This window comes from Schistocerca gregaria, chromosome 8 (assembly GCF_023897955.1).
Source record: "Schistocerca gregaria isolate iqSchGreg1 chromosome 8, iqSchGreg1.2, whole genome shotgun sequence".
NCBI lineage: Eukaryota > Metazoa > Arthropoda > Insecta > Orthoptera > Acrididae > Schistocerca > Schistocerca gregaria.
The window spans coordinates 431233695-431305783 of NC_064927.1; the positions used below are offsets into that span (position 1 = coordinate 431233695).

At 42.3% G+C, this 72089-nt stretch overlaps 1 protein-coding gene across 1 annotated transcript; it reads left to right on the plus strand.

Annotated features, from left to right (window-relative positions):
* Nucleotides 1-37075: 37075 nt before the first annotated feature.
* On the plus strand, nucleotides 37076-54586 carry LOC126285227 (cytochrome P450 6B4-like). Its single transcript, XM_049984526.1, has 4 exons — nucleotides 37076-37156; nucleotides 40909-41056; nucleotides 41310-41528; nucleotides 54528-54586. The coding sequence occupies exons 1-4, from the start codon at nucleotides 37076-37078 to the stop codon at nucleotides 54584-54586; spliced, it is 507 nt and encodes a 168-aa protein (XP_049840483.1).
* Nucleotides 54587-72089: the final 17503 nt, after the last annotated feature.

Consider the following 72089-nt stretch of genomic DNA (forward strand, 5'->3'; position numbering starts at 1 on the left):
CTGCAGTACTAGCATCAAGCACATCATTACGTAGCATCAACAGGTTAGTGTTCATCGCGAACGTTGTTTTGCAGTCAGTGCAATGTTTACAAATGCGGAGTTGGCAGATGCCCATTTGATGTATGGATTAGCACGGGGCAATCGGCGTGGCGCGGTCCGTTTGTATCGAGACAGATTTCCAGAACGAAGATGTCCCGACAGGAAGACGTTCGAAGCAATTGATCGAGGTCTTAGGGAGCATGGAACATTCCAGCCTATGACTCGCAATTGGAGAAGACCTAGAACGACGAGGACACCTGCAATGGACGACGTTAATTCTTCGTGCAGTTGACGATAACCCTAATGTCAGCGTCAGAGAAGTTGCTGCTGTACAAGGTAACGTTGACCACGTCACTGTATGGAGACTGCTACGGGAGAACCAGTTGTTTCCGTACCATGTACAGCGCGTGCAGACACTATCAGCAGCTGATTGGCCTCCACGGGTACACTTCTACGAATGATTCATCCAACAATGTGCCAATGCTCATTTCAGTGAACATGTTCTCTTTATTGATGAGGCTTCATTCCAACGTGATCAAATTGTAAATTTTCACAATCAACATGCGTGGGCTGACGAGAATCCGCACGCAATTGTGCAATCACGTCATCAACGCAGATTTTCTGTGAACGTTTGGGCAGGCATTGTTGGTGATGTCTTGATTCGGCCCTATGTTCTTCCACCTACGCTCAGTGGAGCACGTTATCATGATTTCATCCGGGATAATCTATCTGTGCTGCTAGAACGTGTGCCTTTACAAGTACGACACAACATGTGATTCATGCATGATGGAGCTCCTGCACATTTCAGTCGAAGTGTTCGTACGCTTCTCAGCAACAGATTCGGTGACCGATGGATTGGTAGAGGCGGACCAATTCCATGGCCTCCACGCTCTCCTGCCCTCAACCCTCTTGACTTTCATTTATGGCGGCATTTGAAAGCTCTTGTCTACGCAACTCTGGTACCAAATGTAAAGACTCTTCGTGCTCGTATTGTGGACGGCTGTGAAAAAATGGTTCAAATGGCTCTGAGCACTATGGGACTTAACTGCAGTGGCCATCAGTCCCCTGGAACTTAGAACTACTTAAACCTAACTAACCTAAGGACATCACACACATCCATGCCCGAGGCAGGATTCGAACCTGCGACCGTAGCGGTCACACGGTTCCAGACTGAAGCGCCTAAACCGCACGGCCACACCGGCCGGCGGATGGCTGTGATACAATACGCCTTTCTCCAGGGCATCAGGGATTCCATGCGAGGGAGGTTGGATGCATGTATCCTCGCTAACGAAGAACATTTTGAACATTTCCTGTAACAAAGTGTTTGAAGTCACCCTGGTACGTTCTGTTGCTGTGTGTTTCCATTCCATGATTAATGTGATTTGAAGAGAAGTAATAAAATGAGCTCTAACATGGAGAGTACGCGTTTCTGGACACATGTCCACATAACATATTTTCTTTCTTTGTGTATGAGGAATTTTTCCTGAAAGTTTGGCCGTACCTTTTGTAACACCCTGTATATTTTGTTATTCTAATCATTTTTTTCCCATTTGTTGTGTTTTGATTCGGTGCTGGATTGTGTTCGCGCGAAGTGTGTTTTCTCTTGCATTAAAAGCACTTGTTGTCTGCGAAGACAGTCCTCAAAATGTAGGGTGGTTATATAGAAGTTAGAAAAGGTTTACCAGCAGGTTGGGACTGTTGTTTCGGTATGTGAATTTACACAAGGGTTGGTATCGGATAACAGTGGCTTTTAGCTGAGAGCTCTTTCCCTCTCTCGCTTGCGTGTCAGGTGAGAGGCGGTCACTCAAGTCGCTGGACTCTCTTGTTCAACTTCCTGGTAAGTTAGGTTGTGCCTGTTGTATATACTCTGAGAAGTGTGTACAGGTATTGGAATGGTGCTGGTATACTTCGGTTTATAGTGGGGTTTCGGTCAAAGAATGCTAGAAGAAACTTCACCTTATTTTTTAGAGTACAATTTCGTATGTACTCGAGTGTTTCAGATTTTTTCATGAGCAGTACATTGTCACTAGGTCGTTTGGCTACCAGGGGGATTGGTAACACGAAGGAACAATACTTAGTTAGGAATTTCATGAAATTATTTCAGCCTCAGTGCTATAGATAAATGAAAGGGTTCTACTTGCGCTTGGTGAGGCTTTGGAATTAATAATTTCCCGATTTTTTAAATGGACATTTAATTGTTTCACCCACATTTTCGTCTAATCAATGTATTTTGCTTTACTAGTCCTTCGTCAGTATTCGCACTTTTGTTGCTTGTCTGGAATTCACGCAATATTCCATTAAGATGTGGTTGTTGTATCTAAGTAATTGTGTTTCATAGTCCGCATATTTTGGCAGATTTCTACCATTTGTGTGATGTCTGGACTATATAGAAGAGTGCCTATTTGTATACATTATTAAACTGTGCCACATTGTCTTTATAAAATGGATAACAATTCGTGTAGTTAAATATTACCTTCCGTATTTCCGCCATTTTTAGGTGATTGTTCGTGCATGCCAACGTGCTAGATTACACTATGGCTAGCTAAAGCTTTCGGTAATTGATTGCTCTCCGTCATTGATGCACTATGAGAACCTTTATGTGAAGTAATATTTTATTTTATTTAACTTTCTTTTTCAATTTCACCAATATTCTTGACATTTAAACCCGTTCATTATGATGACTTGCTTCCCTGGACATTAGTTTGAATCTTTTATTTAGCTGGCAGTAGTGGCGCTCGCTGTATTGCAGCAGTTCGAGTAACGAAGATTTTTGTGAGGTACATGATTTGTGAAAGGTACAGGTTAATGTTAGTCAGTGCCATTCTTTTGTAGGTATTATTGAAAGTCAGATTGCGTTGCGCTAAAAAATATTGTGTGTCAGTTTAAGCACAGTCATGTACAATTTTTCTAAGGGGACGTTTCATGTGACGACCCTGCCAGGATACCTCACTGGAATCTTCTGATTTTTTCTTGTAGTTTGTGTAATTAGTGTAGATTTTGTTTTTTGCTAGCACATAATTGTAGAGAGAATCTGCTTTGTAGTTGCAGTCTTTCATTGTTGTGCAGTAAAACAGGTGTGGCACGCATGTAAATTTGCACCAAGTATTTCACAGCTGCGCTTGCAATTAACTAGATATTATTTTCAGTGCTATGTTAATGTGTTTTCTTATTTTTGCTCTTCAAATAATGTCCTTATGTGTTGTCGTGTGAAATATTGTGACAATAATGGCGTGTGAAAAACTTAATACTAGGCTCCAAAGTAAACTGAGAAATGACAGTGAAGATAAAAGCAGTGTGTTAGCGCCATCATGTCATGAATTAGCTAATATTCAACATAGTAATTTGGTAATTGTGCATAGGGAAATGGAGCGGGCGGCAAACAATGGTGTAGACAGTGAAACAATTAGTGAACAGGGAAACATTATCGATCGATCGGTCGGCAACAGCCCGCCTCAGGAATCAGGAGTGACAGGACACAATCTTGCAAATACTGCAGATTCAGATTTTGGGTCCTCATCGTTTTCTCAAATAAGTCAAGACACATTTCCTGCTTGTCAAAATATGAATGTTGCCGGTGCAACGCCACTGCAGAAAAGCACTGAGGAACATGTTTCACACACCAGTGCATTGTTATTAGAGTTAATGCAACAAATGGGACAAAGGCTACAAAAATTAAACACAACGCTTGAACAAAATCAGAAACAAATGCGACAAAATCTTCAAAAGTTAGACACAATGGAACAAAATTTTCAAAAGTTAGACACAGTGGAACAACACCAGAGACAAAAACAGCAACAGTTAGACACAATGGAAGAAAATCTTCAAAAGTCACACACAATGGAACAACACCAGGGACAAACACAGCAACAGTTAGACACAATGCAACAAAATCTTCGGAAGTTAGACACCACACTTGAACAAACACGAGAAGATTTAAGTACTGAGTTACGTAACATTGAATCAAAATGTCATTAAGTCTGTAATGACGTAAAAACACAAATTTGTGAGCATTTCCATCCTATTTTTTCGCGTCATGAAAATGCATTACAGAATCACGAAGCAGCCATAAAAGAACTGCAAACTATTGTTCATAAAAATCACGACACATTGCAAGCTAAAATTGACTCAGTTGCATCTACCGATTCGGTTACGCAACTTGAAAAACTCAGGAAAACTTAAAGGACACAGTAGATACAATTTCAACACAAATGGACACTCTGAAACTTGGTTCAGAAAAACGCACAGAGGGACATATAAATACGGAACAACCACAAAATAATAACACAGGACACTTCGGAAATTATGAAAGAAATTGGCAAGGCGCATTGGATTTTGAGATGGAACCGCCGGAACGAAGTAACAATGAGCGATGTGCGACTCGCCGACACGATGATTTTGACTATAAGCTGTTCATTACTACACGTAAATTCAAAACATTTAACAATTCCGACAACGACATTCATCCACAAGCATGGCTTCATCAATTCTCTCATTGTTTTCCTCCCAACTGGTCATTGGAGCACAGGATAGAATTTATATGTGGCTACTTGGAGAATGAACCAGCTGTAAGAATGCGATCAGTCATTCACGATTGTCACAGTGAAGGAGAATTTTATCATGCCTTCCTGTCAGCGTATTGGTCTCAAGATACACAAGACCGAGTAAAACATAGCATCATAATGATGAAACGTTTCGAACAATCTGAATTTTCCAGTCTTATGAAATATTTTGAAGACATGTTGCATAAGAATCAGTATCTGTCAAACCCATACAGCCCCTCAGAACTCATCCGCATTTGCTTAATCAATTTGCCTGAATATTTACGACATAGTATTCAAGCAGGACGTTGCAAAGACGATATTTAAGCTTTTCAGGGACTCTTACAATAATTAGAAATTGACACTGACAATCGCGGAACGCGAAAACAGGAACACAACAATTACAGGTCACATCCGTCGCAATTCCGCGATGAAAGAAGTAATAACTGGACACGACAAGGCTATTCTTACAACGTAAATCATGACCAAAACAGACACCATCCGTATGACAACCGTTGGCAGAATAACAGTTGCAGAGAAAGATCGCTTTTCCATAGTAATGAACAACCATAGAAACAGACAATATGGGAACCAAAATAATTATTATCAAGGGAGACAGAATAACTTCAGACGCAACGGTCCAGCTCTTAGTTACGATTCAGGGAGAAATTCTCCACCACGTGACCGACAGGAAAGAAACTATGGAATCTACCGACATGACGACAGTCGATATGATCGTAACGACAGACCTGAATTGCATCAGAAATGGCGGGATTCAAACAGAGCAAAGCCCTCACGACAAGGTGAATTTGTAGAAGTTAGGTCCCCTAATCCTGATAACGACGAGCGGCAACAAAGAAACAGACAGTGACTCGCACCGGCAGGCAAGGCAGCCACGTGCGCCGGATGGGCTTGAGAAAAATAACATAAGCTAACCTTGAGAAAAAATCCAGTGTTCCTTATCGACGCAACCACTCGATAATTGCGTTGAAACTGAAACTCTGCGTACTAGGAAGAGTAAAAGATTGCACCACATTTCACATGTAAAACCGTTTATTGAGAGATAATCTGCTTTTTAACTTAGTCTACGCTATAAAATTTTTCACTTTACATTACTAGTACGCTTTGTCAGACTTAGAATCTGTTGACATGCAACAATGTTTGAAGTTAAATATCCAGTGAAGAACCAAGAGAAATTATTTAAACAAAAATTACGAAGGCATTGTTATAGTGAACAGACAACACAGTGTTGTTATTTGTATATTCGTGCTTGTTAGTTGCACGATTACGTAACGACTATAAGGCTCACATACTTAGAACATTTACCAGTACTGCTAATGAAATTTTAATGCAACATTTTGGTTTACTGGAAAATACATTCTGGATTTAAAGTACTTTCTGTGAGATACCAGATGACACAGTGGTTAGTTTATGTGACAGCTACACGATTTTATCACGACGCTACTAATGAGTGACAATTTACAATGTTGCTTTTGCGGTGTATCTGTTTTATATCTGCACAGTTTTTCTGAATTCTTCCGGAAAGTAAAACATGTTTTAGTAGTAACTTTTGTGGTATAGCTATAAGGAGACAGCCTTTTCCGTAGCACAACAATACGTTACAGCACAGTAATTTCTTCATCACGGCAATAAGCGTAATAGCTACGATATATATATGCTAAAAAATTTCACTTTCGTTTATGATGAGGTAAGTACATTGACTTCACCAGAACTTTGCTTACAGAGGACGATAACTACGACACTTCCACAGAATTATCTTACAGCAAGATGCACATTTAGCGCTACAGGACACGCATTTGACTGATTGATTTTGTACTTAAACCATTTATTTTCAAGATTTTTCAATTACAAAGAAAGTTTTCCGTGATACACTTCATTTCATTGCTGTAATCTGTAACACCTGAGGGTATAATTACATTAATCCTCAGGGGGGGCACACGCTTACTTTGTGTACCATGTGTTTGGCAAGCTCAAGGAGCCCTAGCTAATATGATATTTGTTTATATAATTTTAGACTTGGGTACCATATTTCTCTAACACATAAATGACACAGGTGCCTGATCGTTTAACTAAGAGACAAACATTTTTTTACTACATCAAGGTGTCTGATCATTTAACTAAGAGACAACCATTTTTTTTACTACATCAGTGACACATGTTTAGGCCATTACACAGTTGGAGAATTTCATACTTATGAAACTGTATTTTGTACGTACTTTGTGAACTCTACATATTTTTTCAGAACCATTGTGATACTATGAGAACTTTGAATAATGTATTTGGTACGGGATCATGATTTTTAAAGTACGTTTGAGGTAGATGACACTTTTGACATGAGCAGAGAATTTTTTTTAGTTTTTGAAATTATTGGAGGAAACTTGGACGATTTTCAGAATTGAGTGAGATGTTATCATATTATTACGACTACAATGTGTTTTATAATGTTGAGATATGTTTATGATCAATAAGATGATGCTACCTTATATAAGAAATTTGATTATGCTACGTATTTTTTATGACGAAATGTTGAAGAAGTGTCGACGAATATGTATATCTATAATAAGGTAAGGAATAATGAGTAGTGGTTAGGGACTCTGATTTGTGGGAAAGGATGTTGGAAACCGAGAATCGTAATTTAAGAGTTATGAAATGTGTGTATATGCGTGAATGTATCACTATGCTGGCGAAAAGTTTTTGGACACTTACATTTGCAGTATTTTGTTACTACAGATTTGAAACGCAAATTCTCGACCTGTGAAATTTTTATATGAGACTGTCACTATAGTGCAAACTGGTTTCGTAAATATTTCGGTAAGAAAGTAGTGACCACCTTCACGTAATGCATCGTGGGCACCCAGCTGCGCGACAGGCACCTGGAAAAAGCCATTAGTGTGTGCCTTTCAGAGGCACAGGTGGAGAAGAAAAAAAAAGAGGCCATCATCCTCGCTACTGACATTCCTTTGTAGAAAGCATCGCAAATACGACATGCTCAAACTTGAAGACATATGATTATACTGTGGAGCTCTTAATTTATGATATTTACTAAAATGCCTAATGAAATGATGAGAAACATTTTACATCTATTGTCTTTCTAGTTGAGAGAATTTTTTTGCCTTTGGAGACGCCATTTGCCTTGTGAATGACGTTTCATATGTTGCTTTATATATACATTTGCTCATTTTGTTTAATATCTTGTTTCTAGCTGCACTGCTGCATTGGTTAAAATAAAATTTGATAGATGTACTAATAGAAATATTTTCTGTCTACAGATCCAGTAAATAATATTTTTGTGATATACTTCCAAAAAAATGAGGGAGCACAAAAAGACATTTCCCTTCACAGGAACTGCATACATAATTTTCTTTTCAAGTACTTGGTAATTTATTTCATAGAATAAGTTTTTGTAGTATACCACTTTAATTACATAGACGTTAAGATGTGAATAGACATTTCCTTTATCTGCATTATTGTCTTTAGTGTATTATTTTTTCTGCTTGAGCTTTGTCATGTTTAGGTATAAGTTATTGCATTTGCTGCTGCTGTTTGCCAGGCATAGTGCTACTAAATTTCACTTTGTATTACTCTGTTAAGCTAGTTTTACTACTGATTTATTTTTCTTGTTGCTGCACATTGGCTCATATTGGTTGTAATGTTGTATATGTTTGGTAATTTACATTTACTGTAGCTTGCTTTGCCAATTTCAATTTTTTGGTCATTGCTGTTAATTGTTTTGTACTGCTGCAGTGCCTTGTCCCTTAGTATCTATCTGAGCCCAGTAGATTTAAGTTAGCTTAAGAGGGGGTAGACTATATAAGAAACTAACTATGATGAATTGGAAGAAATGCATTGAGAAGCTATAAGAAAATGGTTCGGCCAAAAAATAATTTTGAAAGAGAACGCAAACAGAATATAGAAAGCATGTTTGGATAGTATTTTTTTGGTGGAAACAAATGTTGAAATAAGATGAAAGATCTATGGAATTAAGTTTTGGGTTGGATTGCAGTAACAAATGTTACACTGAAAACAAACCCTGGCCTGTATTTTTGTGTTATTACACAACGTGAATTTGTATTTTTCCTGTCTGTATGTGTCTAGCTAATAAGATTTATGTTCTAGAATTTTTCTGGTTATGTTATTTACCTTGTAAATATGCTTAGACATTATTTATTCTGTTTTGTTTTAATGCTCATGTGTAAAATTGATGTTTCAAAAGTTATTCTGATCTTTTATATATTCACTTATGTCATAATTCCTGTAACACTGATGTATCTGTTTATTTATATTCTTTTGTAAAGCCTGTACTACTACAAATTTATCTGTACTGTTATGTTCCTTAATAATGTAATTTGTACCTTTGTTATTGTATTCTCATGTTATAAAATTGTAATTGACACCAGTTCATCAAATTTCTGATGGTCATAGTGTATGCAAAATATGCGAGAAGTTGGGACTGTTAGTGTTTTTGGACTTGTGTTAATAATTCAGAAAGGGACTGATTAACAGCATTGCTGGTTCTAAGGACAATTCCAAAAACTTTGTGAGTGCACAAGTGGTGGTTTAGGGACTTGCTATATAGTACAAGACTCTTCGATAATGATTGTGCACCTGCACAGTCACAAGAGATGGCTGCTGGCCGTCTCTACAAGGACTGAAGTGGGTCTGCACCTTTGATGATCCACCGATACCATTATTTCTACAAGGACTGCAGTGGGTCAGCACCTCTGGTGCCCCACCAATACCGTAATCTCTACCAGGACTACAGTGGGTCTACTCTGTGATGGCCTATCTACCAATATTCTTCAAAACTTCGACTGACTCTGCTGTGGGTTTACTCTGTTGTGGCCCATTACCTGTGTGCATGTCAAGAGGCAGCACTGTGTTTCCATTGGAAGGACAACACTACTTCTTCAAGATGGCATGGAAATCCACTACTTGCGTGTGCATTCTCTTTTACTACTCAGACTTTGAGAAAAAAAAGCACTGTAGTTTTGCTATGATGAATGATCAGGACTGTCGTTATGGGACTGTGAGAAAATTTTAGCTTTTGACCGACATTGTATCAATAAGTGTGTGGATTTGATATCTTTGTTATTGTAATTAAGAAAAATTTTATCAAATCATTATTGGCCACTGCCCAAAACAATTTGAAAATTTTTTGTGGGGAGCATGGGGGCTATGTAAGTAGGCTGTTTATCTGTAACACCTCAGGGTATAATTACATTAATCCTCAGAGGGGTACACGCTGACTTTGTGTACCATGTGCCATGTGTGTGGCAAGCACAAGGAGCCCTAGCTAATATGGTATTTGCTTATACAACTTTATACATAGGTATCATATTTCTCTAACACAGAATTACACAGCTATGTGATCATTTAACTGAGAGAGACTAATATTTATGTCACTACATCAGTGACAGATGTATACGCAATTACACAGTTGGATAATTTCATACTTATGAAATTGTATTTTGTCTGTCCTTTGTGAACTGTTCATATTATTTTGGAACCATTGTGATGCTACAGGGTGTTTAAAAAATGACCGGTATATTTGAAACGGCAACACAAACTAAACGAGCAGCGATAGAAATACACCGTTTGTTGCAATATGCTTGGGACAACAGTACATTTTCAGGCAGACAAACTTTCAAAATTACAGTAGTTACAATTTTCAACAACAGATGGCGCTGCGGTCTGGGAAACTCTATAGTACGATATTTTCCACATATCCACCATGTGTAGCAATAATATGGCGTAGTCTCTGAATGAAATTACCTGAAACCTTTGACAACGTGTCTGGCGCAATGGCTTCACATGCAGATGAGATGTACTGCTTCAGCTGTTCAATTGTTTCTGGATTCTGGCGGTACACCTGGTCTTTCAAGTGTCCCCACAGAAAGAAGTCACAGGGGTTCATGTCTGGCGAATAAGGAGGCCAATCCACGCCGCCTCCTGTATGTTTCGGATAGCCCAAAACAATCACACGATCATCGAAATATTCATTCAGGAAGTTAAAGACGTCGGCCGTGCGATGTGGCCAGGCACCATCTTGCATAAACCACGAGGTGTTCGCAGTGTCGTCTAAGGCAGTTTGTACCGCCACAAATTCATGAAGAATGTCCAGATAGCGTTATGCAGTAATCGTTTCGGATCTGAAAAATGGGCCAGTGATTCCTTTGAAAGAAATGGCGGCCCAGACCAGTACTTTTTGAGGATGCAGGGACGATGGGACTGCAACATGGAGCTTTTCGGTTCCCCATATGCGCCAGTTCTGTTTATTGATGAAGCCGTCCAGGTAAAAATAAGTTTCGTCAGTAAACCGCCTAGGACACAGTATTGTTGCAACAAGACGAAGTTTTCAACGAAGGTTTAATGTAACCAAAGGACCGAAAAGCGATACAATAAAGGATCTGTTTGAAAAATTTCAACGGACTGGGAACGTGACAGATGAACGTGCTGCAAAGGTGGGGTGACCGCGTACGGCAACCACAGAGGGCAATGCGCAGCTAGTGCACCAGGTGATCCAACAGCGGCCTCGGGTTTCCGTTCGCCGTGTTCCAGCTGCGGTCCAAATGACGCCAACGTCCACGTATCGTCTCATACGCCAGAGTTTACACCTCTATCCATACAAAATTCAAACGTGGCAAACGAAGCTTATTTTTACCTGGACGGCTTCGTCAGTAAACCAAATGCTGCCCACATGCATATCGCCATCATCAATCCTGTGCACTATATCGTTAGCGAATGTCTCTCGTGCAGCAATGGTAGCGGCGCTGAGGGGTTGCTGCGTTTGAATTTTGTATGGATAGAGGTGAAAACTCTGGCGTATGAGACGATACGTGGACGTTGGCATCAATTGGATCGCAGCTGCAACACGGCGAACGGAAACCTGAGGCCGCTGTTGGATCACCTGGTGCACTAGCTGCGCGTTGCCCTCTGTGGTTGCCGTACGCAGTCGCCCTACCTTTCCAGCACGTTCATCCGTCACGTTCCCAGTCCGTTGAAATTTTTCAAACAGATCCTCTATTTTATCGCTTTTCGGTCCTTTGGTTACATTAAACCTCCGTAGAAAACTTCGTCTTGTTGCAACAACACTGTGTTCTAGGCGGTGGAATTCCAACACCAGAAAAATCCTCTGTTCTAAGGAATAAACCATGTTTTCCACAGCACACTTGCATGTTGTGAACAGCACACGCTTACAGCAGAAAGACTACTTACACAATGGCGCACCCACAGACTGCGTTGTCTTCCATATCTTTCACATCACTTACAGCGCCATCTGTTGTTGAAAATTGTAACTACTGTAATTTCGAAAGTGTGTCCGCCTGAAAATGTACTGTTGTGTCAAGCATATTGCAACAAACGGTGTATTTCTATCGCTGCTCGTTTAGTTTTTATTGCCGTTTCAAATATACCGGTCATTTTAGAAACACCCTGTATGAGAGCTTTGAATTATGTATTTGGTATGGCATCATGATTTTTAAATTACGCTTGAGGTAGATAACACTATTGAAATGAGCAGAGAATTTTTATTTGGTTTTTAAATTATTGCAGAAAGCTACGACGTTTTTGAGATTTTACTGAGGTGTTATGAAGTTATTTTTACGATGACGATGTGTATTATGCTGCTGAGGTATGTTTATGATCAATAAGTTGATGCTATATGAGGAATTTGATTATGCTACGTATTTGTTATGATGAGATATTGAAGAGGTGTCGACAAATATGCATATGTGTAATAAGGTATGCAATAATGAGTAATGGTTAGGGACTCTGGTTTGTGAAAAAGGTTGTTGGAAACCAAGAATCGTACTTTAAGAGTTATGAAATGTATATAAATGCGTGAATGTATTACAAAGCTGCCGAAAATTTTTTGGACACTGTTATATTAATAGGATTTGGTTTCTACACACCTGTAACGCAAATTCTTAACCTGTGAAACTTTTTATATGAGACTGTCCCTGTAATGCTAACTGGTGTCATAAATATTTCGGTAAAAAAGTTAAGTGACCACCTTCACGTAATGTGTCGTGGGCACACAGCCGCGCAACAGTCGCCTGGAAAAAAGCCATTAGTGTCGGCCGTTCAGAGGCACAGTTGGAGAAGAAAAAAAAGAGGCTATTATCGTCGCTATTGACATTCCTTTGTAGAAGGCATCGCAAATACGATACGCTCAAACTTTAAGACATATGATCATACTGGGGACATCTTCATTTATGATATTTACTAAAATGCCTAATGAAATGATGAGAAACATTTTACATCTACACTCCTGGAAATTGAAATAAGAACACCGTGAATTCATTGTCCCTGGAAGGGGAAACTTTATTGACATATTCCTGGGGTCAGATACATCACATGATCACACTGACAGAACCACAGGCAAATAGACACAGGCAACAGAACATGCACAATGTCGGCACTAGTACAGTGTATATCCACCTTTCGCAGCAATGCAGCCTGCTATTCTCCCATGGAGACGATCGTAGAGATGCTGGATGTAGTCTTGTGGAACAGCTTGCCATGCCATTTCCACCTGGCGCCTCAGTTGGACCAGCGTTCGTGCTGGACGTGCAGACCGCGTGAGACGACGCTTCATCCAGTCCCGAACATGCTCCATGGGGGACAGATCCGGAGATCTTGCTGGCCAGGGTAGTTGACTTACACCTTCTAGAGCACGTTGGGTGGCACGGGATACATGTGGATGTGCATTGTCCTGTTGGAACAGCAAGTTCCCTTGCCGGTCTAGGAGTGGTACAACGATGGGTTCGATGACGGTTTGGATGTACCGTGCACTATTCAGTGTCCCCTCGACGATCACCAGAGGTTTACGGCCAGTGTAGGAGATCGCTCCCCACACCATGATGCCGGGTGTTGGCCCTGTGTGCCTCGGTCGTATGCAGTCCTGATTGTGGCGCTCACCTGCACGGCGCCAAACACGCATACGAGCATCATTGGCACCAAGGCAGAAGCGACTCTCATCGCTGAAGACGACACGTCTCCATTCGTCCCTCCATTCACGCCTGTCGCGACACCACTGGAGACGGGCTGCACGATGTTGGGGCGTGAGCGGAAGATGGCCTAACGGTGTGCGGGACCGTAGCCCAGCTTCATGGAGACGGTTGCGAATGGTCCTCGCCGATACCCCAGGAGCAACAGTGCCCGTAATTTGCTGGGAAGTGGCGGAGCGGTCCCCTACGGCACTGCGTAGGATCCTACGGTCTTGGCGTGCATCCGTGTGTCGCTGCGGTCCGGTCCCAGGTCGACGGGCACGTGCACCTTCCGCCGACCACTGGCGACAACATCAATGTACTTTGGAGACCTCACGCCCCACGTGTTGAGCAGTTCGGCGGTACGTCCACCCGGCCTCCCGCATGCCCACTATACGCCCTCGCTCAAAGTCCGTCAACTGCACATACGGTTCACGTCCACGCTGTCGCGGCATGCTACCAGTGTTAAAGACTGCGATGGAGCTCCGTATGCCACGGCAAACTGGCTGACACTGACGGCGGCGGTGCACAAATGCTGCGCTGCTAGCGCCATTCGACGGCCAACACCGCGGTTCCTGGTGTGTCCGCTGTGCCATGCCGTGTGTGTGATCATTGCTTATACAGCCCTCTCGCAGTGTCCGGAGCAAGTATGGTGGGTCTGACACACCGGTGTCAATGTGTTCTTTTTTCCATTTACAGGAGTGTATTGTCTTTCTAGTTGAGAGAATTTTTTTGTCCTTGGAGACACCATTTGCCTAGTGAATGACGTTTCATATGTTGCTTTACATATATATTTGCTCATTTTGTTTAATATCAAGTTTCTAACTGCAGCAGCATTGGTTAAAATAAAACTTAATAGATGTACTAATATCACTATTTTCTGTCTACAGACCCAGTAAAGAATAATTTTATGATGTACTTTCGTAGAAAAGAGAGCACAAATAGACATTTCCCTTCACAGTAATTGCAAAAATAATTTTTTAACAGTAAGTCAAGGTGATGCATCACTCTAGTGTTAAGATGTGACATAGGTATTAGACATGGCCATCTTTACTGTAATATTTTTTTCTGCTTTACCTTTGTTATGTTTAGATATGTTATTGCATTTGATGCTGCTTGCTTTGCCAGTTTCCATTTTTTTTTGTCATTGCTGTTTGTGTTAATTGTTTTATGCTGCTGATGCTGCTTGCTTTGCCAGTTTCCTTTTTTTTGTCATTGCTGTTTGTGTTAATTGTTTTGTGCTGCTGCATTGCCTCGTCCCTCAGTTTAGCATCTGAGCTCAGTAGATTTAAGTTAGCTTAAGATGGGGTAGGCTATTTAAGAGAACGAGTTGTGATGAATTGGAAGAAATGCATTGAGAAGCTTTACAAAAAAAAGTGCAGAAAGCAGGTATAGATAGCACTCTTTGAAATAATTAAGAACGATTGGAGATCTCCAAACAGTAAGGAAAGTTTTGTTTGAACAATAGTGCAGTAAAACAAACCCTATCCTTTCCTTGTCTTATCCCACTATGTGTTTGTGTACCCTTGGGTATTTGCTTTCTTCCTGTCTTTATGTGTTTTCTGATGAGAGTTACATTGTGGAATTTTTCTAATACTATGTTATTTACTTTGTAAAGAAGTTTAGCCAGTATTTGTTCTGTTTTGTTTTAATGCTCATGTGTGAAGTTGATGTTTCAAAAGTTATTCTGATCTCTTATGTATGTACTTATGTCATAATTCTTGTAACACTGGTGTATATGTTTATTTCTATTCTTTTGTAAAGCCTGCATTACCACAAATGATATCTGTATTGTTATGTTCTTTAATAATGTATTTTGCACCTTTGTTATTGTATTCTTATGTTATAAAATTGTAATTGTCACCAGTTCATCAAATTAAGTAACTTATAAGTTACATTTCACTGCACACGTTTCTGTTGGTCATAGTATATGGACAGTATGTGAAAAGTAGGGACTGTTAGTGTTTGCACTTGTGTTGATAATCCAGCAAGTGACTGGATAACAGCATTGCTGGTTCTAAGGACGTTCCAAAAAGTTTTGTGAGTACACAAGTGGTGGTTTATGAACTTGCTATCTTTTCTGCAAGACTCTTCGATGGTGATTGTGCACCTGCACAGTCGCAACAGATGGCTGCTGGCCGTCTCTACAAGGATTACAGTGGGTCTGCATCTTTGATGGACCACCAATACCATTATTTCTACAAGGACTGCAGTGGGTCTGCACCTCTGATGGCCCACCAATACCGTAATCTTTACCAGGACTACAGTTGGTCTGCTCTGTGATGACCTACCTACCAATATCCTTCAACTTCGACTGCCTCTGCTGTGTGTTTGCTCTGTCGTGGCCCATTACCTGTCAGCACTGTCTTTCCGTTGGTAGGACAACACTACTTCTTCAAGACTGCATGGAAATCCACTACTTCCGTGTTCATTTTCTTTTACTGCTCAGACATTGAGAAAAACACTGCTATTTTACTGTGATGAACGATCAGGACAGTCTTTATGGACTGTGAGAAAATTTTAGCTTTTGACCAACATTGTATCAATAAGTGTGTGCATTTGATTTCTTTGTTATTGTAATCATATTTATGAAAAAATTTTTCAAATCTGTATTGGCCAGTGCCCAAAACAATGTGTAAAATTTTTTGTCGGGAGCATGGGGGCTATGTAATTAGGCTGTTTAGGTTTCTAGTGGTAACACCACCTCTGTATGAAAATCACTGGCTGTGCTTTGTGCAGTCTGTGGCTGGTTGGCATTGTTGTAATACTCGCCATTGTAGCGTTGGGCAGTTGGCTGTTGACCGCGCGTAGCGTTGCGCAGTTGGAGGTGAACCGCCAGTAGTGGTGGATGTGGGGAGAGAAATGGCGGAGTTTTAAAATTTGTAAGACTCGATGTCATGAACTGCTATATATATCATGACTATTAACGCTAAATACATTGTTTGCTCTCTATTAAAATCTTTCATTTGCTAGCTATGCCAATCAGTAGTTAGTGCCTTCCGTAGTTTGAATCTTTTATTTAGTTGCCAGTAGTGACACTCGCTGTATTGCAGTAGTTCGAGTAAACAAAAAAATTTTTGTGAAGTGATTTGTGAAAGGTGTAGGTTAATGTTAATCAGGGCCATTCTTTTGAAGGGATTATTGAAAGTCAGATTGCGTTGCGCTAAAAAATATGGTGTGTCAGTTTAAGCACAGTCATGTATAATTTTTCAAAGGGGACGTTTCAATCGTACTTAATCGTTTTCCTTGTCAATTGTCGGGAGATGCTGCGGGAATTAGATTAGGAAATGAGACACATAAAGTAGTAAAGGAGTTTTGCTGTTTGGGAAGAAAAACAACTGATTATGGTGGAAGTAGAGAAGATATAAAGTATAGACTGGCAATGGCAAGGAAAACGTTTCTGAAGAAGAGAAATTTGTTAACATTTAAGTGTCAGGAAGTTGTTTCTGAAAGTATTTGTATGGAGTGTAGCCATGTATGGAAGTGAAACATGGACGATAAATAGTATGGACTAGAAGAGAATAGGAGCTTTCGAAATGTGGTGCTACAGAAGAATGCTGAAGATTAGATGGGTGGATCACTTAACTAATGAGGAGGTATTGAATCGAATTGGGGAGAAGAGGAGTTTGTTGCACAGCTTGACTAGAAGAAGGGATCGGTTGATAGGACATGTTCTGAGGCATCAAGGAATCACCTATTTAGTACTGGAGGGCGGCGTGGAGGGTAAAAATCGTAGAGGGAGACCAAGAGATGAATATACTAAGCAGATTCAAAAGGATGTAGGCTGCAGTAGGTATTGGGAGATAGAGGCTTGCACAGGATAGAATAGCATGGAGGGCTGCATCAAACCAGTCTCAGGACAAACAAAACATTGTCAGTCCTTGAGTTTTCTTTCCCGCCCTCACATGAGAATTCAGTGGTTCCAGATCCCATTTGAAATAAACGGGAGGACATTCCCCCTAATTCTATGTCTATGGTTAATCTTATTATGAATGCACATTATTACCTTACTGGTATTGAGTTCACATGACAATTTCCATTTCAGTTGGAATTGAAAATAAATTTGATTCGTGATATCTTAAGCAAACCCTACGTCTCTACTTTTCAAGCCAATTCCCATACTGTCATTCAGACGCTATTAATGTAAAACGCATTTGGCCAAAACTGAAATAAAATAATGTTGCGTTTCCGTCATGTAAATAAAAATTGAATGTTGCAAATCCTTGACGTATGACTGAAGATAGTGAATTTGTCCTCCAGTAGGTCAAAGTATTGTGCATCTGAGTTCCTTACGAGGTTAAGACTGATATAAGATATAGATAATATCCTACGAAGGGCTCAATTTGCCATAGGATCATTTAGTCGGAGCGAGAGCGTTACCAAGGTGCCCAACAAACTAATGGCAGACGTTTCAAGAAAGACGTCTGCCTCACGGAGGCATTTACTGTCGAAATTTAGAAAGTGCACTTTCCTGGAAGAGTCGGGCTACATATTACTTCCCTCGACATATATCTCGCGAAATGTCCTGGATGGGAAAATGGAATGGATGAGTTTGTTTCAGATTGTATCCAGCGGGTGGACTTGTACGGGTATGGAGACAGCCGCATGAATCCATAGATCTGCGTATTAGCAGGGGATTTTTTTGTGTGGTACAGGCTCTGTAATAGTGTGGGGAGTGTGCTATTGGAGTAATATAGGACCCCGATACGTCTAACGTCCTGAATTGCTACAGACTGGCTCCAGGATCACTCTTCTATATCTGCATCTACATCCATACTCCGCAACCCACTTGACGGTTTGTGGCGGAGGGTACCCTGAGTACCTCTATCGGTTATCCCTTCTATTTCATTTTCGTATTGTTCGTGGAAAGAAAGATTGTCGATATTCCTCTGTGTGGGCTCTAATCTCTCTGATTTTATCCTCATGGTGTCTTCGCGAGTTATACGTAGGAGGGAGCAATATACTGATGGACTCCTCGGTGAAGGTATGTTCTCGAAACTTCAACAAAACCCCGTACCGAGCTACTGAGCGTCTTTCATGCAAAGTTGTCTACTGGAGTTTATCTATCATTTCCGTAACGCCTTCGCGATTAGTAAGTGATCCTGTAAGAAGGGCGCTGCTCTCCGTTGGATCTTCTCTATCTCTTCGATCAACTCTGTCTGGTACGGATCCCACACCGGTGAGCAGTATTCAAGCAGTGGGCCAACAAGTGTACTGTAACCTACTTCCTTTGTTTTCGGACTGCATTTCCTTAGGATTCCTCCAATGAATCTCAGTCTGGCATCTACTTTATCGAAGATAAATTTTATATGATCATTCCATTTTAAATCAGTCCTAATGCTTACTCCCAGATAATTTATGGAATTAACTGCATCCAGTTGCTGACCTGCTATGTTGTAGCTAAGTGATAAGGGATCTTTCTTTCTATGTATTCGCAGCACACTACACTTGTCTACATTGAGATTCAATTGCCATTCCCTGCACCATGTGTCAATTCGTTACAGATCCTCCTGCACTTCAGTACAATTTTCCATTGCTATAACCTCTCGATATACTACAGCTTCATCCGCAAAAAGCCTCAGTCAACTTCCGATGTTATCCACAAGGTCATTTATATATACTGTGAACAGCAACGATCCTACGACACTCCCCTGGGGCACAGCCAAAATCTCTCTTACTTCGGAAGACTTCTCTCCGTTGAGAATGACATGCTGCGTTCTGTTATGTAGTAACTCTTCAATCCAATCGCATAATTGGTCTGATAGTCCATATGCTCTTACTTTGTTCATTAAACGACTGTGGGGAACTGTATCAAACCCCTTGCGGAAGTCAAGATACACGACATCTACCTGGAAACCCGTGTCTGAGTCTCTTGGCTGAATAGCGAGAGCTGGGTTTCACACGATCGTCTTTTTCCAAACCCTTGCTGATTCCACAGAGTAGATTTCTAGTATCTAGAAAATTCATTATACTGAACACAATAAGTGTTCAAAAATTCTACAACTGATCGTCGTTCGAGATATAGGTCTATAGTTCTGCACATATGTTAGACGTCCCTTCTTGAAAACGGGAATGACCTTCGCCCTTATCCAATCTTTTGGAGCACTACGCTCTTCTAGAGACCTACACTACACCGCTGCAAGAGGGGGGGAAAGTTCCTTCTCGTATTCTGTGTAAAATCGGACTGGTATCCCATCAGGTCCAGCGGCCTTTCTTCTTCTGAGCGATTTTAATTGTTTTTCTATCGCTCTGTCATCTATTTCGATATCTACCATTTTGTCATCTCTGCGACAATCTAGAGAATGAACTGCAGTGCAGTCTTCCTTTGTGAAACAGCTTTGGAAGAAGACATTTAGTATTTCGGCCTTTAGTCTGTCATCCACTGTTTCAGTACCATTTGGGTCACAGAGTGTCTGGACATTTTGTTTTGATCCAACTACCGCTGTGACATAAGACCATCATTTCTTATGATTTCTGCCAAGTCAGTACACAGAACTTTACCCTCGCATAGCCCTCCTCACACTAAATTTCGATTCGTGTAATTTTTGTTTGTCAGCAAGGCTTTGGCTATATTTATGTTTGCTTTCCTTTCCCTTTGCTTCTGTAGCAGTTTTCTAACAAGGTTGTTGTGCCACGGTGGCTCTTTTCCAGCTTGGCACATACTCATCAAATGCAAAATGTACGATGGTTTTGAACTTTGTCCACTGATCCTCAACACTCTCTGTACTTGAGAAAAAACTTTGGTGTTGAGCCGTCAAGTACTCTGAAATCTGTTTTTTGTCACTTTCGATAAACAGAAAAATCTTCCTTCCTTTTTTTTTTAATATTCCTATTTACTGCTTCAGCTAGCCACCACGCTCCCCAGACATAAACATTATTGGGATGTCTTGCAACGTGCTGCTCAGGAGAGATCTTTACCAGGTCGTACTCTTATGGATTTATGGTCAGCCCTGCAGAATTCATGGTGGCAGTTCCGTCCAGCATTACCTCAGACATTAGTCGAATCTATGCCACGTCGTGCTGCGCCACTTCATCGTGCTCGCGGGCGCCCTACACGACATTTGGCAGGTGTAATAGTTTATTTGGCTCTTCAGTGTGTATTCGATAAAAAGTAGTATACAGCCTTCTGTCATTATATGCACCTGTAGAAAGTGCTTCCCACTACTGAAAAATTTCCGGTCTGCAGCGATAAAATGTGCTTTATAACATATTTCTTGTATTATTGCGTTTATATCCTTGTTTTATAATCTAACCGAACATCTAAAACCCTCTCGTCGATAACAGGTTACTGGATTGGAGCAGTTTTTGCATGAAGATGACGTAGTGAAAAGTCGAAACTGGTTGCCTCGAAATAAACGAATATAACGACGATTGGCATTGTCTTTATTGAACAAGGATTTCTGCTCGGATGAGTATAGGGTTATACCAACAGCAGCAGTAAATCGTATAACGGGATTAGGATTCGTTATGAATAGGGAGATAGGGCAGAGAGCATGTTACTATGAACATAAACTTATAATACGATGATAATAGGAGATGTTCTAAGAGAACAAAACAACACAGAATAAGAATATTCCATTATGTGCCTTGATTCTGCAAGGTACAACACCTGTCACGTCTTATGAAAGGGATTTTGTCCAAAATTCACTCGTGGTGTCAGCCCTAATTTTGTTGATAAGGAAATGCTCTTCAGTTCGAAAGTCAAATTGCAACTGAGTCCCTGGAAAGTTTCATCACTGTTGTCCCAGAGGAGGTGGACACGCGGTCATTACTACGTAACTGGCATGGTTATCAGCTACTGCTGAATCGTATACAAGACAAGTCCAGTGGACTGCAACAACACGGTGAATCTCTCGCACGAGATGCAAGTGGGGGTAGGTCTCCTCGTGTAAATTCTTCTGTTATCTACAAAGAACACGCTGATGGTATTTCATGTCTGGCAGAAAGTACATGAACAACACATATTCAACTCAGTTCTCTTTAGAAGTAAATGTATAGAAGTCTTCGTACCAGTACTTCTCATTCCTCTGTCGAGACAATGCTCTCTCTGTGTGTGTGTGTGTGTCTGTTACATGTTTGTGTCGTATGTTTGAAGTACAGAAATAAGTTTTTTCTTAATAACACATGTGGTGCTGCTTCGTCATTCTATAGCTGTGGTACGTAGTACGCGTCTATGTTACATTTTACCTCTCAATATAATTTGTGGGTCTGCCACAATACCTCAGCGCTTTTTTAACTTTTCCAAGTCTTATGCAATTTATAACCACACCTATGTTCTGAAAATGGCTATAATGTTATTTATGACCGGAGAGTGCCGCTTAAGTGCCTTATGACTTTGCCTGTTATTAGCGTAATTTTACCCTCCCGGATGCTACAGAAGCGATACTTAGGAGCAGATCAATGTTCACTCCTCCCTGGAAGCTATTGCTTGGGAGTCTATAAGTACGTTTTCTCGAAATGTGCTACGTCTTCAGTGGACTGTCTTACGAGAAACAGCTCCACATTTTAACTACAGAACTGTTTAACTTCTATATAAGCCTAAGAGAAAATGGCTGACATCGAAATAAGTGCCAAAGGAATAGAAAAGCAACTGGAATCACTCAACAGAGGAAAGTCCACTGGATCTGACGGGATAACAACTCTATTCTACACAGAGTACGCGAAAGAACTTGCCCCTTCTAACAGCTGTGTACCGCAAGTCTCTAGAGAAACGAAAGGTTCCAAATGATTGGAAAAGAGCACAGGTAGTCGCAGTCTTCAAGGAGTGTCGTCGAGCAGATGCGCAAAATTATAGACCTATATCTCTGACGTCGATCTGTTGTAGAATTTTAAAACATGTTTTTTTGTTCGCGTCTCATGTCGTTTCTGGAAACCCAGAATCTACTCTGCAGGAATCAACATGGATTCCGGAAACAGAGGTCGTGTGAGACTCAACTCGCTTTATTTGTTCATGAGACCCAGAAAATATTAGACACAGGTAGATGCCATTTTCCTTGACTTCCGGAAGGCGTTCGATACTGTTCCGGCCTGTTGCCTGATAAAAAAATTGAAGAGTTTTTAGCAAAAACGGAACACAGCATGTTGTTCTCAATGGAGAGACGTCTACAGACGTTACAGTAACCTCTGGCGTGCCACAGGGGAGTGTTATGGGACCATTGCTTTTCACAATATATATAAACGACCTAACAGATAGCGTCGGAAGTTCCATGCGGCTTTTCGCTTATGATGCTGTAGTATGCAGAGAAGTTGCAGCATTAGAAAATTGCAGAGAAATGCAGGAATATCTGCAGCTGATAGGCACTTGGTGCAGGGAGTGACAACTGACCCTTAACATAGACAAATGTAATGTATTGCGGATACATAGAAAGAAGGATCCTTTATTGTATGATTATATGATAGTGGAACAAACACTGGTAGCAGTTACTTCTGTAAAATATCTGGAAGTATGTTTGCGGAACGAGTTGAAGTGGAATAATCATATAAAATTAATTGTTGGTAAGGCGAATACCAGGTTGAGATTGATTGGGAGAGTGCTAAGAAAATGTAGTCCAACAACAAAGGGGGTGGCTTACAAAACACTCGTTCGACCTATACTTGAGTATTGCTCATCAGCGTGGGATCCGTACCAGATCGGGTTGACGGAGGAGATAGAGAATATCCAAAGAAGAGCGGCGCGTTTCGTCACAGGATTATTTGGTAAGCTTGATAGCGTTACGGAGATGTTTAGCAATCTCAAGCGGCTGACTCTGCAAGAGAGGCGCTCTGCATCGTGGTGTAGCTTGCTGTCCAGGGTTCGAGAGGGTGCGTTTCTGGATGAGGTATCGAATAAATTGCTTCCCCCTACTTATATCTCTCGAGGAGATCACCGTTGGGTGGCTTGCGAGCTTGCGGAGTATAAATGTAGATGTAGATGTAGAAGTATTACTTATTCTTTGCAAGATATTTTTTTCTTTTTTGTTACCAAGACTGGTCCCTAATAGCTTTAGGCATCTTCAGCGGTCTACAGAGATACTGAAAAAAAATTGTTTGCTTATCCATATATATCTAGTTTTACGACACACAGTTCTTCATAGCAGCATTTTAGGTTGACCTGAAATTAATGATATGTACGAATTAATTATTTACACAGAGCACTACGTATTTAAGAAAAATATGGTTAAGAAAATGATAAGAAGCATTTGCTCTATAGAGGAGTGAGAAGGTTTAAAATTATCAGGTGAAACATGTTTGATAAGTGACGAAAAGAAATCTCCATAGCAATGGCTCCAAATGCTAACAACGTAATTTCTCTTACATGCTACCGCGAGTCGATCATACTTACGACTCTTTCGCGCTGCCCTTCTCTTATTAGTTCTCCGACCAATGTTGTTTCAGTCTGATACGCCTCCAACATACTTTAACAATAATCCACTACAGCCCATACAAGTGTTTGGTAATCATTCTACTTCATAGACATATTTAGGATTTCCTACTGCTCTGAAGGTAAGACACTACGTCGGTGCGGGAGAAACAGCGTCGCGTTCGAGTTTCGTATTCGAAGCGTTCACCCGCAAGTGGGGCACCCTGTCCTTCACTATGACAACACCAGATCGCACGCGAGAGCTGCTACATCATCAATTCGAACCGTTGGATTTACTGGCATCCATCATCCCCTGCACAGTACCGAGTTGGTCCCATCCGACTTTCATTTGCTTACAAAACTTAATGAACACCTACGAGGGCTTCACTTCGATAGCGGTGCAAGCAGAGATTGAGACTGTGGCTCCTCCAACGTAGTCAAGCATTCTACAGTGATGGTGTCAACAAACTGGCCTCCCGTTGAGAGAAAAGTGTTTGCCGCCAGGGTGACTATGCTCAGAAATTAATATGTAGACAGGAAGAATAAAGACGCAGAATATTAATAATGTTTGCTTTATTCAAACTGCTTTAACAGCTTTGACATAAAAACAAATTCGGAGGCAGTACTTCTCAGCATGCCATCGTAGCTGTCAAATACCTAAACGACATGATCGATTGTCGTTGTAATCGAAAAAGTATGTAGTTAAAAGGCCATGACGTTTCTGCGTTTCATGGAGAGCACAATTTTCTCTTTATTGGGAGTTAGCTGTTAATAATTGTACCAGATTTCGTAAAATTCTGATTCGATTCTACTTCGTTTTTTTGGGGGGGGAGGGAGGGGAAGGGGTGACTTGACGACTCATACCTGTCATCTCCTACTTGACTGGAGATGCACGTAAAAATAATTGATAACACGAATATTGTGTATTTGTGGTAAGGTCTTACGGAACCAAACTCCTGAGGTCATCTATCCCTGAGCTTATACACTACGAAATCTCACTTTAACTAACTTACGCTAAGGCTAACACACACACCCATGCCCAAGGGAGGACTCGAACCTCCGACGGGGGGAGCCGCCCAAACCGTGACAAGACGATATGGACCACGCGCCTTCCTCTCGTGGCTAACACGAATACTAGGTGTCCTGCTAGAGTTGATTGTGGAGAACGCAGAGTTATATCTGTTTCAGTTGTACATTCTCTTCAGTATTCACGGCTTCCCCAATCCATGGCACCATGTGCTAAGTACACCACGAAGTCGCCGTGGTATCTGTGTTGTTTGTCCTGAGGAATTTAATTTTATTTCATTTATATTATTACGACTGACTTAGTTCGGGAATTCCGCTGCAGAGAGCAAGACTAGTCCTATGGGACTGCAGTTTCGTGAATCAGTTCTAATGGTTTTCCGGCAAATTGAAGAGACCTATAAATCTTCAGAGTTCCCGCAAGAGGTACGCTTCAGCTTCCATTTAGTCTCACATATTAATTCTGTATCTAAACCTATTAGGATTCGGTCGTTGCCAAGAAGCTGTCGAGTTTGAAGGTGTCTCCCCGCTCTTTCATTTTTCTTAGCAGTTATATGTGCATTTAGTTGTGAGAGGACTGCATGACATTCCTTTGTTCAGGAACAATTGGAAGGAAAAAATCTACATTCGTTTTCACATTTTTTTCTGTTTTTCTGTTTCATATAAGAGTAGGAAACTTATTGTTGTACCAGGGTATCAACTGCATTTGACGCATTTCCTAAGCCGACATGGTACAACAAAAGACTACTTCAAGTTACAACAAAATACTTGAGCTTTTGAGATGAACACTCTACACTACGCGTATGATTTTACTGCAACAAGTAGTGAAGCCCTTGCGCATTGCATCTTGTGCAGTAAGAAACGTTTTCCGTTACTTCTTGCTGAGGTTTCACGCTCTCTTTACTATCTGTATGAGATTGGGAGCTCTGTCTTAAACATCGTGCTAATATTTTATGTATTGTGATGGATCTCTGCCGTGTTTAACTGTTGCCCACAGTATATAATTTCAGAGCGGCGTTCAGCTTTTTTTTATGGACTTTGGACGCTACACTGCTTCTGTATGCTCGTAGGTGAGTTAAGAGAAAACTAGAGCAGTTCACACGTTAGAACAATGTGGGACGCTACAATAGCGTTACGTGCGGCGGCAATTGGAGTACCCGGAATGACAATGTGTAAGCCTATTCAGCAGCAAATAAAAGCTATAATTTACGTCTTTCTGAATTGTTTACTATATTCATCTCTTGGTCTCTCTACGATATTTACACCACAAACTTCCCTCCAATACTAAACTGGTGGTCGCTTGGTGTCTCCTTACCAAACGAACCCTTCTCGCAGTCAGGTTGTGCGATAAATTTATTGTCTCCCCAGTTACATTCAGTACCTCCTCAATAGTTACGTGATCTATTCATCCAATCTTCAGCATTCTTCCGTAGCAATGGATTTAAAATGCTTATATTCTCTTGTGGTCTAAACTATTTATCGTGCATTTTTACTTCCATACATGCCTACACTCCAGACAAATACCTTTAGAAAAGACCTCCTAACACTTCAATCTATATTCAATGTTAACAAATTTCTCTTCATCAGAAACGCTTTTCATGCCGTTGTCAGTCTACATTTTAGATTCACTCTACTTTGGGCATCATTATTTTGCTGCCCAAATCGCAAAACTCATCTACTATTTTATGTGTCTCTTTTCCTGATCTGATTTCTTCAGCATCAACTGATTTTCTTCGACTACATTCCATTATCCCTGTTTCGCTTTTGCTGATGTTTTTATTTCCTTTCGGTGAACTCTAATTCCTGTTCCAAATTTTTCTTTTGCTTCGTCTGGTGCTTGCTCACTCTACAGATTGAACAACATCGGGAAATGGCTATAAGCCCCTTTTCCTCACTTCTCAACTACTGCTTTCCTTTCATGCCGCTCGACTGTTATGGCTGGCGTCTGGTTTCTATACAAGTTGTAGATAGCCTTTCGCTCCGTGTATTTTACTCCTGCTACCTTCAGAATTTCGAAAAGAGTATTCCAGTCTAAGTCGACAAATGCTATAAACTTAGGTTTTCCTTTCCTTATCTTCTAAGATGTGTCATAGGGTCAGTATCGCCTCGCGTGTTGCTACATTTCTCCCGAGGTCAGCTTCTACCAGTTTTGCCATCCTTCTGTACAGAATTCGTGTCAGTATTTTCCAGCCATGTCTTATTAAACTGATAGTTCGGTAATTTTTACGAATGTCAGCACCTGCTTTCTTTGAAATTGTTATTACTACAGCCTCCTTCATGCACGCCAGATGTAAGGGTTTTGTCATGGATGGCTCTCCCAAGGCTACCAGTAGTTCTGATCCAAGTCGTCTACTCCCGGGGCCTTGTGTCGACTTAGACCTTTCAGTGCACTGTCAAATTCTGCTTGCACCATCATATGTCCCACCTCATCTTCATCAACGACCTCCTCCATCTCTATGACACTGCATTCCAGATTTGTCTCCCTTTTTCAGAGTCTCCATATACTCCTTCAGTCTTTCGGCTTTCCTTTCTTTGCTGAAGACTAGTTTCCCAGGTGAGTTCCTGATAGGCTGCTTCTCATTTCTCCAAACCTCTGTAATTTTTTGTAGGTGCTATCTACCTTTCCCCTAGTGAAACATGCTTCTAAATCCTTACATTTGTCCTCTAGCCATTCCCGCTTAGCCATTTTGCATTTCCTGTCAACTTTATGTTTTAGGTCTTTGTATTCCGTTTCGCCCGCTTCATTTGCTGCATTTTCATATTTTCTTCTTTTATCACTATCTCCCGTGTTATCCGAGGGTATCTGTTAGCCCTTATCTTTTTACCTGTTTGATCGTCTGCTGCCTTCAGTATTTCATTTCTTATAGCTACCCATTCATCTTCCACTGTCTTCCTTTCCACAGTTCTAGTCAACCGTTTTGTAATGCTCCATCTGAAATTTTCAGCAGTCTCTGGTTCTTTCAACTTATTAAGGTCCTATTTCCTTAATTTCCTACCTGTTTGCAATTTCTTCAATCTACAATTCATAAGCAATAAATTGTGTTCGGGTCCACATCATCCCAGGAAACATGTGGCAATTTGGAACGTGGTTCCGAAATCGCGGTCTTACCATTAAGTAACAAATCCGAAAACTTTCAGTGTCTCCGGATCTCTTACACGTATGAACATTTTTTTCTTGAGTCATCAGCATTCTGACTAATTTGATGCGATGATGTGACCCGTCACGAATTTCGATCCTATGCCAACCTCTTCATCTCAGACTACCGCTTGCAACCTAAGTGCTCCGTTATCTGCTGGGTGTTTTCCAATATTTGTCTTCCTCTACAGTTTTTGTGCTCTACAGCTCCTTCTAGTACCATGGAAGTCAGTCCCTGATGTATTAACACATGTCCTGTCATCTTCTCCCTTCTCCCTGCAAGTGTTTTTCACACATTCCTTTCCTCTCCGATTCTGCGCAGAACCTTCTCATTCGGTATCAGTCAACCTTATTTTCAACATTCGTCTGTAGCGCCACATCTCAAATGCTTCGATTGTCTCCTGTTCCAGTTTTCCTACAGTCCATGTTTCACTGCAATATTGTGCTTTGTTCCAAACGTATATTCTCAGAAATCCTTTCCTAAAATTAAGGACTGTATTTGATATTAGTAGACTTCCCTTGGCCAGGAATGGCCTTTTTGCCTTTGCTCGTCTGCTTTTGATCTCCTCCTTTCTCCGTCTTCCATACGTCGATTTACTCTCAATTCATATTCTGTAGTCGTTAGACTGCCCATTCCATTCAATACATCATGTAATTCTTCTTCACATTCACTAAGAACTGCAGTGTCTTCAGCGAATCGTATCATTTATATCCTTTCACCTTGAATTTTAATTCCACTTCTCAACCTTTCTTTAATTTCCATCATTGTTTCTTCGATGTACAGAGTGAACAGTAGGGGTGAAAGACTACGTCCCTGTATTAGATCCATTTTAATCCGAGCATTTCGTTCTTGATCGTCCACTCTTATTATTCCCTCTTAGTTCTTGTACACATTGCATGTAACCCGTCTCTCCCTATAGTTATCCTTATTTTTCTCATTATTTCTAACACCTTGCAGTATTTTACACCGACGAACGCTTTTTCTAGATCCTCAAATCCCATGAACGAGTCTTGATTTCTCTTTAGGCTTCTTTTATAGTTCTTAAACCAAGTGTTAGCGATGATTACGTTATGATCTGTTTAAAATTCTGCCAGGAGGTTTTCTGCTTCATTCCATTCCCCCAGACCATATTCACAAAGTATTTTTCCCTCTCTTTTTTTCCTACTATCGAATTCCAGTCCCCCATCACAACAACATTTTCGGCTCCAGTAACTGTCTGAATAATTTCTTTTATCTCATCATACATTTCTTCAGTCTCTTATCATTTGCGAAGCCAGTTGGCATATCAATTTTTACTACGATGGTAGGTATGGGCTTCGTGTCTATCGTAGATACGTAATGCGTTCACTGTGCTGTTCATAATAGCTTACCCACACTCTCATCATCTTATTTATTATTAAACCAACTCCCCTTTTTGATTCTGTATTGATAACCCTTTATTCACCTGATCATGAGGCACTTGATCAGAAATCCTTCCCTCCTGCTACCGCACTTTGCTAATTCCCACTATAATTTCAACCTATCAATTTCCCTTTTTCAAATTTTCTAAACTACCTGCCCGATAAAGGGATCTAAATTTCCACTCTCTGCCCCATAGAATGCCAATTTTGATTCTTCAGATGACAACATCCTTCTGAGTATTCTCTGCTTGGCGACCCGAATGGGGTTACCTCTAGAATATTTTACCCAAGGGGATTCCATTATGATTTAGTGTCCAGTAGAGCTCCATGTCTTCGGGAATAATTACGGCTGTATTTTTTCTTTTCTTCCAGCCTTTCGCAATACCAGCAAAGCAAGACCGTTTTAGTTGGTGGTACAAGGCCAGATAAGTCAGTAATCCAGACCGTTTCCCTTGCAGCTACTGAAAAGGCTGCTACCCCTTTTCAGGAAAGACTCGTTTGTCAGGCCTCTCAACAGAAACCCCTCTGTTGTCGTTGGACTTCAGTACGGCTATCTGTAACGGTGAGGCACGCTAGCCACCCACCAACGGTGAAGTCCATGCTTTATGGACATCAACATGAAACTAATTAAAAATCACCCCGCAGTGATTTCGAGTAGCGATAATTAAGAGGAACATGGATATGAGCTTGAAGGCTACATAATGAAATCAGAACTCAGCACGTGGAACCACTTCTTTCTGCCACGATCTCACACCGCGCTGCAAACTGCGTACCGTAAGACGAACACCCATGTACGAACTTAAAGTTATGAAGCCTGTAGGCAACAGCACGATGTAAATGTTGTCAACCTCGAGAACATTTTGATATATCCTGATTTTTTCGAGATTAATATCGTTCGTTCATTAATTTGTCGCCTTATTTTTGCATAAGTAATTTTTGTTACAGCACGTATGAAAGGGAAGGGAGGAGCTCTATCGATTTCCCAATGACGTACTACATTCGCAACTGATTTCATTTTTAAAGTATCTTTAATTATGTAAATTCAGCTTTGAAATTAAACATTTTCACATGCCCATTACGATGGCGTAGACAAAAGGGGGCTACACAAGTAACTCTTATTTCAGTCCATATGGCAACGCCTTAGAATAACTTACATTAATTTGACATAAATTTTTTGTAGTAGTTTGACTTTTATGTCTACATCAGACTTATATGAAGCTCACTAAGATTAATACATACTAATCGAAGATGCCCAAAAGCTCTTGTTTAACACAAATACTATGTCTTTGCTTGACAACTATCAAAAGTGTAATGGATCCAAACTATGACACTGGTTACGGGCAGTTGGCTGCTCGACGCTGTCTTGGTGTTGGTACCCCTGCTGTACATGTACATGACGCGCAACTTTGGCTACTGGAAGAAGCTGGGAACCCCCTACTGGAAACCGGCACCCTTCGTCGGCAACGTGGGCAGCGTGCTGATCGGACGGAAGCACTTGGGGGAACCGGTGTTGGAGTGCTACCACAGGGCCGGTGACGCCCGCTTCATGGGCATGATCGCCTTTGACAAGCCACGCTTAATGGTGAAGGACCCAGAGCTCGTTGGGCGCGTCATTTCCACAGACTTCTCCACCTTCTACGCCACCAACGCAAAATTCGACCCTGTGTCTGACCCACTCTTCGCCATGTCTCTCTTTGGCCAGCACGGTCCTGGGTGAGTTTCTTGAGAAACTTTAATGATAATGTTCACGCTGTCTAAAATTTTACCTGAACATGACACTTTAAGCGTTTGTACACTCCTAACAATAGGGTAATGTATCTGTTCTTTAGACTGGCATTTATGTTTTCAGTAATACAAAATTTGCAACCCGTATTTTTTTTTTTACCTGAGCTGATCAATAGCATGACACCTGCAGCACATTATAGCATACAAATACCTGCAATAAGATGAGGAAGTTATATTCAGTTCGAAGCAAAATAAGTTCACTGCAGAACATTTCATTATCTACCACTCCATCTGCCTTCTTCTACGGCCTATTTTCACAGTAGCAAGTAAGCGGAGACGATGTTCATATTTTTTTCCTTCTCTGAAGCACTTATTCAGCCACTAAAAGTGTGTTGAGAAAGGGACTGTGGAAAGCTCTTTCTGCAAAGAAGTTGTCAGTGTACATGCCTAGCACTAAATGTGTGGTTCAGAGGTCCTGGACTGCTTCAGTCTGTCTGACGAAAACATCAATTTTTAATGCGCTCCCTAAAGTTTCAAATACACCGCTGGAAAAAATTTTCACCAGGAAAGATGACATCGATTTTGATCCGATGTCGGCATGTGCCACTTAGGGAACAGCAGATAATGGTTTCAAGGTCGTCCGCCAACAGATACGTATTGGTATATCTACCAGAGCGCCGTCTGTGTCTACCCTTTAATAGGGAATGCTCACAGACAAAAGGCTCAGCTCTTAGAGAACTATGTTAACACGTCGAGCAGTGTATTCCAGGACAGTGATCGCCATCCACACGATCGACTGGATACCAGACTGAGCACCTGCTTTGCCGCCCATGGAGGCTACATCCCACATACTCATAAGGATTGTTTCAGCATTAGCCTATACCTGAGTTGCAAAGATAAATCTCGAGTGAATTGGAAACCTCCAGAAGGGTGTACTAACTTTTTTCTAGCAGTGTATTTACTTGTAACGGCATCAGCTAGCACCCTCTACACAATCAAGATTATGATCCCTGTGATGTTTTCCTTGTTTTAAATCTATCTCACAAGTTTTTTTCTCTCTTTCAGTGTTCATAACATTTAATAATGATAGACCCATAGACCAATGCCGAAAGTATTGCCGAGCCGCAAGTTAGTATACATCAAAAACACATTACCAGTACCCACTTACAATATATCTATGGACTGGGCCTTGTACTGGTTTAAGAAAGGAACCTTACTTCCTACTTACTTAACGATTCAGTGTGTGTGTGTGTGTGTGTGTGTGTGTGTGTGTGTGTGTGTGTGTGTGTCAATTCCTAAGGGACCAAACTGCTAGGGTCATCGGTCCCTAGACTTACACACTACTTAAACTATCTTATGCTAAGAACAACACATACACCCATGCCTCTGGCGGGAGAGGCCGCGCAATCCGTGACATGTCGCCCCAAACCACGCGGCCACTCCTCGCGGCAGCACTCTGTGAAATATTATCTTTGCTTAGAATCAGTAACGAGTTATGGCTAAGAACACTGGGGGCAGTGAATCCAAACTAGCTGCCCAAAACATACTTAGACCGACTTTTGTATATCTGAGTTCCGATCACTGATATCCAGATTTAGTTCCGATCACTGATTTCCAGATTACAGAATTATGTTGCTATACGGCAACGTTCAGCAGCATAACAAGTTATTCGTTTCTTTTCAGGTGGAAGAAATTACGTTCTGCGTTAAGTCCAGCTTTCACTTCTGGAAAAATCAAACACATGTTTCACATCGTAAACGAAGTTGGTCAGAATTTGGCTCGCCATTTTGGAACCGAAATATTTAATACATTTAAAATCAAACAGAAAAATATATTCGTGCCTGAAGCTCACCTCAGGTAAGGACACAGTAAACGTGTAATTACCCCATTAATCGAAACATTATTTACTATACTTTTTAAAGATGAAAATTCGACACAGTCTTATCGTATCATAGTTATGAAAATTTTAGCGTAAGCTATGTTATAGGCAGTTTTAAAATATGATCACTTCCTAACTCCCCCTCATCTTCTCAGCCACAGGGCGGACAGATGGTGCCCATACTCTCGTGAATAAATATTGAGAGGTTTAATTGCACATCCTAAATTGTCTAATTTGCAATTTTAACACAACGGCGAAATTAGATAAGTCAGTTCCACTACTTCAAGACGAATGATGACGCACTTGTTCCTCCCCCACCCCTTACCACAGTGTGTTGAAACTGCAGTCCAAAAGAGTATTTCTAGGCGTTTAAATGTAAACAGAAGGAGAAGATGTATAAGTCGTTCATAGGAACTTTCATGAACCGCCAGTACTGTTCAAAAGTTACCATTATCCTACATTCATCCCGTAACTCTAAAGCTTATATATAATATAAACCTTTGTATACGTTAAACGACAATGATGCAATTTAAGTTACAACTTTCAACAAATGCATTTCGTAATTACGAGAAGGTATCTTTTCGGAAGCGTGAATAACAATTCGTACATATTTCTATTGCAGGCAAAAGAAGCTACAGTTTTATGCAACTTCATTCACCCAGGAAGTCCGCAGTTCGTGGTCGTGCGGTAGGGTTCTTGCTTCCCGCGCCCGTGTTCCCCGGTTCGATTCCCGGTAGGGTCAGGGATTTTTCTCCCCCGTGATGACTGGGTGTTGTGTGATGTCATTAGATTAGTTATCACCATAGCTGTTAAGTCCCATAGTGCTCAGAGCCATTTTTTCCACTCAAGAATTGAAACAACACCGAGTGTGGAACTAGCGTACAGAACTGATTAGTGGTGGTCTGCATTAATATTTATACTGAAGAAAGTATTGTGTTTGAGTACATCTTTCATTAGATTGTATCCTATCATTTTATCATTTTTACATGTCATCATATTCTACTCGAATCAATGCCTATAGGACGTGATCAGACTCTGCCTTTATGATCCTCAGCGTCTATTTAATTGACAATGTCTTGCATGGAGTCCACTCTGTTAGTTTGGCTGTGGGCTAAACCGAATTTTTCGCCCTCACGGGGCTTAGAAACGGTCTGAATCGTTGGAATGCACAGGATGGAACGACCCTCCCCGTTGAATTCGTAAGCGAGTATTTCCATTGGTTGGTAGAAGTTAGCGGTAAAAATGTTCGAGATGTTTCTAGAAATTCAGTCAGTTAAAACGACAGGGGATCCATAGGGTGCGCTTTTTGTCGCGAGCGTATTCAGCCGATGTGTTGAGCGTGGAAGCTAGGCCAGTGATTGGCCGTAATTTGCGCCAAATAGAGCGTCCTTTCGGGGGTGTTGAGGAGTAACGGTGGCAGCAGAAAATGGGTCGAGCTACAGCCGCGACGTGCTGGAGACGCCGTTGGTCGATGGGGACACGCTGTGCAGCTGTACCAGGATGCCATGACGGTGCGAAGCCTTGGAGCTGCTTGCTGGCATACTACTAGTTAGGTCGCGACCAAAGCTTGTTCGAAGTCATAATTATTGACATTAAAATCTTTCCCAATTGCTGAAATCCTTGTCACGTGTGTTCTAAATCAAATTCTGCACACCGCACTGTTTTAGGTTGACGAGTACATTCGTTCTCTTGCTTCCGTAACTGTAACTCATATCCACTCTTCTCCGGCTCTGCTCTTATCCCGTTAAATCAGTTAACGAAACTGTACCTTTATCAGTCCTGTGAATCTCTGTGAATCGATAATAGCGACTACCTCTTTTCTTCTTTACCTTCACAAGGGAACCTCCCCATCGCACCCCCCTCAGATTTAGTTATAAGTTGGCACAGTGGATAGGCCTTGAAAAACTGAACACAGATCAATCGAGAAAACAGGAAGAAGTTGTGTGGAACTATGAAAAAAATAAGCAAAATATACAAACTGAGTAGTCCATGTGCAAGATAGGCAACATCAAGGATAATGTGAGCTCAGGAGCGCCATGGTCACGTGGTTAACTTGAGCAGCTGCGGAACGAGAAGTCCTTGGTTCAAGTCTTCCCTCGAGTCAAAAGTTTACTTTCTTTATTTTCTAGATCTGTCCGTTCGTTCACTGATGTCTCTGTTCACTGTAATAAGTTTAGTGTCTGTGCGATTAGTAGACGAAAGGACGGGCCTCTCCGATGGGAACGGAATAAATTTGATCGCAAAGTCGTAGGTCACCCGATTCCTCCACAGGAAAACACGTCTGATATATTCTATACGACACTAGTGAGGGCATGTGCGCCAAATGACAGGAATATGTTGTCGACCCAACTAACTTGTACACTTGGCGAATGGGTAAAAAGATTCTTCTACCTTGCCCGATTTAGGTTGTCTTGTGGATGTGATAATCACTCCCAAAAAGTAATGTAAACGTAAGAGTTTGTCACATAAACTGCAACAAATGAATGCAACAGTTTCACAGTCGCGCAGTTTTCACTGTGCTCTGTCAAAACACATGTTTTAATGTCTTCAAATTTTTCCCTGTGTATACCGTCAAATCTGCATATTTCCAAGCAAATCTGAACATGTCCTGTAATTTTAGAGAGCGAAGTTGATTACGTGTGAGTGCCTGAACTTTGGTAATTGTCTGAAAATAAAAGATCAAACTTTTCACTGGAGGGAAGACTTGAACCAAGGACCTCTTGTTCCGCAGCTGCTCACGCTAACGACGGGACCACGGAGCTTATCTTGCACATGGACTACTCAGTTTGTATATTTTGCTTATTTTTTTTTATAGTTCCACACAGCTTCTTCCTGTCTTCTCGATTGATCTGTGCCAACTTATAAATAAATCTGAAGTGGGTGCGATGGGGAGGTTCCCTTGTTAGTACCTCTTATCTCTGTTGCAGCACGTTGGATAAAGCACAATGTTACAAAATCCTTTCCCTTTTCCTCATAGAGGCAGGCATACCACACTCTGATGATTTTATCTGGTAAGTTATTTCCAAGTCTTCATTTCGTAAGGGACATTAGGATTTAAGAACATTGCTTATCGCGCATTTCAAATGCCCTTCAAACGGAAGTAACTTTTGATAAATCCTAATGTTTGTATTAAGTCTTTTACTTCGAGCCCCCAAGGTCATTATCAGATGCCTCAGGCAACAAAGCTAGAAATATATTAGGTTCGGCTAAAAATTGTGATTGTGTCCATAGGGACATGCTGTGCTGTTCTTTCTGTGCGTTAGGTTAACAATAGGTTATCCAGGTTTTTAGGGCAGAAATTCCTCCTACTTCAATGAACCACATTTTGGACATTTCACTTATGGGGTATGATACCATCATCAGTGCTGTGTTAAAAGATCAAAAGAAATTAGAGATTAAGGAATTGCCATAGCATTTTTGCCTATTTTCAGCCACAAATACAGATTAAGATCACTAGTTGAAAATCAGATCACTCCATGCTATCAAACACTGAAGTCGCAGCCGGCATAATGTAACAAAAAAGTTAAATCCAGGCGCTAGAATATACACAGTATAATAAGACATTACTTTCCCATCAATAAAGTTGTTACGCGTGACTCTGATAACTGCCACATCTCTGTAGCGCTCTCAAATTGGGGGACAGTGACAGATACGTGTTGTTTATCGTTTATTACTCTTTCGGACCAGAGAGAAAAAATGCGAGCTAGAGGTACTTCTTTAAGTGGGGAATTATGTTGTAAATTCTTTTTAATGTTTTTGTTTTTGGTCAACTTATATATTGTTAAATTACTTAAAACGTGTCATGATTGTATGTAGTTTTAACATGAAAATTTTTGGGAAAATTGCCAGCAAGATGATGTGTGATTAAAAGTTCCAACAAATCCGTTTGCAGGTTTGTGTACAGCCTACAAGTGAATAACGTGATTTGTCTCTCCTGTCTTCTTTTTTGCGTATCCACGAGGCGATGCCGTGGAACTGAAGGACACCATGGCTCGCTACACGACCGACGTGGTCTGCTCCATATTCATGGGTGTCGACTCTCGATCTCTGGAAGATCCCAACTCTACGGTGCGAGTCAATTTAGGGGAGTCTCCGTCGAGAGGATCTGGTGGGAAGAATCCAAACAACATTACTTTTCTTCGCTCCGACACTGATATCATTCCTCCACGTCCGTCTTGGCAGAAAGGAAATAGAAGACTACTGTGTACAAAACGTAGGAGAGGTTTGTACTTAACGCACGGCTTTACATCTACATCTGCATGACTACTCTGCAATTCACATTTAAGTGCTTGGCAGAGGATTCATCGAACCACAATAATACTATCTCTCTACCATTCCACTTCCGAACAGCGCGCGGGAAAAACGAACACCTAAACCTTTCTGTTCGAGCTCTGATTTCTCTTATTTTATTTTGAGGATCATTCCTACCTATGTAGGTTGGGCTCAACAAAATATTTTCGCATTCGGAAGAGAAAGTTGGCGACTGAAATTTCGTAAATAGGTAACGCCGCGACGAGAAACGTCTTTGCTTTAATGACCTCCATCCCAAACTCGCGTATCATATCTGCCACACTCTCTCCCCTATTACGAGATAACACAAAACGAGCTGCCCTTTTTTGCACCCTTTCTATGTCCTCCGTCAATCCCACCTGATAAGGATACCAAACCGCGCAGCAATATTCTAACAGAGGACGAACGAGTGTAGTGTCAGCTGTCTCTTTAGTGGACTTGTTGCATCTTCTAAGTGTCCTGCCAGTGAAACGCAACCTTTGGCTCGCCTTCCCCACAACATTATCTATGTGGTATTTCCAACTGAAGTTGTTCGTAATTTTAACACCCAGGTACTTAGTTGAGTTGACAGCCTTGAGAATTGTACTATTTATCGAGTAATCGAATTCCAACGGATTTCTTTCAGAACTCATGTGAATCACCTCACAATTTTCGTTATTTAGCGTCAACTGCCAACTGCCACACCATACAGCAATCTTTTCTAAATCGCTTTGCAACTGATACTGGTCTTCGGATGACCTTACTAGACGGTAAATTACAGCATCATCTGCTAACAATCTAAGAGAACTGCTCAGATTGTCACCCAGGTCATTAATGTAGATCAGGAACAGCAGAGGTCCCAGGACGCTTCCCTGGGGAACACCTGATATCACTTCAGTTTTACTCGATGATTTGGCGTCTATTACTACGAACTGCGACCTTCCTGACAGGACATCACGAATCCAGTCGCACAACTGAGATGATACCCCATAGGCCCGCAGCTTGATTAGAAGTCGCTTGTGAGGAACGGTGTCAAAAGCTTTCCGGAAATCTAGAGATACGGAATGAACTTATTTAAATACTCGTGAGTCTAGAAGGTACAAGCCAACGGCCTTGCCGCAGTGGTAAAAAAACACCTATTCGCGTCATATCACAGCATTTAAGCGCTTTGGGGTTTGGCTGCAACTTGAGCGGGTCACACTCTGAGTCTGCCGAGTGCTGTTGGTAAGCGGGGTGCAGTCAGCCCTCGCGAGGGCAGTTTACGAGTTACCTCATCGAGGAGTGGTGGCACCGTTCTCGAAACCTGACAACGGCCAGAAGAGCGAATTGCTGACCACATACCCCTCCGCATCCGCATCCAGGGCTGAGGATGACACGGCGACAGGTCGGTACCGACGGGCTTTAATGGCCTGTTCGGAGGGTGTTTGTTTGTGTAGAATGTATAAACATTTAACTCTTTGTTTGAGTTCTTATACCGCTCAGATTATGGCCTTCAGGTTGTCGTGCGACGTATGTCATTTGTTACAGTTAAAGTACACGCACTAGCACGTAATCCATTGAGGTACACATGATTGCACCAAATATTATAATAATTGTATCACTATTATTAGAGAATAATTAAAGAGAATAGATTGGAAGAGAGGAGGAGGAACACGGATGTAATATTTTTAAGATTATTGCTATTAAATATTAAAATTTTGTCGATCGCTGTTATTCAGACACACGAAAGGTGAGTAGCGAAAACTGGGCTATTGTTATTTCAAGAAATGAAGTACTACTAGTTGTCTGACGTGATGTGGCAGTACCATAATCTAATCTTGAAATCACGCAAGGGATACTGTAGCTGTAAACCGTAAACGTTGGAGGAACAAACATTAGAGTCGATGTAAGTAGTTTAGTTATAGAAGATCTAATGCCACGTTGGCACTGTTGCAGGTAATTTTGGAGTGCTTCACTTGTGGACATATTTTTCTTTCGTGTTGTTGTGGAAGAGGCGAGGACGTGTAAAATAAAACCTGTAGTTATTCCCCCCCCCCCTCCCACCACCACCACCCACGCACACTAGAATCACAGGTTAATCCGAAATTATTGCAGATATTTTTTGTGGTAACAGATATTGTAACTGGTCAAATCTGGCCTAAACAATATCACAAAGTATTTGTTCTTCTTTTGCAGTTTTTGCTCTCTACGGCTCTCTGTGCTACCATGGAAGTTACTTCCTGGTGTCGTATAACACATATCAGGTTAAAACAGCCAGTTTCATTTGGTTTTAATATTTTCGTACTTCAAACTTACATTTCTTCGCGTAAACACGTTAACATAAGTATTTTTCCATCCTAACTTTTTGCTCCTTCTGTCTAAAATTTTTCTCTCGTAACTACAGTACCAGCAATCATTACTAAGTACGGAGAAGTACAATGCAGCATGAGAAGTTACAACAGTGAATTGTTGGATCTTAGTATCAAACAAAGGCCGTATTTTCAGGACGAAATTTGAGAGTGTATGTATGGAAGTAATATATGTATGGTAGTTAAACACAAACTGCGGGAAAACCGGGAGAGAAGAGAAAAAATTGTTTCAGATGTGGTGTTATAGACGAATGTAAAAATTAGGTTGATTTATCAGATACGAAATGAGGTTGTCCTCCACAGAATAGGCGAAGGAATGCAGGAAAAATACTGTTAAGGTGAAAGAACAGGATGATGGGTCATGTAGTAAGCTACTAGGAAATAACTTCCGTGGTATTAGAGGATGCTGTAGAGAGTAATAACAATAGGGAAAGACACAGGACATAGGATGCCAGCGATACTCTTTGATGAAGAGGTTGGCATACGGGAGGAATTAGTAGCCAGCTGCAACAAACAAGGCAGAATACTGATGACTCGAAACAGAAACCAAGGTGAAGAAACAACCAGAAGCTTCTTATATTTATACCAGTATCAGGTGTCTTTCTCCATTAAAAATTTCTACGCAACTCTTCCTTAAAGTAGCCACAGATCTGAACATTCCTTTTGCTAAGGCACGCAAGACCTTCCTACTGTAAACTAAAACGCTCTTAGTTTAATGATAGATACACATGATCTAGCAAAGCTAGCTCTGACTTTATCTGCTGCTTTAAAATTGCCTAATAAATTAAAAATGACAAATAATACTGTGACAGGAACGTAGTTGTCAAGACGTAGCCAATATACTTAGCAAATAAAGATTTTCTGTAACAGAAACTCAGTAACTCGAGTGAAAGGGAAAGGGCTATGTCGGGACACCAGTTTTCAGTTAAGAAAATATACTTCTATAATTGTTAGAAAAGTATGTACTTGTGTTTTCCAGGAATGAGAAAGAGAGAGGTCACCAATATGGATTTATGATGAACTGAAATCATTGTCTGCAGTGGGAATGTTAAAACCTATCGTAGGCAATATTAATAAGATCTAAGTAAATGGAGCGAATTTTCATTAATAAGAATTTTTATTATTGCAGCTAGATGAAGTAATGATGAACGCTTTCATACTCGAATAATTTCGATATTAAAAAGGTGTTATTTTTATCAACAGCTTATGGATGACCGGAAGGAAAAGCGCATCGTACGGAATGATGTGGTTGATCTCCCCTTGAAAAGCAAGGAAAGTCAACTTCCTAGTGACGTGGACTTTAAGCAAGAGACGGAAAACCAAAAAGCGGTGACGGAAGACAAAACACTCAGTAAGTTAGGCATTCATTACAGTTACTCTTTTAGTAGCGTCCTTTTTCGATTTATGACTGTTTTTATTTACATATCATTCAAGTAGTCACGAGACGTAGTAAATTGTTTCATGTGCCGTTCCTGAATCTGGAGGTCCAAATCCGCAGTAAATAACTTTTTTTTTTTTTTATCAGCAGCGTTTGGCGGTGCAGAAAATTCGACTTTGCCCATGTTCTTAGAAGCTGAACAGTAACGTAATACGGTCTGCTGCAGAGCTGACGAATGATCTCTTGGCCAGCCAGCTGATATCCTTCGTGGGTGCCAGCTTCGAAACCTCGTCCTCGGTCCTCTACAGTCTGTACGAGCTGGCGCGTAACGTCGAGGTACAGGAAGAAGTACGCCAGCACGTACGGCAGGTGCTGAGAAAGCACGGCGGTCAGCCCACGTACGAAGCCCTCAACGAGATGACGGACCTCACCAACGTCGTCAACGGTGAATAACACAAAACGAAAAGCAGGCGGCAACTTTCACTACACGATTTTGTGTCAGATAGGTCAATTGGAGGTTCAGTCTTCATGCCCATATTGTCGTTTTTGATATTATCTTCCTTCTCAAGTGCCGGCCGGTGTAGCCGAGCGGTTCTAGGCGCTTCAGTCTGGAAGCACGCGACCGCTACGGTCGCAGGTTCGGATCCTGCCTGCCTGCATGGATGTGTGAGATGTCCTTAGGTTAGTTAGGTTTAAATAGTTCTAAATTCTAGGGGACTGATGACCTCAGATGTAGAGTCCTATAGTGCTCAGAGCTATTTGCACCTTCTCAAGTCTAGTTTGATGCACCTTTCCACGTTTATCTGTCCAGTACGAATATCTTCATCTCTAAATAAGCACCGCAGCCTACACTTATTTTAACCAGCTTGCATGTTCGAGCCTTACCATTCCTTCAAAACTGTTTACCACTCACACTTCCCCCTGTTGCGTACTGATGATGTCTAAACGCTTTACAATGCGCTCTATGAACTGATCCCACTTTTTTTCCTAAATTAAAGTTAAAGCAATAACAGCCCTCGGTCACAAAATTTAATTTTATTATTCTTTTTCTCTTTTTCTTTTTACTTAACTAGTGTCATAAAGCCGGCCGTGGTGGCCGTGCGGTTCTAGGATCTTCAGTCCGGAACCGCGTGACTGCTACGGTCGCGGGTTCGAATCCTGCCTCTGGCGTGGATGTGTGTGATGTCCTTAGGTTAGTTAGGTTTAAGTAGTTCTAAGTTCTAGGGGACTGATGAGCTCAGATGTTAAGTCCCTTAGTGCTCAGAGCCATTTTTGTGTCATAAAACCACACTGGGTGGTCGTAATTGAACTGTGTTCCGATTGGTGAGTGCTGGCTGTATACGTCGCAGGACGCTGAAACATCGTAGGTATGTTCGTCAATCGGAGCGCTCGCCGAGTATGCTGAAAAAGTAATAGTTCCACTTTCTGCCACCAGGTGAAAATTTGGCTCTGTAAACTGTCAGAATGTGTGTTTGGTGCAGGAAAAGAGGAGGAATGATCAAACATATGACAACTGTAGTTCCGTCCCATTTATTAGGATATGGACGCAAGTTGCAACATATGTTGAGTTTGGTCTCCCAACTCAGCAACATGCTGCATCCATAACATGCCATGTTTGCACGCAGCATATCCAATGTAATCAGAGCGCTGACGTTCAATCTGGAAGAGCCCGGATACGTCCTTGATAGAAACGAACTTTCATATACCCCGCCCGAATCTCGTGGTCGTGCGGTAGCGTTCTCGCTTCCCACCCCCGGGTCCCTGCGTTCGATTCCCGGCGGGGTCAGGGATTTTCTCTGCTTCGTGATGGCTGGGTGTTGTGTGCTGTCCTTAGGTTAGTTAGGTTTAAGTAGTTCTAAGTTCTAGAGGACTGATGACCATAGATGTTAAGTCCATAGTGCTCAGAGCCATTTCATATACCCCCACAACCAGTAGACAAATGGCTTTAAGTCGGGAGATTTTTGAAATTCAGTAGAGATTATTTAGCTATTACCGAAGCTTTTTCTAAGCTAATCTTTCACCTGGTGACATGTGTTCCTTCCCGACTTTCCATGAAAATATTTTTGTAGACACTGTTTCGTATTTGCAAAGTTCGACTCATACGTTTCACACGGAAGTCCTTATAACGTGTAGATGTCACTCTACACATAACAAGTCCACGGAGTGTCATCTCCTCGAAGAACCACGGATTAAAAATGAAGGAGGATGTGGAACCATACTACACAGTCACATGAGATGAGTGCAGAGGAGCCGGCTGGAGTGGCCGTGCGGTTATGGGCGCTACAGTCTGGAGCTGAGCGACCGCTACGGTCGCAGGTTCGAATCCTGCCTCGGGCATGGATGTGTGTGATGTCCTTAGTTAGGTTTAAGTAGTTCTAAGTTCTAGGGGACTGATGAGCTCAGACGTTAAAGTCGCATTGTGCTTCAGGGCCATTTAAACCATTTTAGTGCAGAGGATGCTCTTCACAATCCCACCTACGATAGTTCTGAGCATTCACGATGTCCTGTAGAGTAAAATGTGCCTCGTCTGTCCAAAACAGTATTCCCCAGCAACATGTCATCCATTTACATGCGTGCCAAAAAGCGGAGGGTAGAGCCCTGTGGTTGTTCCCCAGCTTGAGGTTTCACTAGGTGAACGTTCTGAATCTTGTAGGGACACCAGTGTAAAACGGCCCGCAAATTTTTTTTTTTTGAGCTGTTGACCAGGGGCGAGACAGTTCCAGTGACACAGCTCGACCACTGGCTACAGAGCTTGAAGCATGTGCTGCACGGGAAGCTATAGCTATAGCAACTTCATCAACAATTGCTATGAGAATGGGCCGTCTCCGTCTCCTTGCCCCACCACTACATTCAGGTCTTTCTTCAAATTCTTCCTCATGTTATTTAGCCTATTTATTGACGTGAGGTCTCTTCACAGCTGTTTTGTCGGCAATAATCCCGAAATGCAACACTACCGTTGCTGCTGTTCTGATAAAACAACTTTACCAACAGTGCACGGCCTTTCTTCTCAATACCCATAGCTTCAACGTCCTAAATGCTTTACGCCATCGTTCACTTAGCAAAAGAAACAAGCTCGCATCGCCAAGCGATAAACAGCATTGTTGTTGTTGTGGTCTTCAGTCCTGAGACTGGTTTGATGCAGCTCTCCATGCTACTCTATCCTGAGCAAGCTTCTTCATCTCCCAGTACATACTGCAATCTACATCCTTCTGAATCTACTTAGTGTATTCATCTCTTGGTCTCCCTCTACGATTTTTACCCTACACGCTGCCCTCCAATTCTAAATTGGTGATCCCTTGATGTCCTACCAACCGATCCCTCCTTCTGGTCAAGTTGTGCCACAAACACCTCTTCTCCTCAGTTCTATTCAATGCCTCCTCATTAGTTATGTCATCTACCCCTTCTCTTGTAGCACCACATTTCAAAAGCTTCTATTCTCTTCTTGTCTAAACTATTTATCGTCCATGTTTCACTTCCATACATGGCTACACTCCATACAAATACTTTCAGAAACAACTTCCTGACACTTAAATCTATACTCGATGTTAACAAATTTCTCTTCTTCAGAAACGCTTTCCTTGCCATTGCCAGTCTACATTTTATATCCTCTCTACTTCGACCATCATCAGTTATTTTACTATGTCATCGGCGAACCTCAAAGTTTTTATTTCTTCTCCATGGATTTTAATACCTACTCCGAACTTTTCTTTTGTTTCCTTTACTGCTTGCTCAATATACAGAATGAATAGTATCGGGGATATGCTACAACGCTTTCTCATTCCCTTCCCAACCACTGCTTCCCTTTCATGTCCCTCGACTCTTATAACTGCCATCTGGTTTCTGTACAAATTGTAAACAGCCTTTCGATCCCTGTATTTTACCTCTGCCACCTTCAGTATTTGATAGACAGTATTCCAGTCAACATTGTCAAAATCTTTCTGTAAGTCTACAAATGATAGAAACAGCATACTAATGTCAAAACGTGAAACATTTCGCACTGTGCCTGCTTGCGGCTTGAGAGCATGTAATTGAGTGGCCTCGATGGGTTGTAATGCCAGCAGTTTCAGTGTGAATGCACGATAACTTTCGTCTTCCAGCGGCGATCTCAAAGTAGCGAGAATGGAGAACATGGATGGGGACTGTGGGTAGTTGGCGCTAGGTGGCAATGTGGGCCGGCTGAGGCAGTCCGATGAATACTGTGTCTGTGTGGCGCAGTATCTGGCGCAATTACCTAGTAAGCAGGAGTCTCCGGGCTCGAATTCCGGTCCGTCGCATATTTTTACTCGGAGCCACTGACTCCGCATAAAATCACGATGGAGCTGACGTCATGAGTTCCTGCTCTTCACTCTCCCTTCCTCCTCATCCCCTTCTACTTACATAATATCATACTCTGTATGCGTTCAGATTAACGATCATACCCACAATGGTACCTTGCCATTTCCGGATGTGGAAGTATACAGAGCTGCCGAAGGTATAAGGGACACAAAGTGTACGGCAAACCAATGCACATTAATCGGTACCTGGAAGCGGACAGCCACCACCACCCAGCTCAAAAATATTCTGTTCTGCATACGTTAACCCTTTCGTGAGCCATGGTAAACATGCTTCCCACTACAATGAACTCGCTCATAGTCCCGTAAGATTCACAGTTCCCACCTCTGTACGGTGCTACCACCTAGCGAACAGTATGGGGTACTACTTCCAATCCGAAGTTCACGCCGTTTTTGCTGTACCTTCGAGCAGACGCATTGTATAGCTGAGTGTTGCTCTGTAGAGGAGCCTTTCAGTGCTGTTTGCGTGACATTTTGTGATTTTTTCCTCAAAGCTATAGTATAAGGTAAATACATTTGATTTACCCAAATTTATGAAGGAAAACGTAAAACTGGAACGAGGAGAATTCCATTTTGAAACAATAGGTGTCATTTCTGCAGTTAAATGGATGGATAACCGTCCGGTCAGTTTCCTGTCCTCAATTCATGACCCAGGAGAAACAACCATCGTGAAAAGGAAAAACAAGGATGATACTAGTACAGAGATTTCTTGTCCTGAAGTTGTGGCAGAATTCAACAAAATAATGGGTGGTGTCGATAATTTGATCAATTACAAGAAAGGTATGCTATTGGCAGACGTTCTGTAAAATGGTGGCACAGAATATTTTAATTCCTGGTGGACGTTGCTGCAGTGAACAGTTTTGTCCTGTGGAAAATAAGTAAAAGAGAAAGCGGGCAGCATGATCAGCTCACATACAGGATCTATCTAGCCAGACAGTTGATCGCTGGCTTCTCACCCCAAAAAAAGGCGAGGACAAAAACCTCTTTCTGGCAAAAAGGAATAAAGTACCCGAAGATTCTTGTCATGTGGCTCTAGGGGAGCATCAACCCATTTTAGGAGGAAACCTACTGGACGTGCCGTCATTGTAGTACCAATACTGCGGAAAAGAGTACTCGCTGTGTTTGTACATATTGTCAAATACCACTTTGCATAGACCCATGTTTCAGAAAATTTCATGGCAAGTAATTGTGAACAATCATTGTAACAAGAGAAGTAAATTTATCAAATATATATGACATATATTGAAAAAGTTGTTTCTGTCATTTAACTCCAAGGAAGGGCAGTGGGAAGAATACTTCCCACCTTATTTTGTGACCTCACTTTCACAGCTGGAGCAAATTTGATATTCTGCATGATAAATATACGCATCTGTTAACTACTATCTGCTCTCCATTCATTAAAAAAAATGCTCAATAATTTTGCTCACGAAAGGGTTAACTGCCCGACGCTACCGGATAAGCGATGAAAATAACATCGAAGAAGAATTAAAGGAGCTGCAACACACCTTTCGCGCCAACGACTACGATGACAACACCATAAGAAAGGTAGCTAAAACCAAAGGGAGCAGAACACGAGAAGAAGGCAAAGAAGAGGAGCTCCCACTGGTACACCCACCATATGTAAAAGGCGTCAGTGAACAGCTAGGCAACGTCCTCCGCCGACGAGGTCTCAAACCGATCTTTCGAAGCCGTCACTGGATCCACGAAATGATAGGTTCAACCAAGGATGTAGTCAACAGTCTTAACACTGCTGATGTTTACGAACTACGGTGTGAGTGCGGAGCTACCTACATAGGAGAAACAGGGAGACCTCTCAGCTTACGAGTAGCAGAACACGAACGCTATGTACGATTACACCAAAATAATAAATCGGCGACAGCGGACCACCGTGACTGTGGACAACTTATGAGGTTACAGGAAGCCCGAGTACTGGCGAAAGAATCCTGGATGCGAGAACGCAAAATACGGGAGGCGATCGAAGTTATTAAGCAGCATCAGAACATCAATAGAGAAGATGGCTACAAACTCCCGGCGTCCTGGCTGCCGGCCATCCCGGACGAAAGGGCCGCGAACGTTGAGGGGCAGAAGCTACACGCGACACGGACATATCTGCACAAACAGCTGTAGAGCAACTGTCAGTCCACTTCCGCGCACACCAGGAGGAAAACTTGCCGACCAGAAGCCGAACGCTGATTGGCGGACAGCTACCAATAGTTGACGACATGGACATCCACGAATAGCCTCTTTCCTTCCTTCTCCTCTTACGTCATGACTAGCCAATCATATTAGAGGGCCAATTAAAAGTTTTACAACAGTGACATCAGACATCGATAGTCTGTAGTACATACACTCCTGGAAATTGAAATAAGAACGCCCTGAATTCATTGTCCCAGGAAGGGGAAACTTTATTGACACATTCCTGGGGTCAGATACATCACATGATCACACTGACAGAACCACAGGCACACAGACACAGGCAACAGAGCATGCACAATGTCGGCACTAGTACAGTGTATATCCACCTTTCGCAGCAATGCAGGCTGCTATTCTCCCATGGAGACGATCGTAGAGATGCTGGATGTAGTCCTGTGGAACGGCTTGCCATGCCATTGCCACCTGGCGCCTCAGTTGGACCAGCGTTCGTGCTGGACGTGCAGACCGCGTGAGACGACGCTTCATCCAGTCCCAAAGATGCTCAATGGGGGACAGATCCGGAGATCTTGCTGGCCAGGGTAGTTGACTTACACCTTCTAGAGCACGTTGGGTGGCACGGGATTCATGCGGACGTGCATTGTCCTGTTGGAACAGCAAGTTCCCTTGCCGGTCTAGGAATGGTAGAACGATGGGTTCGATGACGGTTTGGATGTACCGTGCACTATTCAGTGTTCCCTCGACGATCACCAGAGGTGTACGGCCAATGTAGGAGATCGCTCCCCACACCTGCACGGCGCCAAACACGCATACGAACATCATTGGCACCAAGGCAGAAGCGACTCTCATCGCTGAAGACGACACGTCTCCATTCGTCCCTCCATTCACGCCTGTCGCGACTACACTGGAGGCGGGCTGCACGATGTTGGGGCGTGAGCGGAAGACGGCCTAACGGTGAGCGGGACCTTAGCCCAGCTTCATGGAGACGGTTGCGAATGGTCCTCGCCGATACCCCAGGAGCAACAGTGTCCCTAATTTGCTGGGAAGTGGCGGTGCGGTCCCCTACGGCACTGCGTAGGATCCTACGGTCTTGGCGTCCATCCGTGCGTCGCTGCGGTCCGGTCCCAGGTCGACGGGCACGTGCGCCTTCCGCCGACCACTGACGACAACATCGATGTACTGTGGAGACCTCACGCCCCACGTGTTGAGCAATTCAGCGGTACGTCCACCCCGCCTCCCACATGCCCACTATACGCCCTCGCTCAAAGTCCGTCAACTGCACATACGGTTCACGTCCACGCTGTCGCGGCATGCTACCAGTGTTAAAGACTGCGATGGAGCTCCGTATGCCACGGCAAACTGGCTGACACTGACCGCGGCGGTGCACAAATGCTGCGCAGCTAGCGCCATTCGACGGCCAACACCGCGGTTCCTGGTGTGTCCGCATTGCCGTGCGTGTGATCATTGCTTGTACAGCCCTCTCGCAGTGTCCGGAGCAAGTATGGTGGGTCTGACACACCGGTGTCAATGTGTTCTTTTTTCCATTTCCAGGAGTGTAGAAGCACCTATTCCCATGCAAAACCTGTCGTGCCCTGAGGAAGGCCGTTGTGATTCTGCCGAAACGTCGGTTTTAGTTTATTATTGTAGTTTTTAGCAATGACGCGCCACAATACCCAGAAGAATTTTAATCACTATGACACCGGCTGCGGAAGCCTACGTTCTTATATACCTACATGTTTCAGCGTCACGTTATCGATCACATCCCGCATTGCAGCAGTACAAACTCCTTCAGTTTAATTATAACCACCCGGTATTTCCTCAGTTCAGTTGTGTGGTTCTGTATGCCAATATCCTCTATTGTTTTTTCGTATGAACTGTTTTAGCGTTCACTTTACGCTTACGTACGTAGCTACGCTCTATACACGTAGCTTCAGAAAAAACTTTGTCCCAATGAAATTTATGTTGTATGTTAACAGACTGCTCTTTTTCCCAACTACACTGCGTACCATCCCTACTTAAGCCATATCAGTTATTTTGCGGCCAAAATACCTAAAAACTATCTATCATCATTAGTGTCTCAATTCCTAATCTAGTTCCACAGTCATCGCCTGATTTAATACCACGGCATATCGTTACTCTCGTTTTGATTTTGTCCACGTATATTCAAGACAACTTCCATTCCGTGCAACTGTCCTTCCAAGTCCTTTGATGTCTCACTCCAAATTACGATGTCTCTGGTATAAATCGAAGTCTTTATATCTTTTCCCTTAAAGTAAAATGTTTCAAATGGCTCTGAGCACTATGAGACTTACCATCTGTGGTCATCAGACCACTAGAACTTAGAACTACTGAAACCTAACGAACCTAAGGACATCACACACATCCATGCCCGAGGCAGGATTCGAACCTGCGACTGTAGCGGTCACTCGGTTCCAGACTGAAGCGCTTCGAGGCCCTTAAAGTAATTTTGTGCTTATAAAAGCCGACAAGAAACGAGATCTGGGGAATAAAATGAACGATTTATTGGCTGACGATGTGCACTGCAAAAACATGCAAACATGTTTCGAGCACCTATGTACGTCGACAAAGGAGAGGTCATTCTGTTTGAGCTGATACGTCACAGTGGGGACGCTGCTGACGCGCCGACCTGTATTCAAGCAGTCCAGCAGACAATGGCTGCTGAACGGGATAGATTGAGGGTGTATCCGAGCACAGGAAACAGCGATCAGTAGTTCATATCTAAAAAAAAAAACAACGGTTCTCATATTACACAGCTGCTATTTCTGCTATTTGCCGCAGTTTAGGCACTCGCTTTAGCAAAATACATCTCCGCAGCTGAATCATTTTCACTTGTCGCTCACGAATGATGGTGCAAACGAAAGTGAAAAGCAAAATCGCTCCCTTCCTGCACCGGTACGATAGAGTGGACACAACTCAAAATCCGCTTTCTTAATTATAACACATAGTGATAAAACTGCTTATAGTGACTCTGTTTTGAAGGCATTGTAGTAGCTGTCTGATTAGCAAACAAAGCACAGTACCTAAGGTGCACAATACGGTGACCTCGATGAACGTACAAATCTGTGAATCGTAGCAATTGTACTCAGAGGAAAGTAGTTTTTATTATTTTTCTTTTCTTGTTCTGTTTTACATTTTGTAGTACTAGTACGTAGCAGATAGTGGTACATATTATACATATAACTGTTACACATGCTTTATATGAGAGTAACCTGTTTTAGATATGGGATAACAGGCTATAGTGAAGAAGAATAAATAAAAAAATACCAAAAAAATGCTTATCGCAAATAGTGTCTCATAAGTTCCAAATGCCTCCCTTGCCCAAATAACGAAATACATCAACGCCTGAAGTAGAGGGATTATTACTCACATTTCGTTAATGTTTGTCCAGATTTGCTCAAGGAAAATAGCCACTTTAGCACACACGGTCGTTTCGGGAAACTAACTCGTAATTTATAAAAGCAAAGAAGTGCCGTAAACTGACCTCTTTCTTATGAAACAGTGCGCACTTGGAATTACTTACTTACTTACTCACTGGTCATACCGGACACGAGAGTCCATTGCCGCAGCAACGTATTTTTGCCCTCTGTCCCTGTCTTGGGCTATTTCCTTCCATTCACCTTCAATACCTATGCTCTTCAGATCAGCCTTGTCCTCCCATCTACGCCTCGGTCTCCCCACAGGACGTTTTCCCTCTAAGTACCCTACCAGTACTCTGCGCGCTGCCCTGTCCTCATCCATTCGAGCTACGTGACCCACCCATCGCAGCCTACGTAAATTAAGAATACTGATTATGTCAGGTCTTGAATAGAGTTCGTGAACCCCTCGTTATGCAGTTTTCGCCAGTCTCCGCTAATGTCACCCCTTTTTGCACCGAAAATTTTCCTCAAAATTTTGTTTTATAACACTCGAAACGGCTTTTCATTTTGCACAGTGAGAGATCAAGTCTCACACCCATACAATATTACTCGTAGAATAACAGTTTTGTATATTCTAAGATTTAAATTCCTGGACATTATCCGTGATGAAAGTAATCTGTTCAGTGAGAAGTAGCACGCATTTCCCTCCCGTAATCTCTTCTTCAGTTCGGATTCAATCTCATTTCTCGTAGTGATGTCCACGCCTAGATACCTAAATGTGTTCACTTTTTCAAACTGCATGTCTCCACCAACTCTTAACATTTCCTGATCTACTGCTGTTGGCATTCTAGTAGTAACCAGGTATTTAGTTTTGTCTTCACTTATCGTTAGACCTACATCTTCACTAACCTTGATTAACGCATTCGCATTTGCTGTTACAGATTCTTTCCTATCGCTAATGATGTTTAGATCATCTGCATACCCTATTAAGATGTTAGGGTATGCAGATGATCTAAACAACCGAATTAAGATGTTAGGGTATGCAGATGATCTAAACATCATTAGCGATAGCCCGCATCTCGTGGTCGTGCGGTAGCGTTCTCGCTTCCCACGCCCGGGTTCTCGGGTTCAATTCCCGGCGGGGTCATCGATTTTCTCTGCTTCGTGATGGCTGGGTGTTGTGTGATGTCCTTAGGTTAGTTAGGTTTAAGTAGTTGTAAGTTCTAGGGGACTGATGACCATAGATGTTAAGTCCCATAGTGCTCAGAGCCATTTGAACCATTTGCCATCACTAGCGATAGGAAAGAATCTGTAACAGCAAATGCGAATGCGTTAACCAAGGCTAGTGAAGAGGTAGGTCTAAGGATAAGTGAAGACAAAACTAAATACCTGCTTACTACTAGAATGTGTAACACCTCCGTTTTAATCCCGACCTGATCCGATTGAATAGCAGCCCAATATTTACTATTAACATGACCGTGAACCTAATGGGGCTGGTAATCGGAATTGACTGCTACGGAAGTTGTTACTTTCCAGTTCATCCTGTTCAATACTATAATACTGAATGTATGGTAATAATGAACACAACACAGTTTTACTAATTAAGAACTTATATTCTTCTCAAAACACGAAAAGGAGACAGCCACTGCCTTCGTCATACATATCTAATTACGGCTAATCTCAGCACAGGCTTTCTTCATTTTCCATTACCATCACACGCTAATTCATCACAGCATCCAACACTGCAATCCAAGGTAGGCTTGCGCGGTAGACGCGAAACTAAATATCGACACTGGTAACGTCACTGATCACTTTCATATAGATACTTCATCAGTTTTCCGGTATTTATTTATTATTTAGGGGTCTAACCACGGCGATAGTGACACCCTTCTCGGTTTAAAAAAATCGTGTAATCCAATAACGGCCTCCACACACACACACACACACACACACACACACACACACACACACACCATTCCCGCCAACCACTCTGGCGCATCTCGACACTCGCTCTCGCAAAACGTCACAATCGATTGTTCGCCCTATCGACCTGTGCCGAGTGCAAAGTTGTAGTAAGGGCCTACGGTGCCAACAGCAGCAGATCAGGAAACATTAAGAGTTGGAGGCGTGCAGTTGGAAAAAGTGAACACATTTAAGTATCTAGGCGTGGACATCACTTCGAGAAATGAGACTGAATCCGAACTGAAGAAGAGATTACGGGCGGGAATACGTGCTACTTCTCAGTGAACAGATTTCTTTCATCACGGATATTGTCTAGGAATTTAAAGATTAGAATATACAAAACTATTATTCTACCAGTTATGCTGTATGGATGTGAGACTTTGTCTCTCACTGTGCAAAACGAAAAGCCATTTCAAGTATTTGAAAACAAAATTTTGAGGAAAATTTTCGGAGAAAAAAGGGATGAGATTAGCGGAGAGTGGCGAAAACTGCATAACGAAAAGGTTCACGAACTCTATTCCAGCCCTGACATAAATAGTGTGCTGCGATGGGCGGGTCACGTAGCTTGAATAGATGAGGGCAGGGCAGAGCGCATAGAACTGGTAGGGCACCTAAAAGGAAAACGTCCTGTGGGGAGACCAAGGCGTAGATGAGAGGCCAATGTGAAGGCTGATTTGAGGAGCCTAGGTACTCAAGGTGAATGGAAGGAAATAGCCAAAGACAGGGACAAATAGCAAAAATTCGTTGCTGCGGTAATGGACTCTCGAGTCCGGTATGACCAGTGAGTAAGTAAGTAATTCCAATTGCGCACTGTTTCATAAGAAAGAGGTCAGTTTACGCCACTTCTTTTACAAATTACGAGTTAGTTTCCCGAAACGACCGTGTGTGCTAAAGTGGCTATTTTCATTGCGCAAATCTGGACACACATGAACGAAATGTGAGTAATTATCCCTCTTACTTCAGGCGTTGATGTATTTCGTTACTTGGGCAAGGGAGACACTTGCGACTTATGAGACACTATTTGCGATGAGAATTTTTTTGGTATTGACTGGTATTTTTTTTATTTTATTTATTCTTCTTCGTTATAGCCTGTTATCCGATAGCATAAAATAGGTTACTCTCAGATAACGGATGTGTAACAGTTATGTGTATAATATGTACCACTATCTGCTACGTACTAGCAGTACAAATATGAAACAGAACAAGAAAAGAAAAATAATAAAAACTACTTTCCCCTGAGTACAGTTGCTACGATTCTCAGATTTGTAAGTTCATCGAGGTCACAGTATTGTGCACCTTATGTACTGTGCTCCGCTTTGTTTGCTAATCAGACACCTACTTCTATGTCTTCAAAATAGAATCAGTGTAAGCAGTTTTATCACTATGTGTTATAATTAAGAAAGCTGTTTTTGTGTTGTGTCCACTCTATCGTACCGGCGCAGGGAGGGAGCAATTTTGCTCTTCACTTTCGTTTGTACCATCATTTAAATATTAGAATAGTGTGAATAATATAAACAGATGTGAAATATGGTCCCCAGTATCCGAATGTGTCGGCAAGGCCCTTCTCGTCCATTCGGGCATAGCATGAGCAAACCCTACAGTGGCCTGCTTCCCCTGTTGCAGAGGCGCTGCGGATGTACCCACCTGTCAGCTTCCTCGACCGCGAGGCCGCCCGCGACTAGAAGATCCAGGGCACGGACATCGTTCTCCCGAAGGCCACCGGGGTCGTTATCTCTGTGCTTGGACTGCATAACGACCCACGGTACTGGAAGGAGCCCCAGAGGTTCATGCCGGCTCGTTTCAGAGAAGAGAACTCCAAGGACAGGCCGAGCTACACCTTCCTACCGTTCGGCGAGGGACCCAGGCTCTGCCTACGTGAGTTCAGCGCTGTGTTTCCCTCTTGTCTCTAGGCCAGCCCATTCCCTAGATCAGTTGCACAGTATACATGATAATAATGTGCAACAGGCCAAGCGTTCAAATGGACATTCTGATGCTAAACCTGTGGAGTCGGTATCATCAACAGCTATGCAACAGTTTTGTAGTAACATCAGAAGTATTAGAGCTTCAGTACGAGGCGTAGCGCCGTATAACGATCCTGCCTTGGAGGCGGTTAAGTGGGAGATGTGTCTCAGAGCTGGATAATGACAGATGGTGACGCAAGACTGGTCGCGCACGTAGTTTATGTATCAGCCGATAAAGGAAAATATTGGATAGTGGGACCGTGATTTTAGTTTCGATTGTGCCCACTAGAGTGCACTAAAGTAATAGAATGTTTTTCATAAACTGTTCTAGTATTTTCATAAGGTGTTATTATGTCTTTTTGTGTATGTAAAATGATATAAATGTGTTTTAGCAGTATGAATGATGCGTGAGTGTGGTTTAAGGTTAATACAAAGATATTTGTTAAACCAGGTGTGTAGTAGGATTTAGTGTGGAAAAATTTCGAAGAAGTATGGATGTGGAAAAAGAGGATTTTTGTAGAATAGACTTGTAAAGAAATTCTATGGTAAAGAGAAAGTTAATTCAGGTATAAAAAATGGTTCAAATGGCTGTGAGCACTATGGGACTCAACTGCTGTGGTCATCAGTCCCCTAGAACTTAGAACTACTTGAACCTAACTAACCTAAAGACATCACACACATCCATGCCCGAGGCAGGATTCGAACCTGCGACCGTTGCAGTCGGACGGTTCCGGACTGCGCGCCTAGAACCGCGAGACCACCACGGCCGGCAATTCAGGTATAAATAACAATAGTAAATAACTTTATGCATAAGCAAAACTTCAGCGTTTTAGATAATTACGTCGGTAATAAGTGCAGTCGTTAGATTTACTATTTTGCGGTTGGTTATGGATGAAAAGCGCAGACTGACGCGTGAGAATGTTGTTTTGCTATTGGCTGTTGAGTAAACTGACCAATGGTAAAGCAATATTCTTCGCGCACCTTTCTCTGCTGGTAGAGAAGACTTAGAGTATTCTGAAGAAGAGTGGAAGCATAGCCATGAAACAGATCGGACGTGTGTAGTAGTAGTTCCGATGGAAAAGATAAGTTGCCCGATCTAGCAGTGTTTCATACATCAAAAGTGTTGGAAAGTGAGGGCATAATTATTCCGATGTGTGTGTAGAAATTTTGGAATTTTTAAGTGAATTTTGAGACGAGAAAAGACAAATATTCCGCGTGGCGTATTGAGCAGGTCGGTGGCTAAAAACTGTGACTGTATTTGGTAGCGACAAACTTAATACTTGACGAGCATTATCAATCAAAAAGAATCAGTATTTTTGTAGCTATTACGTTTTCAGGAAATGCAACACCATAAACTTGCTAACGTGAGTGAAAGGGATTGTAACTGTGTTAAGGCTAGAGCGGGCTTGGCAGTGGTACAAGTATCAGAATATATTAATTGAGGACAAAATTTCTAAAGTTTCATTTCTGTGAATACTTTCTCCCGAAACGTAGATTAGTGACTTAAATTGCAGCCTGGTTCACGTCTAAGTACAGTAGGTTTCACTCGGCTTTCCTACTGATAGTCTGCTCAGACAATGTTCACAGGTAGGTGCAGGTCCGTCGTCAACGGTACGGAAAGAATCGCGCCGCCGAAAGTATCAGAAGTATCGAATGATGGAACGTCAGTATCAGAAGTATAGAATGATGATGGAGTAACTAATAATTAAATGAACAGATTTAAATTTATAAATTTCATGAAGGAGTTGTGTGGAAGTTAATGATAAAAATGTCTTAAATTCCTGTCACAGTCAAACAGATACTGACCTATTTGTTTGGTTACATTCACTAGCTTCGAAAAGTTTTTGGGTAGATACTGGATATAAACTAATTGTCGTTACTTGCGGAGGCAGCAGCACAGAGATTGCATCATGAATAATGGAGCCTTAGGCTATTCATAGACAAATCCTCCTTTCAGTCACTGAATAGTTTCCGTTATGGAGGCTAACGCTGCACTTACGAGGTGCCACAATCACATGTAAGATTCTTCAGTAGGGCACTCGGTTCAGGCTTGGCCTTCATGGACGAGAACGCCCATCTGTAGCTCAGTTCTTACATATGTGTGTCTTTATTGTTTATAATTATTCCATGTTAGTTTTTAAATACCCCTGTGTATTCACATTTACACAATCAAAGAGTATTATAGTTTCCAACGAGATCATAATTTTATCTTTGAAACCAGTCCCTCTGCATGGAAAGAATTAGATGCAAAGAAATAAAGTAAGTTGTCGACGGAGATGAAATCAGAGAGGATGCGTAACGCGAATTGATATCAATTCTGCCCCCACAATGTTATAAACACATCGTGTCAATTGAAAGTTTGTGCCAACTGTGGACTGTGAACCAGGTTTACTGCTTATAATGATTAGATACCTTAACCATTAGCCTTTCTCAGGACACCCCAGATCTTACTCAAATGTTCATTGCCACTGATCTCAGCAATGTAATTAACAAGTTGTGTTGATTGGAAGTTTGTTAACCCAGGCTTGCCGCTTATCATGAGCAGGTACCATAAACATTACTCCGCTAAGTAAGCGACCAGGTATTACTCAAGTTTTGATTGCCAATGTAATTAACATATGGTGTCAATAGAAAGTTGGTCGCAGTCTAGGACACGAATCCAAGTACACTGCTTATCAAGAGCAGCAATATAAGGCTCAAATTGCTCTGAGAACTATGTGACTTAACTTCTGGGGTCATCAGTCGCCTAGAACTTAGAACTAATTAAACCTACCTAACCTAAGGACATCACACACATCCATGCCCGAGGCAGGATTCGAACCTGCGACCGCAGCGGTCGCTCGGTTCCAGACTACAGCGCCTAGAACCGCACGGCCACTCCGGCCGGCCAGTATGAAAGCTATTTCCATAATATGCATTACTGGAATTGAGGGGCGGGGGGTTACTATGTGCCCACATCGAAAACCAAATTCGTTAATTTTTGTTGAATTATGTTAACAAGATACCTTTAAAGAAAAGGTCAGGCATCTGAAAATACCCCTCAGCGCAGACATAGAAACAACAGTACACTTTCAATAACATTTATTACCGACTCTATAACCACCAAAAATACACGCCTGGAAATGGAAAAAAGAACACATTGACACCGGTGTGTCAGACCCACCATACTTGCTCCGGACACTGCGAAAGGGCTGTACAAGCAATGATCACACGCACGGCAGAGCGGACACACCAGGAACCGCGGTGTTGGCCGTCGAATGGCGCTAGCTGCGCAGCATTTGTGCACCGCCGCCGTCAGTGTCAGCCAGTTTGCCGTGGCTTACGGAGCTCCATCGCAGTCTTTAACACTGGTAGCATGCCGCGACAGCGTGGACGTGAACCGTATGTGCAGTTGACGGACTTTGAGCGATGGCGTATAGTGGGCATGCGGGAGGCCGGGTGGACGTACCGCCGAATTGCTCAACACGTGGGGCGTGAGGTCTCCACAGTACATCGATGTTGTCGCCAGTGGTCGGCGGAAGGTGCACGTGCCCGTCGACCTGGGACCGGACCGCAGCGACGCACGGATGCACGCCAAGACCGTAGGATCCTACGCAGTGCCGTAGGGGACCGCACCGCCACTTCCCAGCAAATTAGGGACACTGTTGCTCCTGGGGTATCGGCGAGGACCATTCGCAACCGTCTCCATGAAGCTGGGCTACGGTCCCGCACACCGTTAAGCCGTCTTCCGCTCACGCCCCAACATCGTGCAGCCCGCCTCCAGTGGTGTCGCGACAGGCGTGAATGGAGGGACGAATGGAGACGTGTCGTCTTCAGCGATGAGAGTCGCTTCTGCCTTGGTGCCAATGATGGTCGTATGCGTGTTTGGCGCCGTGCAGGTGAGCGCCACAATCAGGACTGCATACGACCGAGGCACACAGGGCCAACACCCGGCATCATGGTGTGGGGAGCGATCTCCTACACCGGCCGTACACCTCTGGTGATCGTCGAGGTCAACCTGAGGCGTCAGGTGGAAATGGCATGGCAAGCAGTTCCACAGGACTACATCCAGCATCTCTACGATCGTCTCCATTGGAGAATAGCAGCCTGCATTGCTGCGAAATGTGTATATACACTGTACTAGTGCCGACATTGAGCATGCTCTGTTGCCTGGGTCTATGTGCCTGTGGTTCTGTCAGTGTGATCATGTGATGTATCTGACCCCAGGAATGTGTCAATAAAGTTTCCCCTTCCTGGGACAATGAATTCACGGTGTTCTTCTTTCAATTTCCAGGAGTGTATAATAAATGTACATTTCATGTATTGTTCTTGACATTTACTCTCAATAGTTTTTAACAGATATAGATGTGTAACGAAGGCCCTGAACCTGGAAATATTGAACTCGGCCATCTTAGTGGAAAGTGACATCTTATACTAAGAATACATTTTTGGGCTAAGTTTAACTGAAAAATTTGAAACCTATATGGAATCTGCTTGAAGAATTTATGACAGACAAATAGTTTTTCAACATTTTAAAATGTAAAAAACTGAGTAGACTAAACTACTTTCAAAAAGTGGGCATTAATTACCATCCCCTCCCCCCCTCTCATTTCATTTTGCGATGGTTAAACATTATCATTTCTCAGCTCACCACCAGGCCTGGCTACAATTTTCATTACCACTATTTCTGCCTGTGGTTACTAATCACTAATAGCAGACGTACTGCCTTGGGAATCGGGAGAATAGCACCACTGGGGGGGGGGGGGGGGGGGGGGGTGGAGAATGTTGTTGGTGATCAAGGCTAAACCACAGTCCTCCAACCCAAGGGGCGCTACTTTATTTCCACATAGGTGAACATGTAGAGGCAGTGTTCTGTAATAATGATTAAAGTATCAGGGTACTGAAAGTTTCACTCAAAACAGGCACAGTGTTTAGACAGCCTAATAATTAGGGTGACTGCTTGCAATCAACAGTAAATGAATACTGCAACACTAATATGGCACAAAATCGGACTATTTGAACGTATTGATTGTTTGTAATTCCAGTTTTCCCTCAGAAAGTTAGCTGTCCTCCCACGCCAACTCCACTTGCCCTCAAGCTATGTGAACAGGAACTAATGTTTGACGGAAGCTATGAGTAATTTCTTTTATGAGTGAACCTAACCGTAGATTTGTAGTGTCCTGTCTGCAGAAAATGTAATTTGTTGCGATGTTCCCAGGTATGAGGGTCGCGTACCTGTAGGTGAAGCTCGCCCTGGTCCACATCCTCAACAACTTCGGGGTGCTGCCAACACCGGAGACGCCCAGCAGGCTGCGGTACGAACCTTCCAAGTTCATTGGAACTCCAGCTGGAAAAGTGGCTCTGCGTTTCAGGAAAATTCCCGTGTGCTGAGCGTCCTCCATTGCCTGCAGGCCAAGAATCGCCATAAAGTTTACAATTAACGGAAAGAAAAGATAGTAACTGTATTTATGGCGATTGATACGGCTTAACAAAGGCAATTAATTAGCTTTATATTTGTATGAGCTACACAGCTGTACATGTAGCCCACTAATGTACATATTTATACCAGGATGTGTTACTTTGTTGTTATGTATTAAATCCATTAAACTATCCCTCAAAAATTCCAATACGTTATTTCGTTTCACATCTATTTATGGTGCTGCACTCATCCAGCTAACAGTTAACTGGAATATCTGCAGCATTGTATAGCAAATTATACAGAAATAATTGGCTGACGTATTGTAACTGGGTAACCTATTTTGATGGTAGCCAATTGTCAGGATGAGCATTACTGCGAAGAGCATTTGATTCTAACCCATTATGTCAGGGTGAAAAACACTAAATAAATTACTTTTTCTCTCCTAACACCATGTGGGCAGGGCGGGTTCTTCCTTGGCTCGGGTATGAGGTAGAATGAAACAGCAGTTTTAGATAAGAAAACTTTTATTGAAAGTTTTGTACGATGGTTCCCTTAGTGGATTGACCTGGCTGGGAGAGCGGCAGCTCTGCGAAGCCTCTGCTGCATGAGCGGAGTCGTCTGATTAAGCCTGGCGGTGTATATCTTGTGTCGCTGTTTCTCCCAGTTGACTGAAGACGCGTATCGTGGGATAGCACGTTTAATTATTGATAACTAAGTCGTGACTCTGATGGTGATACCTTGGATGTGGCGTCCTCGTGTTTTTCTTCTCTATGCGGCCGCGTGTGACAGTGGTGTGCGTCAGCCAGCGGAGCGGCGTAGCGGGGGAAGGCAAGTGTCCCGGACTCGAACAACGGACTCCAGCTTGTCAGTCTTCGGCTGTCAGATCTTCATCAGCAGCTCACAGGTGACTACTGATATGAGGCCGTCTCCTTCCTACGCTCACGAGTCACCCGGATACGTAAAAACCAGTCTTCAAATACCTTCTGACTTCTGTCTTCTGGCGGCGACGCTGCTGCTTGCTATTCCACTACAGCGGCGGACTTCGTGCTGCTGTGTAAGATGTAGTCTCTTCCTGCATGACGGTCTTCAGCACCGACTGAACTGTACTGGAACTGAAAACTACTCTGAACACTTCTGTCAGGCCCACTGCGTCTCGCGTATTTATTTACTTCAGTTCACTGGAGGTGAAGGACTTCACGGTCATTGCCTCTTCTGTCACGTTGAAAAGCTTCTCGAAGAATCTTCTTAACGTCGGTCATTGGCTCTTGGGATGTAGGCGAGGGCCTTTGATCAAATGTGACAATTGAGAAACACGTGAGCCGGTCGGGCGGTGCCCTGACGGCTGAATCGACAGCTTCCGCTTATGTGGGGAGGGCAATGTCTTCTCCATAACATGCTGAATTCACGGTCATTGCCTCTGCTGCTCTGCCCGCTGTTCGCCAGTGGTAACTCTTCTAAACTGAACTGAGCTTTTCATTTATTTTCTAATTTCTACTTTACTTCACATTGATTTTACTAATTTATTTACTTATCTTAAGCACCACTCAACAGTATATACGCTACATGCGTCTTGGATGCATCGTCGTACGTCGTTGTAGAAAGAGTATTATATTTCTATGGACCAAGTGCACGTAATAATCTGCTGCTGATGTGATTGTGTGCATTTTCTACATCTCACAATGGTGTGAGCTGTTATTACATGTAGATGTAGCATAAGCATGATAAGTAGGAGCGACTGAAAAATGATAAGTAGGAGCTACTGTATAAAGACAAGGCGTCGTAGTTTAACGTTGTTGCCTAAACTCTCGAAACGTCGTTGACCTATACACTTCAGATTTTTACACGTTGCTGTAACAAGTGTTCTGGCAGACACAGGCTACACACTTTTAAATATAGTGGAAAAATTATTTAGCAAAACTCTTGAGAATTTCATGACCGATTTGTCTCAAATTTTACTGGACACTCTAATTAACGCTCAGACGAACATATGCTGCATATTTTCATTGGGCAATAATTTCTATAATCTCCTGACAGATTTTCTTCACACATTACTCTAAAGCACTTTCGGACGCCAAAGTCTCGCAAAGTTCTTCAACGATTTACTTTATATTTTTACACAAAACGCTAACAAACGTTTGGACTCGCAAAACGCTATATCTTTTCCAATACATATGATATGTATATATAGACGTCTTATAATAGAGCAACAATATTAGCAAATACATCGATAAGTTATTGATCAGTTTACTTCAGATTTTAAGACAACATTCTAATAAATATTTGGTCATTTCAGTATATTTCTTCAACCCTGTATTTGGCAAATGGGGAAAGTAAAAACAAAAAAAATTCAGTCCTTATATATATTTATTATGCTTAAAGAAATACATTTCAGTCAGTTTTAGAAATTTTGACAAAAGTGATGAAAATTATGAAATGTAGCTTACAAGCTACATTGCCTGCAGTAGGCCACATTTATACATACTACAGAAAAATAGTGTTTGCCAATCACTACAAGCAAAACGTTTCCTTTACACTAATAATTTAATTTATAAACACATTTATGCATTTCTGCTTTGTAACAGACATGTTTCATTTTCCTTTCTAGTTCTTGTTGCAACTGAATTTATGGGACAATTCCTCGTTGGAACGAAGCACAATACTAAAATGCATTTCGAAAATCCAGATGGACAATAACGACAACGACCTTAGGGACCGTATACAGGCCAATGCTTCATATTATCAAATCGGACATCTTGTGTAACAGTCGGAGTTGTTGGCTTCCTCCTCTTCTTTTGTGGTGGTGTTATGTCTATTGAGGGCCTTCCTACTTTCCTTTTCCCTGAAAACATCAAACCATTGGCAATATCTGCCCTGAACGACTTCAGTGGGGTCTTCTTGTCCAGAGATTCTCATCGAAATGCTAGCCAGACATTTACAACACTCATATCTAGCATAAATCCAAATAATCTCATGTACCAACACCTAGTTTTCATTGATACTGTTTAGAGCTCTATCAGCATACCAGCAAGATCAACTCCTCCCATATGCTTCTTGTATTGACGTACAATACTGGGCAGAGCACATCAATTATTCTTTTTTCGTTGCTGTGCCATCAATTTACTATTGAGAGTGGTTGGACACCACAAAATGAGCTTGCAAGTGTCACGATTTTATTGTTTTGAATATATTAATGGCACATGTACCAACTATGGGCAATGTTGCTCAGAGGCAACATAAAAGTTTTATACTATTTACGTAATTCAAAACAATATTAGATTGAAATATTTCTGCTGTAAACTCACCTCTGGGTATTTCTTGAAGAAAATCTGCTAAGATTACTGCCAAATTTATGAAATCCACTCTTTCAGAACCAAAATAAGACACCCCTGTGGCTCACACGAGAAGATCACTGTAACACCACTGCACAAACTGCCATCTCGTGTGCTAAACCTTGAACTATTACAACAACTGGCATTCGCAGTGTGTAAAGGAACGTTGCCTGGAGACAACACCGGGAAGTGTTTGTTGTCCCATCAGAACAACGTAAATTTGATGTTGCTTGAGGGCAACATTGCCAAATAAAGGGTTAAACAACACTGTATAGCATTTTTGCCGGATGTTCGAGTCGTTCTCGCACTTTATTTTGACAGAGTAACTCGCTGTTTTCTTCAGGTGATACCCGAGAGTTGTCCTTGGGTGGATCGAGACCGGAATTTATGCCTGGATAGTGCTCGGCGCTCCGTAACCAGTCCGCGCCGAGTGTTACATGGGCGATCCGCTTCGACAAAGCGCGGCTCCAGTCTTAATCTTTGGTCACTGGTGTTGCGACTGCCACCCGCGCACGTGGCATTCTCTGGGGTTGTGTTCGTCATCTGACGTGTGTCGAATCCGATGTGTAATATCTGGCGCTCTGTCTCATGTATTCTCTTGTCTCATGTATTCCGGGTCTCTACTTCTGCTTCTTGCGATTTATCTGAAGTCCAAAAGCTCACAATCATTGTATTTCCGGTCACGATTGGCAGCATTTCCGAAACACCTAAGTTTGTAAGTGTCTGATTCTAATATACCATGCATAGCAAAATGGCGCTGTCCAAAACTGGCACGATGGACCATAGATGACAGAGGAGAAAGACGGCTAGAGAGACGTGTACAGGCGAATGGACATGCAACTATTGAACAACTGACAGTCTAGAGGAACCGAGGGGCTACCAACAGCCGTCTTCAACGACTATTCAGTGAGCTATGCTGGGTACTGGTCCTCGCAGCAGGCTGACTGCCGTCCAGCGACGACAAATGTTGGAATTTGCACCTTCTAGGATGCATCACACTCTTTATTCCACCTAACAGAAGGCCGTTGGCGTGTACGGCATGAAACCTCCTGAAGCAAATGCCCTGCAAGTAGGAGTGAGCTTTGGTCTGGAGATTGTAAGGGGTCTGTATCCCCTTACTATAACTTTGCACTCGGCACAGGTCGATAGGACGAACAATCGATTGTGACGTGTTGCGAGAGCGAGTGTCGAGATGCACCAGAGTGGTTGGCGGGAATGGTGTGTGTATGGAGTCCATTATTGGAATACAGGGTTTTTAACCGAGAAGGGTGTCACCATCACCGTGGTTAGACCCCTAGATAATAAATAAATGCTGGGAAAGTGATGAAGTATCTTTATAAAAGCGATCAGTGACGTTACTAGTGCCGACATGTAGTTTCGCGTCTACTGTGCCGGCCTAACCTAGGATTGCAGTGTTTGATGCAGTGATGGATTAGCGTGTGACGATAATGGCAAATGAAGAAAGCCTGTGCTGAGATTAGCCGTAACTAGATATGTATGACGAAGGCAGTGGCTGTCTACTTTTTGTGTTTTGAGAAGAATATAAGTTCGTAATTAGTAAAACTGTGTTGGTGTTCCTTATTCCCATACATTCAGTATTATAGTATTGAACAGGACGAACTGGAAAGTAACAACTTCCGTAGCAGTTAATTCCGATTACAAGCCCCATTGGGCTCACACTCATGTTAATAATAAATATTGGGCTGCTATTTGATCAGATCAGGTCAGGATAAAAACGGAGGTATTACAAGATGACTTCGTGGTATATCCTGGCTAATCTCAGCCTTGTGATAGAAAAAGGTTGAAATGGCTCTGAATATTATGCGACTTAACTTGAGGTCATCAATCGCCTAGAAATTAGAACTAATTAAACCTAACTTAGCTAAGGTCATAACACACACATCCATGACCGAGGCAGGGTTCGAACCTGCGACCGTAGCGGTCGCTCGGCTCCAGACTGTAGCGCCTAGAACCGCACGGCTACTCCGGCCGGCCCTTGTGATAGACACAATGGACATATCCTTGGGGATCACTCCCACATATAGTCTGTTTTTCCTCGGCACAATGGAATCTACAATACAACGTGCCACACAGCTAGCAGTGTACTTGCGTGGTTAGAAAAACACTTGGCTGTATTTACCGAACTTACCTGGACACCAGACTCCCCAGACTTAAATCCAGTCGAGAATCCGCGGGACCAACACGATCGGGTTGTTCAAAGCCATGGACTCAGCACGGCTCCAGTACCAAATCCACTCTCATACGCACATACCGCAGTGCAAAAGGTGGTTGCTCACACTTTTGACAGGTAGTCACATTATTGTGACTGGAGAGTGTATGTCTGTTCCACATCAAAAATCAATTCTTTCCCCACACACAAAATTTTTAGAACATCACTTTATAGCCCCGCCCCCCACTCTCTAGTATCTTTCAAGAATGCCCCACCAATAGCAACATCTCTCACATTTGGTTGAAGAATTCCTCATGGTACCACAGCTGGTGTCTAGCTAAGACAAAACACTCTAACTGGAATACAGAAAATGCAGTGAACAAAACAGAATAGAGTGGCTTGCGTTCGATGAGTAGAGGACAGGATGTTTCAAATATTTTACCACCTACAAACTTTCTAAGAAGTCACTGGGATGAATGTAATGCCCTCGGCAGAAGTACTGCGACCGAGATGGACCTGATTGGAAAACGACCAGTTATTTGCTTTGGTGAAGTCTCACTGTAACTCATTATTCTCAGTATTCTCTGAACCCATGCTGCATTCACTCATGGGAAACATTTGTGTGGCCTCTGGAACAGTCACTATGAACAGTGACCATCATAGCAATGTCAATCAACTGAATACCGGCACCCTGGCTGACTGGAGACACTAATCCGCCTTGTAATGGCAGGGTTCCCAGCAATCAGCTCTTGTCCTTTAAGATCACCAGTCGGCAGAATCCTCCCAACGAGTGGCTCAGCCGCGAACTGTTTTTTCACCTTTATGTTAGCGATTTTATTCCGTCAGGTTCATGGTCGATATCCATAGGTTTGCTGGACCTCTACCTGCTTGCCCTTTCTACTGCCTGTCATCCCACACTCCGTTAGTGGAGCAGGGAGGGTCAGCCACAGAGTTGTAGTGCGCTTCTACGCACACAAATAGGGGACCCTCTCAGCCAGAGGAGGGAGGGGGGTGGGTTTCTACCTACCTGTCAAGCTGTGAATAGGCTGCTTTAGAAGGCATCTCGGCAGGGTCCTCAGCTGTCAGCCGCTTTGTGACATCTGCTGCCTTGCTAACGAAATTAATTATTCCAATGAGAGAAATCAGTGCCCAGCATAGGATTCTCTTATTTTTGAAGTAAACCCTCGACCCATCCAGAATCATGCAAGAAGATTTATTTCGCTATGCTACTGAAGATATCCCGCGGGAAAAAAAAGAGATTAACCCTCCGCTACTCGCGCGGGATTTGAGGACACAGATACCCGCGTGGAGAACAAATGTACTCCACCACTTTTTTGTTAAAAATAGGTTTCTCCTCTATTTCATTATTTTATTTGTTTTTTAAGTCATTTACGATGCATGAGTAAACACGTTACTAATACTTTTGAAACGAGGGAAGGAATTAATCATTTAATTCTTTAAACGCAAAATGAGTTTTTGTCACTCAACCCATTTATTATTCACAACATGCTACATTACACAAAAAGTAATGAAACTATTCAAAATAACTTTAATGAAGAAGCTCGTAATACACAAAAAAGTTATCACAGTAGACATGTAGAATAATAAATCACGAGCGGTTCTTTCAAACAACACTAGTTGTCGAATGTTCAACACACACCCATTCGTTACATTTTACACACACTCTTCATGTTGATTTAGATATTGATCTGCCACATATTTTACAACGTCCTTTGCTGTCGTTTTTTTTTTGTATAACTATTTTCATTTTTTCTTCTGAGTCCTCTCCTAACAACATCAGGCCTCGAAGTTTTAGTTGTCTGGGTACCAAGGAATGTTTCATACGTTCATGAATTTGCAGTTTCACCATTTGCCAACTAATTTCGTCAAGGAAATCAGCTCATTTCACTGTGACATAGTTTTTGTTTCCTGACTAAGTGCATAAAGCATTCATAGGGATGATATTTAAAATACTGAAAAAATTGCTGTTGGCCATCTTTTAGTAGTTCTTGCTTTATCATAATTTGAACAAAGCTGATCGAGTACGTCAACTCCAGCTTCTGTGCATGAAATGTCCTGCTTAACCCGCAGGACAAGACAGATACAATAAATTGTGGAAAGGGCCAAAATAAGGGGCTCTCAGTTACAGTCAAACATAAAACTTTGCTATTTGATCAAACATTAGAAGAACCCAAAAAAATTTTTTAAACACACAGCCTTAATCTTTGGGACTTAATTATCGGCTGAAAGCAACTTTAATTTAAAAATGGCTGAAGGTCAATAACTTAAAACGCAAGCATAATCAGAAATTTAAAAGGCAAGCCTTATCTTAAAACAGTTCTTTAGTTAACCTGAAGTAAACAAGTTAAATTCTAATCGGCTGAAGGCCGAACACTTAAAATCCAAAACAATAATTTTTTTTTAGTACCAAAGTCCTTATGTGAAACAGGTCCTTAATTTAGGCTGAAGGCCTTAAGAACAAACAATTTAAACTCAAACCGGCTGAAGGCCGAAGATTTAAAAATTGACTTTTTATTTTAAATGCCAAGGGCTTACGTGGAACAGTACTTTAAACTAGGCTGTAGGCCTTAAGAGTAAAACAACTCTACTTTAAAACACAAAACCGGCTAGAAGCCATACAAGTACCAATCAACAAGAAAAAGTTTTTTTAAAAAAATAAGGCAGTACACACAAGGGCGCCTAGACCTCAGAGGGTCGGCCTGTAATTCAAACACTAACGCTCGCTTAGGTGAGACAAAAAGTCGGGCCAACAATTCACGATCCGACGACAACCCAACCAACCGACAGTCAGCTGACCCACCGACAAGATAACTTCCACTTCACACGACCATGGCACAACAGGGAGGTCAATGGAACAACTTAGAAGATATGGGCGCCCACAACAACATACACAGAGCTGTCAAACTACTCACCGTGCTGGACAGCAACAAGACGATGGTGAAACTACACTACCTGAAATTTACGTCAACGCCCAGGGCAGGTAACCGAAACGTGAACGGCCACAAGGCAGAAGATTCCGCTGGTGCACTTCAATTCAAATAATCAAATACAGTGAAACTCTACCGGAGGCTGGCTAGAATTTTCCTACTTGAAAACCATGTTGTTGCTCGCTGTAATATCCCAACAGCCGCAACGAACTCCAAACGACACAATGTGAACAGTCTTGACATGCTGGTAGGTTAAATCAAAACTCAACTTCCGTGTCCAGGGTCGGCGGGCCACGGACCTTGTAGCAATGGGAACAGTGCCATACTCCCCGACACCGCGTAGAGACCGCCAGCGGGCCCCGGGCAAACTATGCACCGCCGGGAATTCCTCAGTGCTCCACGCCAACCGACCGACTCGACAGAGTCAGTTGCCAGTTAAAATCAGACAAACTACACACAGTTTCACGAACACTTGCTAGAAGAACTAGACAATGCTAATGGCAGTGACTGTACAATAACAACGACGAATCACAAGTCGGCACACACAGCCAACCCATAAGCTATCGACGGCCAAATACACATGGTCCGGTAAGACGACCGACCGACGACCAACCAAAGAAGTCTCCACTCCAGTCATGTGTGTCGGCAACTGTCGGGCGAATCGTGGCGGTCCGGGCCTCACTGCTGCCTCGCCCGGACTGAACTTTTGCCGCGTGCCAACTCAAACACTGCCAAGTCCGAACTAACTGCTGCATTCCAACTCACTGGCAGACCCGAACTAACTCCCAACACACGACAAACGGGAAGTAAAATCCGTCAGCAAAGATAATACGCCAGGGCTTATAACGATAAGGGCCGCTGCTGCCGCTCACGGGCAGGCAAGGCGGCAACTCAGTGATACCAGTAACTGAAATTAATATAACAGTAAAAACAGGATATCAAATGAAATATGGCACGAACACGTGCCACCCACGGTTCTGTGCGATTTAGAATGTAACGATCTCTGGTTTGTTTCTTGAACGGACGGACTCGTCAATAGCTGCATCATTGTGCATACTTGCTAAGTAAAATTACTGCTTTCTTTTTCCTGTCGCATTAGGATACAAGGGTCGCATCATGTCTAAAGCAGAAAACAGAAGTGCTAGTTTCTCGAGATTTGCTGGGTAAGTATTCCTGAGGTATTTCTTTTTTATTATGTCTGATTGTTCCAACATAAATTGTCTTTTTATCAAGCAGTCCTTGAAGCAAGGGATAGCTAGTAAATCAATTATGTTCGAGTGTAATGACTTTTCTGGACATTGGGAATCTACTCTGTAGGAATCAGCATGGGTTTCGAAAAACACGATCGTGTGAAACGCAGTTCGCGCTATTCGTCCACCAGACTCAGAGGGCCATAGACACGGGTTCACAGGTAGATGCCGTGTTTCTTGACTTCCGCAAGGCGTTCGATACAGTTCCCCACAGTCGTTTAATGAACAAAGTAAGAGCATATGGACTATCAGACCAATTTTGTGATTGGATTGAAGAGTTCCTAGATAACAGAACGCAGTAAGTCATTCTCAGTGGAGAGAATTCTTCCAAAGTTAGAATGATTTCAGGTGTGCCGCAGGCGAGTGTCGTAGGACCGTTGCTATTCACATTATACACAAGTGACCTTGTGGATAACATCGGATGTTCGCTGAGGCTTTTTGCAGATGATGCTGTGGTATATCGAGAGGTTGTAAGAATGGAAAATTGTACTGAAATGCGGGAAGATCTGCAACGAATTGATCTATGGTGCAGGGAATGGCAACTGAATCTCAATTTAGACAAGTGTAATGTGCTGCGAATACATAGAAAGAAGATCCTTTATCATTTAGCTACTATATAGCAGGTCAGCAACTGGAAGCAGTTAATTCCATAAATTATCTGGGAGTACGCATTAGGAGTGATTTAAAATGGAATGATCACATAAAGATGATCGTCGGTAAAGCAGATGCCACACTGAGATTCGTTGGAAGAATCCTAAGGAAATGCAATCCGAAAACAAAGGAAGTACGTTACAGTAGGCTTATTCACCCACTGCTTGAGTATTGCTCACCGGTGTGCGAACCGTACCAAATAGGGTTGATAGAAGAGACAGGGAAGATCCAACGGAGAGCAGCGCGCTTCGTTACAGGATCATTTAGTAATCGCCAAAGCGTTACGGAGATGATAGATAAACTCCAGTGGAAGACTTTGCAGGAGAGACGCTCAGTAGCTCGGTACGTGCTTTTGTTGAAGTTTCGAGAATATACCTTCACTGAGGAGTCAAGCAGTATATTGCTCCCTCCTAAGTATATCTCGAGAAGAGACCATGAGTATAAAATCAGAGAGATTAGAACCCACACAGAGGCATACCGACAATCTTTCTTTCACGAACAATACGACAATGGAAAAGAAGGGAGAACCGTTAGAGGTACTCAAGGTACCCCCCGCCACACACCGTCTGGTGGCTTGCGGAGTATGGATGTAGATGTAGATGTAGAATTATCGCCTGTGATGTTACGTCCTGTGCCTAAAATTGGTTTCGCGATTTACATGACGACCTCCTTTCCTGCTTGGCTTACATGAAAAATCCCCGCCGGCTGTTTTCCATAATAAATTTCCGTATTCACAGTGTACATTATTCTACAATCCACGAACGCAAACACCTTCAGGCCATAACGAGCAGGTTTATTAGGTGTAAACTATCTGAATGGACATATTTTACGAAAACGAACCAGCTGTCATCAGTTGTGACGTACTCCTGAGGAGTATAGTACTTCTGAAAGTTTTCTAACACCGTAAGTTCTCGTATTGGCTCCAATTTGTGGAGCTCATTTCTCTATTTTCTAGTGCCTACGTCATCAAACCTGAGGAAACGAAGCAAGAAATGAAATCTATTCCTCGACACTGCATTTCTCATTGTCCCATATTTTGCAAGTATTCAGGACTTTAGCATTCCAGTGAAAAAAGGTATACCAAGAAGGGCATGCATTTCACATTCAGATTTTATTTCTGCACTAAGAGAACACGGTACTAACACAGCAGAGATCAATTTTATATGAAGAGAACCTACATCCGCTTCCTGCCACAACACAAGAATATTAAATCACTTGCACGTACTGTCGAGTGTACTGTCATACTCAGAAACATCCGCGAGATCTACATTCAGTTCTGCCTGATTTGAGTGCGGCCTACATAACGTAACTTTTTTCCAGATCCATATCTTTTGGATATGGTCGTTTGCTACACAAAGGTATTTCCAAAGGTGGCCACCATAGGAAATTGCTCTGTATGGCAATGTATACAGATAGGAATTAATGCCATGGTATCACAAATACGAGGAAATACCTTTTAGATAATACACATTCCTTAA

Excerpts from the sequence above, each read along its gene's own strand:
- LOC126285227 (XM_049984526.1), top strand. The coding sequence starts at position 37,076 with ATGGCTCGCTACACGACCGACGTGGTCTGCTCCATATTCATGGGTGTC. Across the intron at positions 37,157-40,908 it reads TGGAAGATCCCAACTCTACG|CTTATGGATGACCGGAAGGA; the intron begins GTGCGAGTCAAT and ends TTTTATCAACAG. Across the intron at positions 41,529-54,527 it reads CCTCACCAACGTCGTCAACG|AGGCGCTGCGGATGTACCCA; the intron begins GTGAATAACACA and ends CCCCTGTTGCAG.